Source organism: Eptatretus burgeri, chromosome 3, assembly GCF_056783735.1.
Source record: "Eptatretus burgeri isolate ZD-2024b chromosome 3, Ebu_testis_v1, whole genome shotgun sequence".
NCBI classification, from domain to species: domain Eukaryota; kingdom Metazoa; phylum Chordata; class Myxini; order Myxiniformes; family Myxinidae; genus Eptatretus; species Eptatretus burgeri.
This window is the reverse complement of record NC_140963.1, coordinates 94610760-94682848: the sequence shown is the minus strand read 5'-3', so window position 1 is coordinate 94682848 and position 72089 is coordinate 94610760. Positions and strand designations below refer to the sequence as shown.

The 72089-nt window shown below is 44.5% G+C and overlaps 2 protein-coding genes across 6 annotated transcripts in view; one reads left to right on the top strand and one right to left on the bottom strand.

Annotated features, from left to right (window-relative positions):
• SELENBP1 (selenium binding protein 1) overlaps positions 1-25584 on the bottom strand; it is a 155819-nt gene extending 130235 nt beyond the window's left edge. For 2 of the 5 annotated variants that reach the window (XM_085874607.1, XM_085874601.1), the window contains exon 1: positions 25434-25584. The gene's annotated coding sequence lies outside the window, so the exon portion shown is untranslated. The remainder of the gene's footprint in view (positions 1-25433) is intronic. The other 3 variants (XM_085874602.1, XM_085874605.1, XM_085874606.1) reach the window with 3 other exon arrangements.
• Positions 25585-34646: 9062 nt separating this feature from the next.
• PSMB4 (proteasome 20S subunit beta 4) lies at positions 34647-66247 on the top strand. Its single transcript, XM_085874600.1, has 8 exons — positions 34647-34823; positions 53923-54129; positions 57880-57963; positions 62960-63022; positions 63135-63216; positions 63542-63658; positions 63941-64029; positions 66151-66247. Exons 1-8 carry the CDS (start codon positions 34711-34713, stop codon positions 66158-66160), a joined length of 765 nt encoding a protein of 254 aa, XP_085730726.1. The 5' UTR covers positions 34647-34710; the 3' UTR covers positions 66161-66247.
• The last annotated feature ends 5842 nt before the right edge of the window (positions 66248-72089 follow it).

Sequence of the window (72089 nt, the reverse complement as noted above, 5' to 3'; positions counted from 1 at the left end):
TGAAAATTGGTTGTTTGCATCAATTAAAACACCTTTTGAAGATAATTAACGGCCTTATCAGGCGCATCCTCAGACACCTTGCTTGTCCTTGCCGGGGTCTTAATTCGCCATTTTATTCAGCCTGCTCAACAATGCCCCGAGTTGGAATCAGCTGCAATAGTTTATTAACGATAAAGCACTCAAAAATGTTTTTCTTCATTTTCCTCACTCATATCATAAGCCTCATCTACATACCTAAGAATCATTGTATGCACCGCTTTTGTAAGTGCTATAGTTTTCAAATTAGGAGCTCGGAGCGATTTCATGCATTGCATGATGCAATTTTACATGATCGACCCTCACGGACCAATTAAAGTATATAATCGAAATATAATTTTAGTTTAGAGGATCGGATCATGTGGACTAAATAACTCGAAATATGGAGTGAAATCTGAAAACGTGAAGAAATTGGCGGTTTCACTTTTTTGCGAGTATGTGCCATTACCAACCAGCTTGCTATCTCTTTCCAAACCAGCCAATTCCTAATCAACCATTTAATTGGCGTGCTTAAGCCACAAGCCAAGTGCCCTACACTACTACACCCTTCGTCTCCCAATCGGGATGTACAGTAGGCAGTTGCTACAAGCTAGCGGTACGTGGTACATATGGGTAGATTTGGATCTGTAAAGGGACATTCCGCGGGTGTGTGTGCATGCCTGCATACTTCATTACGGGCACCGTGGTGATAAAGTTTCATCCCATATCTTATGATGAGGATGTGTGGTGGGGGTTTTAACTTTTAACCTCAGTACGAGCGATCATGTTTTCCTTTGTCCTCGTAAATGTTTCTAAATCAATTGGTCATTTCATATGAATTGGGTATTCTTGGTAAAAGTTATATAGTATCTCTGAGGTTCAAAGCAAAATATATTTGACTAGTGAGGTACCCAAACATGCTATGTACGGGAGGGGCAGGACAGCCACTTGAAAGCCGGCTCTTGCAGGACTTGGGAAAAAAAAAAGTGAACAAATTCTGAATCTACGAATGTCATGGATGGAAGCCCTCACATGATTGCCTCATTCTGCTTTAAACCTCTATTTTCATTCCAAACAGCATGATGCAATCACAAATTAATACGTATACCATTAATTTAACAAAATACCGTATTGTTGCTGTTCTGTAAAACCGGCACTCCTCCAAGGCAATGGCACCCAACATGAAGTGATCCTAAGGCAGTTATCTCATTAGTATTTGTTTAGTTAGCAAATTCCATGTCTCGTGGGTACATGGGACAAGATGCGTCGCATAGAGCTTCGAGTTAGGTCTTCAACCCTATATTCTTTCATTTATTTTACTTCCCTTTATTTCATACCCAAACCCCGTCATGCAAGCATGCACGGCAGATCAGTGACGCTACCACGATCGTCGGGAAGATAAAGTGGACCACAGCTCATTGGCATACATGCACCATTTCCTGTTCAAACATCACACCATTAACCAACCGACGTCTCAACTCAGATCCTCACCATGCTGCTACAATGCTCACCATAATCACCACAAACACCTCTTAAAAATCCCCACACCAACCTATGCCCAACTTCATCACAAACGTCACAACCGCTACCAACCACCTCAACCTCATCACCACAATCACCTCAACCACTCAACGTTTCAATGCCTTTACCGCAAACACAGCACTTCCCTCATCTCACTATAAATGCCACAACTGCCACCAGCTCCCTGGACACTCAGCACAGTCTCTAAGGGAGCAGGAGGAATGAAAAACTTTGCAAGCGAGGGTGTTTCGGCGTGCAACTTGAAGGGCAAAGATGCGCTGGGGTTCATTCAAAGACGTGCGGGGAGCTCCGATTTTTCCCTCAATAACCTCGTTCAAAAAGATTCCAGCACATGTTCAGGGCCGGAGAGTGCTCACGAAAACCCTCGGCCAATGTTAACTGCGGAGCTCTGTCGCGTGGCCTGGCTGAGAAGCAAATGAAGCCATTTTCGGCTCTGGAGCCTGGCAAGGCGTGGCTACGGCGAGGGGTGACCGATGCACCAATAAGGATGCTTGGAAACACCTACAGGGTCGTTTGATACACCTTATACCCCTCCCTTGCTCAGGCTTTATAAAAAGAAACATATTGGGCTCAGTCACAGTCAGTCGTCCAGGGTCTCATCCTTCAGCTACCGAGCCGAGTCTCTCGTCGGGTCAAGGGAATCCAAGCGGAGAGGGTGGAGCAACAGAGCGAGGCTAGCGGAGCGGAGTGAGCTGTTGCCAGGATGAGCCAGGATTGGTATCATCACTCAGCTTCAGCTGCATTCTGCAGCCAATATTCTCCACAGTTAGACTACTCACACGTTCCCGTTAAGCTTTTCTCTTACGCAACTATTCTCTATCAGAAGCACAGATAACTAAAAGAGCATTACCGACTTGCACCTTTCACACCTTCCTCTTGCATCATGCTGCACCACATTTGCACCTCTCACTCACACACCGCAGATACCCTCCTCCCTCCCTCCCACCCCCCCCCCCGTTTTCTTCCCTCCACCCCCTTCCTAAATGATTGGGTTGAGTAGGTCCATCGACCATGCCAGGTACAACGAGGTCGCTACACCTCAACGGTCTCTCCTCTCTCTGGGCTAAATCTAATTTCCTCAGATGTGTGTGTGTGTGTGATGGCACCCATTTTGAGTAACATAAGTTAAGATAGTGGAAGTTTATCAGGGTAACTCTGCACTGCGTCTCCTTTTGCAAATAGATGCATTCATTTTGCTGCACCTATGAATTCCTTGTTTACCCCTGCTGTACATCTTTGCAAATAAACCCATAAATGAGCCACATAACTTTCCTCATCCTTGCTTGTAATAAATTGCTTGTTATAAATGTACCCTGCTTGTTTTTGTCTTTTCCTTCATTGGTCCAGTATGGTCCACACATGAGCTTCGCTGGGAAGTTACAATGCCTGAAGAAAGTCTACACCGGTACACCCCTTTCAAACTTTTCACCTTTCGCTGCCTTATTAGCCTGTAATTAAATCAGACTTTATTTACACATCGTAACCCATAACATCAAAGTGAAAAACAAATTCTACAAATTTCAGAAAATTAATTTAAAATACAAAACGAGAACATCTTGGTTGGACAAGTGCACACCCCCATTATAATCGCAATTGTAAATCAGCTCAAGTGTAACCAATCAAGTTCAAAATCACACACCAAGTTAATTGGCCTCCACCTGTGTAAAATTGCAGTGATTCTGATTATTTCAGAATAAAATCAGCTGTTCCTGGAGGTTTCCTCTGCTGGGTAGTGTATTTCACAGCAAAAACTCAACCATGATCATCAAGGAGCTTTCAAACGACCAACAGGATAAAGTTGTGGAAGGCACAGATCAGGGGATGGGCATAAAATATTTCAAAGGCCTTGAATATTCCTTGGAGCAAAGACAAGACAATCAGAAGTGGAAGCATATGGTACCATAAAGACCCTGCCTGGATGAGGCCATCCCACCAAACTGGATGACCAAGCAAGGAGGAGACTGATCAGAGGACACCAAGAGGCCAATGGCAAGTTTGAAAGAGCTACAGGGCTTATTTTATGGCAGACTGGTCACTGTATGCATGTGACAACAATATGTCAGGCACTCCACAAGTCTGGCCTGTATGGTGGGGTTGCAAGAAGGACACCATTACTCAATGGTGTGCAAAAAACCACTGGAGATGCTGAAGTCATGTGGCAAAAGGTTCTGTGGCCTGACATAACCAAGATGGAACTTTTTGGCCTAAATGCAAAACGTTACTGTTGTGTTAGGGCCAGGATACGACTACACAAGTCAGTGTAATCAAACTCACAGCTTTTAATCGTCAGTCTCACAAAATGGCGGGAGTGCCGTAAAGCAGGAGGGATACCATAAACCAGTGCAGTTGTCAAAGCAACAGTGCAAACAACCATTAGCTCACAGTGCTGATGTAACATGCCAGTTTGTGGACATAACACTTACCCCACCCCCCTTTGGAAGGTTCATGTGTGAAAAGAGGACACAGTCCCATAGGTAACCTGGACAAGCCCAGATCCGGACAGACCAAGGTTGAAGTCCATCCAGTGGAGGCTGTGGCCCAGGCAACTGGGCAGCAGGCATGTCTTGTGGTGCATCGGCTGGCAGGATGTCAGGCGCATCTTGCAGGGCCACGGGTACATCCATCAGTGCTGTGGACATAGTCAGGGGAGCAGGCATGTCCGCGCAAGAATTTGAGGGAGCCAGCACCTTCTGTCGTTGGCTAGCATGCCAACGGGAGCCATCAGTCAGCTGGAATGTAGCTGGCCCCAGCTGACGACTGATGGCTGACCTGAAGGGGTATGGACCAGAAGGAGCACAGTTTGTTAGCACGATGAGGGCGACGTTTTCTGACCCAATCTGAAACCTGGATAGTGGGTGTCTTAGCCCTGCGTGTCCCGGCAAAGCACCGCTTCATCTTGTGTTGGCGCTCCTTAACTGCAGCTTCAGTGTTGCCAGCGGGAGCTTGGACTGCTGAGGGCCAAAGCCTATCCAAGGGCAGCTGCAGCTCACGGCCGACCAACAATGATGCTGGTGAGACTCCAGTCGTGAAGTGTTGCGTCACTCTGTAGTGTAGCAGTGTCTGGAGTAAAGCCGTTTGAAAAGTGAAACCCTGGGCGAGGTGTGCTTGGATGCCGTTTTTCAGAGTTTGGTTGATGCCGTTTCAAACGCTCTACCCTCTGTTCAGAGATGCCGTTTCAAACGCTCTACCCCTCTGTTCAGAGATGCCGTTTCAAACGCTCTACCCCTCTGTTAGCCTGAGGATGGTAGAATGCTGTGCGGATGTGGCGAACCCCACGGCCCTCCAGCTACGAAGAAAATTCTGCGGAGGTGAATTGAAGCCCATTGTCAGTGGTGATGGCCTGAGGGAGCCCCCAGTTTGCAAAGAACATGTCCATGATGTCTACCATTGCTCTAGTGGTGACTGTCCCCATGGGGATTACCTCCGGCCATTTGGAGTGCAGGTCATAAACCACCACCGCAAAGCGCTGGTGGTGAGGAACACGATGGATATCGCCACAGATGTCTAATTGGAAATGATCCTATGGCCTGGTTGGAAAGACAAGCTGCTGCAGGGGAGGCAGGGCCGGAGGACCGGTTTTGCCACTAACCAAGCAGGCGGCACAATCCTTTACCATGGCTTTGATGTCCCAGTCGATTCCCGGCCATCACTTCAAGTCCCAGCACCTCTGTTTAAGCTTAATTATGCCGAAGTGACCTTCATGTGCCATCCCCAAAACATACGCACGGAAAGCACTTGGGACCACAGTGTAGAGCCTGCGGGCCACAGAGGTGTCACTCCAACAGGATAGGTCCTCTTTGACACAAGTGAACGGCATCAGCTCCTCAGGCACACGGGATGGCCATCCAGTCCTGATGTAGGTGCAGAGTCTTGAGAGGGTGGAGTCCTATTCAGAGGTCTGCTGGAGCTCCTGTTGGGACACTGCAGCTTGGAGAGGGGCATGAAGCAACTGAATGTCATGCTCCCTATGGTCAGAGCAGCTGGTAGAGGCCAGGGTTTTAACAGAGTGGGAGAGTCGGTCTGCCACCACATTTCCCCTACCAGGCGTAAACTGAAGATGAAAGTTGTTCTGATAGAGGCGTTCAGACCACCGATGCAGTCAGAGCGGTTTGTGGTCTGTGCCCGAGGTAGACCTCACAGTTGAGTGCTTGGTGGTCAGTCCGAAGGTTGAATGCACGGCCATACAAATACATATGACACCGCTCACATGCCCAGACGCAGGCCAATGCCTCACGTTCACCTACAGAATACCTCTGTTCTGTCGAGGTAAGGACCCGGGAAGCAAAGGTGATGGGCTTCTCCATGCCATCCTGCACCTGCGAAAGCACAGCTCCCACGGCAGTGGCCGACGCATCGCAGGGGGCAGGGTGTGGGAGGCCAGGTTGAAGTGAGCCAGGATGGGTGATGTGGAAAGCTGAGATTTCAAGAGGCGGATGGCCTCAGAACAGGATGATGTCCAAACCCAGGGCTCGGCATGAGCAGCTGGCAGAGCAGTGCTGTCATGGTGGAGTATCATGGCAGGAACTGCAGGTAATATGCCGTCGGGCCCAGGAAAAAATCAATGTGGGCTGCGAAGGTGGGCTCCGGAATGTGATGGATTGCCTCAATGTTGGATTGAAGCGAGGAGCTGCCCCGAGCTGACAGGCAAAATCCCACTAACTCAATATCGAGCAAAGAAAACACACTTTCACCATTCAAGGTGAGGTTGTATTTGGCGTGTGCTACAAACACCCTGTGCAGACACTCATCATGGACAGATCTGTCAGACCTGTGTACGATGACGTCATCTCAGAAAATGGGCACTCCTGAAATCCCTGCTAGGATGGAGGACATCACTTTCCAAAAGCAGCTCAGAGCCGAGCTGAGCCCAAAAGGCATCCTGGTGTTATGGAATACTCCAGCATGGGTGACAAACGCTGTGAGGTCCCTGCTGTTGGGGTGGAGGGGCACCTGGAGATAGCTCTGGTGAAGGTCCAGCTTAGAAAACACCGTGAAGCCATCAAACTGGGTAGTCAGTTCCTCAGACGTAGATAGTGTAAATTTGACTGGAATGACAGCCATGTTTACTGCACGAAGGTCCACACAGATATGCAGTCCTCCCGACTTTTTTCTGACAACCACCAGGTTTGAGATGCAAGGGGCCGCATTGACTCGTTCAATAATTTCAGCTTCCAACAGGAGTTCAAGTACAGCAGCCACCCCATCACGGAGAGTGAGCGAGATGCGTCGCAGTGGCTGGATGAACGGGGTCACCGTAGAGTCGAGGAAGGGCTGGTGGGTGATGGTGGTGAGGCAGCCCAGTCTGTTAAACAGTATGGGCTATTTCTGCTGCCAAGGGGAGGCAACCTGCAAAACTGCTGACCCACTGGCATCCATTAGGGAGAAACCTAGCCTTGTGAAGAAGTCGAGGCCCAGGAGATTAGCACCGTGACAGGTGATGTGGAATAAGAATGCAGTCAAGTGCTTGATGCCACAGCACACAGGTCGTTGGATGGTATCCATTATGTCTATTTTGGAACTGCCATACCCACAGAGAGTTGTGGAGGCATGCTATAGTGGTAGGTGGGTGAAAAGTCGTTTATAAGTGTCCAGTTTGAGTAAAGATACGGTAGCCCTGTGTCCAATAGCAGGGGCACACACACACACACACACACACACACACACACACACACACACACACACACACACACACACACACACACACACACACACACACACACATCACCCAGTTGAATGGCACATGTTTTGAAAGCCACCAGGATGGAGCACACATTGTGTATAATGGTGGGTGTTATTGGTGAAGGTTGAGGTCTTCGGGGTGCTGGCGTCATGGCAGGGGCAGAGCGACACACTTTGGCATCTTGATTTCATTTTCCACAGTTCCTGCATATCTGCCCACGTGCAGGGCAATGTGGTGCTCTCGTAGCATGCAAAGCGGAGCCACAATTCCCACAGCGCTCCCGGAGGTGCACGTGTCACTGCTGCATTTGTTGAACAGAATGGCCCGGGTCTGAGTCATCAGCCTGCTGCAGCGTCTGCGCTGCCTGCTGTGTGGCTGCAGAGGGCGTCTGCAACACAGCTAGTTGAGCTGCACAGTCGGCAGTGGACTCAACTTGAAATGCAATTTGCAGCTTCTGAAAGCAGTAAATCGTCTGGTTCTAATAAAAAAGTCTCTCGCACACTTTAACACTCGACGTTTTTTTTCGATGAGCAAGTCCCTGATCATCTCCTCTTGCAGGGCCCCAAATTTACAGGAAATAACTAATCCTCTCAAGTTTGCAATATACTGGTGTACGGACTCACCCGGCAGTTGTTGTTGATGCCTGAAAAGAAACGCTGGAGAAGAAAACTCCGTGGGGCTGAGAAATGTGTTTCCAGAAGGGTTACAACCATAGCAAATGTGTTTGCAGTGCCCAATGTCCCAAATATCCACTGGCCTTCTGCACCCAGGCAACGAAGCAGCAAAGCTTTTTTCCTTGCATCACTCGGGTCTTCCAAGCCAAGCACGATGGTATAAGTTTCAAAGGAGGGAATCCAGAGAGTTCATGACACTGGAGGCTCGCCTGGCAGAGCGAGGAATGGAGGAGGCAGTGGGAGAGAAATTCCAGCCATCTTCGTCGCCAATTGTTGTGACAGGACACGACTATGTAGGTCAGTGTAATCAAACACAAAGCATTTAAATGTCGGTCTCACAAAATGGTGGGAGCGCCATAAACCAGTACAGTTGTTGTAACGCAACAGTGTGAACAACCATTAGCTCAAAGCGCTGATTTTACATGCCAGTCTGCGGACATAACAGTTACATTTGGCGCAAACCCAACACTGCAAATCACCGAAAGAACACCATCCTTACTGTGAAGTATGGTGGTGGAAGAATCATGTTTAGGGGATGTTTCTCATTCGCAGGGACTGGGGCACTTGTCAGGATGGAAGAGAAAATGGATGGAGCAAAATACAAACAAATCTGAGAAGAAAACCTGCTGCCCTCTGCAAGAAAGCTGAAATTGTGACGGAAGTTCACCTTTCAGCATGACAATGACCTGAAGCACACAGCTAAAGCTACACTGGAGTGGCTAAGGAATAAAATGTGAAATGTCCTTGAGTGGCCCAGTCAGAGCCCCGACCAAAATCCAATCAAAAATCTGTGGCATGGCTTGAAGATTGCTGTCCATAAATGCTCATGACTGAGCTTGAACAGTTTTGTGCAGAAGAATGGGCAAATATTGCCCAATCAAAATGTGCAAAGTTGGTAGAGACCTATCCCAACGGACTCACAGCTGTAATTGCTGTCAAAGGTGCTTCCATGAAGTATCAACTCAGGGGGTGGACACTTATCCAACCAAGATATTCTAGTTTTGTATTTTCTCATTAATTTTCTGAAATTTGTGGAGTTTGTTTTTTCACTTGGAAGTTGTGGGTTAACAATGTGTCAATAATAGTATAAAATGTCTGATTTAATGCAATTTCATTCCAAGCTATAAAGCAATGAAAGGTGGAAATTTTAAAAGGGGGTGGAGACTTTCTATAGGCACTGTATATATGCAATATGTTTAAAATCCATAGCAATCTAAATATGTGTTCTGCTGTATGCTTACTCCCCATCCCACAGTACATATTACCACCCCCAAATCCCTTTCTTTTGTCAAATGTGCCAGGAGATGCACCTTGTTGTAGTCCCAATTTTCATGATTCATAACCATCCACAACACCTTACAACTCCTAAATGTTACAGTGCATCTGCCATTCCTTCACCCGATCTGTGAAAGTATCTCGAATTTCCTGAATCTAATCAACCCCACCAACCCCCTCTCTGCTATATCCTTTACCCCAAAGGTACATGCCATCTGCAAATTAGGAAAGCCTCCTGTAAATTTGGAAAGCCGACTGTTGTGTTTATCTCAACGCAGAGTTGTTTCAATGTAACAAACTTTATTGAAATCCCAATGTGACCGTTGTGTGCAGTATCCTTACCACCACGAGGGAGTGAAGCCCAGGCCAAGAGGTGGTCACCCCTCCCCAACACCCCCCGCCCCCCGCCCACCCCTTTTCAAGTAAAGATGTCACCACATACATTACATTTTACATCTACCATTAGTCACACTCTCCAAAACATTTACATAAGCCAATTATGGGGGAATTATCCAATCCATAATTAACCCATTGCTACTTATTTATAGCTTATTTTAGTATGACTTGTAATACCCACTCCCTCTGGGAGTGGTGCGATACAATGCACATGTGTACAGAGAGAACTGGCATCCTCCCTCACTTTGAACCAAGGTGAATCATAAAAAAGGACAACATTTGATCATGCTGAGATTTTCTTCGTATTTACTGTAACATGGTTGTGAATAAATTTTTCATAAGTCCTTCGATTGCCTGTAACAGTTTTATTTATTTATTTACTTATTTACAGGTACCTGTATTAAAAATAGCTATAGGGGTCCACAAACATCCTTGACCATGTTGTGGAACGTCGGCCGAGACCCTCATTTGTTACCACTGGGGCCAGGGTGGAGACTATATATTCATTTCGTTCTTGCCAAATGATATTATTATTATTAACATAATTAGGATTAATTAATATATGCTTTGTTAAAATGTAATTGGATTCGCTATATATGCTAGATATCCCTTATTGTCGGGTTTTCCGGGTGTGTGTGTGTGTGTGTGTGTGTGTGTGTGTGTGTGTGTGTGTGTGTGTGTGTGTGTGTGTGTGTGTGTGTGTGTGTGTGTGTGTGTGTGTGTGTGTGTGTGTGTCTGCAACGCGAGGCTCCACAGCACGAACCAGCGAACCGATTTCGATGAAACTTTGCCAACAGGTCTCATATGGTCTGGGAATGTGCGCGTTTGAATTTCGTTGCCAAGCAACCACCCGTTGCTGTGCAGCGGCCGAAAAACCGCGTACAGTATTTTCAATACTTGTGCTTCAGTTTTGAATGTTGAGAAACGAGACTTCGGAATGAAACACTTCGAGAAATTTAGAAAATTTTACTTGAGCCGATTTTTGATTGAGGTTTTATTTTTCAAATGGTAGTCCTTCAAAAATAGGGTGTCTATTTACCGTCATTTTTATGAGGAGTGCCAGTTGGCAAAATACGCAAGAGGAAAAATCTTGCCAGGCAGAGGGACAATTGTATGTGAACCAATACGTCTTGGCAATGAATCTTCGTTGGTGGATCGGTCAGAATGAAAAGCATCGTATCCAGCGCTTCGATCCCAGCAAATCCCTCGTCGCCTACCGGCTTGTCATTATTTTTGTGATTTGTTTTGTAAATACAATGCCACGCCACAGAAAGACTTATTAAGCTGTTCTGTACACCTGAACATGGCATGCATTTAAACAGGAATTTTTCTGGGTTCTTTGTAGTTAATTAGCATAATCAACTTTGGAGGTCATGACAATCATGTCATATCACACCACATCAGAACGCTCAAGTAGAACTTCACAAAAAACATGCCCCACACACACCTCATCCATTTAGAGTAGATTAGATACGGTATGCATGTACAAAATATAGCCTGGTGTTTGTGCAGTGGTTAGGGCAGCGGCTTGGGATCCAAAAGGTCCTGAGTTCAAGCCCCGTTGGGCCACTGAATTAATACACCAGGGGGTTGACTGGTGTATTAATAGGTGTACCATATCCCTGTGTCGTAAGAGGGGACCAGGGTTGCGTCAGGAAGGGCATCCGGCGAAAAACATGTGCCAAATCACTATGCAGATCATAGGGAGGATCCACTGTGGCGACCCCTAACGGGAGCAGCTGAAAGAAGAAGAAGAAGATGTATGTACAAAATATTATATATATATTTATATATATATATATATATATATATATATATATATACAAATATATATATATACAAATATATATATATATATATACATATATATACATATATACATACATACATACATACATATATATATATATATACACATATATACACACGCACATATATTCGTGCTCTTTTCATCGAGGGGGGAGGAGTAAAAGTATGTTTTATGTTTGTTTCTTCCAATTTTTTGAAATGAGTGGAAATGGGAAATAGGAAAGGATAAAATTGTAAAACTTCTTTGTATGACTTCTTTAACTTTATTGCAAACATAGAGTTCATACACGAGTCATAAATGTATTATATCATTACATTATCACAGTATTATACAAACAGTGGGTTATTCCACCTCTGTAACGGTGAGGTGAGACTCAGGCCAACAGTGAATAACTTAACCAGCATGTGGTCAATAAGAATCATGATTTCTAAGGCTCTGCACTGACTTCCTGAGCTGTTCTTGGAAACACATCACCCGATGACTTACAACGGTTTCAGAAGCACTATTGTCGAGAGTAAGACCCAACAACCAACGAATTATGGCATTGTTATAACAGACGGTGATTTTGCGCAATAATGACTGGCCAAACTTGCCCCACAAAGCTGAGCCGTACAAGTTACAAGTCAGATTTAAGCCGATAACACTTGATTCCTTCAGAACAAAGGAAAAACCCATGAAGGAGCATATTTGCTCGCACACAGAGAAAGCGATAGTGTCGCTTAATATCGGGGTCATCATGCATGTCGTTACTGATAATGTGACCAAGGTACATGTCAACATACTTCAATTTATCACCACACAGGTAAAAATCAGGTAACTGGTCAACCATAACTTGTCTAGACTGAAACACCATGCATAACTGCGCTCAGAGTGGTGAAGAAAGATCTGCGCCCTGTAATCGGCAAGTGTAAACAGTCTCACAGGGATAAGATTGAAGACCTACACGATGGTGATGGTCGTAACGCTCTGAGGGGGACTCAGAAATAATATGATGGGCATGAATGAGAAGAGAGATGAAGAATGGTCGATTGCCCATTCATGTTCCCAATTCCAAATTTGTGGATTAACTGAATGACTTTTTACAATATATTTGATGTTCCAGGGAACCAAGTAAAATGTGAAACTTTCTGTGCGGATCTGGATACTCAAGCGTGTCCCATGCCTGAATCCTGAATTCAGGTAATTCCTGAATCCGATGTCATGAAGTGGTTTCGGGGGTTGAGTAAAAGGATGGCTTGTGGTCCAGATGGCATTAAGCCTTGTATTTTGAAACAGTGCTGTTTAGAACTTAGTAAATTTTTTTACTCAATTGTTTTAGATACTTTTAATTACTCATACTGTTCCTATTTGTTGGAAAAGGTCCATCATTATTCCCATGCCAAAAAATGTTCAACCAAGGCAGCTCAATAATTATAGACCTGTTGCCTTACTTCCATCCAAAGTATATGTATGGAAAATTGATTGTTAAGTTCATAATAACAGACGGAGCTCCCAACTTGGATCCTTTACAATTTGAATACAAAGCAAGATACGGTGTCGAAGACGCCTGGCGAAATTTGCTTCATCTAATCACAAGTCACCTTGACAAAAATGGAACCTACGTTTGTGTAATATTTATTGGTTTTTTTTTTTGTCAGCCTGCAACACTGCATCCATTCACCCTTATGAAATTGTTGAGTGACTTGTGCCAAAATTCCCATATCATATTCTAGGTGGGACGTTTCTTACGAGACCATCCTCAGCAGGTGAAAGTGAATGGTAGTTTATAAAAGTTATCAATTTTGAACACTGGTGCTCTCCAAAGCTGTGTATCATCACCTATACATACTTCAATGGGATTGACGCATTCAATAAGTGGTGTGGGGACTTTTGTCTCACACTGAATGTGTGCAAACTGCAAAACTAAAGAGATGATTTTGGATTTTCGAAAAGGTCACAATCATGAACCAGTAACCATAAATGGTGAAAAGGTGGAAATTGTTAACAAATTCAAATACCTGCGTATTATTGTTGATAGCCAGCTAACTTTTGATGAAAATACCTATGCTGTGTACAAGAAATTGATGCAAAGATTGTATCTTCTCAGAAAGTTTAATTAATTTTGTGTTAGATCACGCATGATGTGGATGTTAATTACCAATTCCTTGCTGATCAGTGTTTTGTCATTTAATTTGGCTTTTTGGGATAGCTATCAAAGGACAGAGGAGCTCCTTGTAAGCCGACGGCCATCCACATCTGGTACGCGAATGTGTCTGCAGCAGTCCTCCTGCATTCGGGTTACCTTTTCCTCGGAGGTTGGTGGCAGGATTTCACTCCGGCCACCGTAAAACACTTCACGCCATAAAACACACTAAAAATGCAAAGAAAACTGAAAACCCACTCCATGGGATTACCTCCTGTGCAGCTGCCCATCACAGGGCAGCTCACCGGATGATGGGATTGGGGAAAAGCCTTCAGGACCCCCACTCTAATGATAGGAGGAAAAACACAGGGTAATTCCTTCCCGAGTTGGATTAAAGTAGTGTTGAGGTGGTGCTGAGGTGTCATCCACCAGACGGCGGTTGTCTCTGGTTAAACCAAGGCGGTCCCTTCGGGTGAGTGCCTGGAATGTCATATACCGAAGAGATGATGATCAACTGTCTCTGCTTTCATCTGAGCTCCAGTGCTTGATCAGTATTGCAGCACTCTCTGAGGTTCGGAAACAGGATCACGGCGAGTTACACCGACTACTGGTCTGGTCGATCTGATGGTTACCATGCCCAAATAGTTGTTGAAGCTTTATCAAATAAGCTAACTCTCATGATAATTGAGGTAACAATGGTCAATGAGCATGCTATGAGACTGAGGATTCATCACTCATTGGGTGTCATTTCCCTGGACTCTATCTGTGTTCCGATTGAGGCGAGTGATCTCACTGATTCTATGCCGCACTCGAGACCGTGGTTGATCATTACCCCAAACAAGATACTCTTCTAATTGTGGGTGATTTCAATGCATCAACTGAAACTGATAGGGAGAGCTAAACGACATGTGTTGGACCCCATACGCACATATTAAAACCACATGGGTCTGGAACTGTGAACCAGAATAGCACTAAGTTCCTTAGCTTTAGAAGAAGTCGTGGACTTAGGATGGCTGGTTCATGGTTTCAGCGCCCACAGGCTCATCGCTGGACTTGGTATCCCAAAGCTGGTGGTGTGGCAAAGGAAATTGACCATGTGCTCATCGATGGTCACTGGAGGATAATTCAGAACTGCAGGGTCGACTGGAGTGCCCAGTTCCTCAACAACAACCACAGGCTCATTGTAGCATCTCTGAAGTTGCAGCTTAAATCCAGGAGAATAGTACCATCCCAGCTTAAACTGAATATTCACAAGCTCAGGGATGAGTGAGAGCTGAGGAGTTTGCGAACAAGCTGAATGGGGACTTGGAGGGTCTCGGTGCTGTGGGGAATCCTAAGTAGTTGTGGAGTGCCTTCAAGAACACCATCCTTGATGTCGCCGGTGGATGTCTTGGAACTCACCGTAGGGCGAAGAAGAATTTTGTCTCTCAACGGACACTCGATACCACTGACCAGTCACAGGGCCAAGCGTAACGGCAGAGTTAAGCTGTTCAGGGAACTGAAGCAAAAAACTGTGCATGCACCAAGGGTGGACAGGGAGGCAGATGTGCAAGGAATCTGTGAAGGTGTGGAGCATCACCTGTGGATGAGTGATTCTTGGCCTGCTTCCAGAAGAATTTGTGCATTGCGTTCCTCCAAGCCCATCCCTCGGTGTGCTGCTGTTCGAGTTGAGGGTGGTGGACTCTTGATGGAGGAATCCGAAGTGAAGGCCGCCGGGCCAGTTACTTTGAGCGGTTGTACCAGGCTAACCCACTGGCTGTTGAGTTGGATGTCAGTGATATAAAAAAACCCAATGCTGAACCACCAATCAACTGTGAACCACCTTTATTTGTGAAAACACAGGCTGTGGTGAACCATTTGAAATAGTTAAAGCCCCATGCTGAACTTGTCAAGGCTGGTGTAAATGCTGTACTGGTGTTATTACATGCAGTTCTGCGCTCTGTTTTGAACACAGGCATCATCACAACTGACTGGAAAAGGGGCCTTGTCCCTCTCTGGAAAGGGGAGTGTGATCACCAGGACTGCAAAAAACGACCGAGGGGTGACTCAGTGCTGGCCAAGGTCTTTGCTTGGATAATTCATCATCGAGTTGGCCACAATCTGCTCGAGCACCTGCGCCTGGAGCAGTCAGGCTTTACACCAAATAAGTCAATGATTGACAACATCCTTGCTGTCTGGGTCCTCACCGAATGCAGACGAGAGTTTCCGCAGGGGCTGCTCGCTGCCGATGTTGATCTCCGCAAAGCATTCAATTCAGTGAATCAAGATACCCTCTGGAGGATTCTCGGTCTTCGCAGGGTGCCACCAAAGTTTGTAAATCTGATTTCTGAACTAAACTCTGATAAAGAGAGTGCTGTGAGGTGTGGTGGTTCCACCGCAGACTTATTTCCGGTTGTTACTGGAGTTTGTCAGCTGTATGTATTGGCCCTCACACTCAACACTTGCATGGACTGGATTTTGGGGAACATTTTGGAGAGATCCAGCTGTGGTGCATCGTTTGGGAATGTCATTATCTCTGACTTTTAACCTCTCTGCAGGTTTCTCTGATACTTCTCCAAGTCTTTGAGTTGAACGTCAAAGCGAGGGCTGATAACTCCACACTCGTTCAACATGCCCGTCAGATTGACCACAAGCTTGCCTACTCGATGGTCATCAACTATCTCAAAAGCTCTCCAGTTCACTGACAGAGAGACGGCGCGCAACTGACTTGCAGTTCTTGTGGAGGAAGGATCGCCGCCACCTTATTCACCCCTGTCCGGGGGGGGGGGGACGCCTCCACCCTCCCGCTTTCTCTCACTGGATCGTTTTGGCATGCAGAATTGCTCGTCGCCCTGTCATTGGCCAAAACGAGCGGCAAGTCCGTCGATTGGCCCGGGGGCGTGGTGACGTCACGCGGACCGCCTTTCTCACCGTCGCGGGGTCTGATTGGCTGAGCGGCGGCCACCTCACTCGTAGCACGCTGATTGGTCGAGGGCTACCGCGAGGCACCTCTTTGAACTCCGCCAACCATGGAGTCGGCCAGAGCGAAGTGAACGTGAGGGTGATGCTGGCGTTGTTGTCGTTGATGTTGGTGGTGTAAAAATAAAAGAAAACCCTGACTATCAAAATAACTTTGCAGCGCATGTACATTCAATTACCCATTAAACAAGGGGAAAGGGGAGCTATCTATCCACATTTACTTATCGAAGTAACTGAGCTATAGGACCTGTATGTTGAGTGCTCATGGCTTCCAGATTCATAACAATATTTCTGTCTTCTACCATCTCCTCTCTGGCCTTTCCCCCTGCTCTGAGATATGTCCCCCCCCCCATATTTCCGCAAGGAGAAACCCCCTTCTGGAGAAATTAGCAAAATTAAGAATCACTGCTCACGATCACCCTTTCATTCCTCTTTTTCCCCACCTTTGTAAGAAACTCTTGCACTCTCTTCAATCCCACTCTTCCTTCCAGGTCTTCAAAACAGCTGTTCACAATCTCTTATCTTCCACCATCCAAAACCATGATCTTTTCTACGCCTGATAATCCACCCCAAACCCACCTTCTTCAAATTCCTTGCTTTCCTCCCTGAAAATCCCTGTAGTGTCCATCTGGTTTACACTTTGTAACCCACCCCATCCCTCCCATAGATCTCATATCTCTGTTCCCCACTGTTTTTTCCTTCCCTCTCCTCTTGCCTCCTGCCCCGCTTATTGTACGTTCTACGTGTTAGCTCTCATTCGAGCCTCGACAGTCTTTCCAAAAAAAAAAGAAAAAAAAGTGGACACACCATGATCCAACACATTTTTGAGCAGCGAACAATGATTAACTCTGTCAAAATCCTTCTGGGCATCCAGAAAACAAACAAATACAGGACTTCCATGAGTAACATAATAACCAATCACATGCTTAAACACATGAAATACTAAATCAGTGGAACAACCTTTTCAAAAACCAAAATGATGATCGCATATCCATTCGGTCCGACCCAGTGACCGACAGTGACCGACCCAGGAATCCATTCGGTCCATCATGCCCACACATTTCAGCCAATATTGATGTGCACCTCATCCTCAAAACTTCAATGCTTCCCGGTACCGACTCACTTAATTAGGACCCAACATGCTTCACAGCATATAGGCCCACAACGAGATTCCTCCATCTTATTCGGTCTTGAGAAATCCTCTCTGCACACTTCAGGCAATTCCCCTTTCCAATCAAAGTTCATTTTCATCAATTCTTCTCCATGTATTTCTTGGTCCACTACCCAACCCACCCTCCCTTTTCCTTTTCCCCACGTGTCCAAAACGTGGTTTCTTTCGTAAAATGTCCCTCTTGCTTTCTCATTATATGTCCAACCCATCACAGTCTTCGTTCTTTAGCCTGTATCACAATATCTCTTTCCCCAGCCCTCCTCATTATTTCCTCATTTCCTATGAAATTTGGCCAGAGAATACTTAAAATCCTTCTCAAACATCTACGGTGGAAGGCAGTCAGTTTGCGTTCCAGTTCCTTGCTTATTTTCCACATTTCTGTGCCGTGTCCATAACAACACCGATTTAACATTGGAATTGAATAGTTTTATCTTGGTTTTTAAATTATAGTTGTCTGAAATTCCAAATCTTTCAAAAAGAGTTAAACATTGCCTGAACTTCTTCAGTTCCAGAGAATAGAGAGAATTGTTCTGGAGAATAGCCCAGCTTGGTCATGTCGAAACCTCTTATCCAAACCTTCTTTAATTCTTTTTGGATGCATCTGGTAAACGTTTTTTGAAACAATTGATACTCAATCTATACCTTTCCAATTGTTACATTCTCCTAAATATCATTTCTTCATAACTTCAACATAACTTGAAGAATTCAAACTAAACTAGAATGGCACTCAGTAGAGTGCAAACCTCTGCCCCATAATGCATCATCCACGAGAACATATCTGGCCCAAAACATTTTTGAGATATCCCGATATATATCGTTGTTGGGCTCGATCTCTCAACGGTGAAGAATCACTGAAGAATTTCTAGTAGCCGGATCCGGATCTTCACCAAAATCTAATCAGTTGTTCTTGTCACACACCCAACCTGTCCACAAAATTTCATCTGGATCCGTACACAACTTTTTCAGATATCCTGCACACAAACAAACAAACAGAGACAAACAAACAAACAAACAGAGACAAACAAACAAAGAATAAGACGACATCATGCAGAGCACGATACTTGCAAGATCCATTAAACAAATTTGACCTCAAATATCATTGGTGGTTGAATTAAATGACCAAATATGCACCTCCTCTTCAAATTTCAAGTGAATCAGATGAAAATTCAGGATTTTAGAAACACCACCTTAGTTGTAGACCTTGGGCCAATGTTGACATTTTGGTCCTTGTTGATCTCAAAAACGAATTGGCTTGTTAAATTCAGAGACCTGAAACATAAATCCTCTTCAAATTTCAAGCAATCGGATGAAAATTGAGAATTTTAAAAATACCACATAAGTTGTTGACCTTGGGCCTATGTTTACCTTTTGGTCTATGTTGACCTCAAAAATAATTGGCTGTTTGAATTCAGTGACCTGAAATATAAATCCTCTTTAAACTTCAAGTCAATCGGAGGAAAATTTTTATTTTTTGAAATTTTTTTTTGAAATTTTTTAAAATTGAAATTTAAAATCAACAATTGAAAATTTTTTAGAAATCTCCCCTCAGTTGATGACATTTGGCCTGTGTTGACCTTTTGACCTCAAAAACAATATGCTTCTTCCTCATGCCAAACTGGACGATGTGGTGAAGTTTCGTAAAGATTGGTTGAAATTGTGACCTGCAGGCGACAGACAGACAGACAGACAGACAGACAGACAGACAGACAGACAGACAGACAGACAGACAGAAAAACAAAATCGACTGACCAATATACTTGAAAAATCTTTGATTTTGCAAGTAACAAACAGATAGAAAGGGGTGAAAATATAACCCCCTTCACCTTTGGTGGCAGAAGTAATAAGACCCATCTTCCAATCTGATGGTGAAACCTCTTAACCCCAAATGTTTTTGAACAACTTCTCAAATGCTTCTGCCATCTGTTCACCAACATCTCAGATAGTCCCCAATCCAAAACCATGATATTTTCTACCCTCGTTACCCCACCCAACCCGAATCCCTCCTCCTTCCAAATTTCCATCCTGAGAGTTTCCTTCTGTGTCCATCTTGTCCACCCCATGCATCCTCTCCTGCCCACCATTCCTCCCTACACCCATTGTTTGTCCACCTCCCTCTGTCCTGGCCTTTAGCTCTGCTGTTGACTCCATCTCTCCATCTCTATCTCTATCTCTATCTCTCTCCTGTTTCTTTTGTCCTGATTTGTCCAGTGCACTAGTACTAACTAGTCTCTTCCACGCGGCTTGACTGTTGTATGTATGCAAAAATATTAATTTCCTCTGTTAGAGTCTTCAACATATTCACCAGTATTACATCGTTTCAACATTGTTGCGACTACTCATGCAGAATGTTTTAATGATAATGATGTCATCATAGGTCATGTGGTATAGTAGCCATATTGGAAAAACAGAAAAACTTTGGATCTCCATCTCTGAAACTGCACCAAAGAAAAAATTGAAACTTGGCACATGTGAAGTACTCCCCATGGGGCTGAAATATGTAACATCAGTCACATGTAACGTCAGTCACATTTTGTCGTGTCAGTCGCACAGTTAATTTACACCTTAAACACTAGATGGCAGTACAGACTAGTGCACATAAAGTTGAATTTTTGATGAACTGCCATCAACAGTGACAACTGTGTCTTTGTTCTGACAGACCGGCTTCCCAGTTCAAGAACCGCTATGTTGCTGTTGGAATGCATGATGGGAAGCAAGTGTGATTTTTTTTGTTGTTGATGTCATCGGTGGCTTCGTTATGACATCATAATTACAAATGTAGAACGCTACATCAGATCAGTATGAAAATTTTTGTGGGTCATCTAGGGATAAAATAGTGCACAAATCTTTTTTGATTACAACATCGGTCACTTCATTTGGCAGCCATATTGTTCAATGAAATAAATAAACAAATAAATAAATAAATAAAAATTTAAATAAAAAAAACTCAAAAATCTTCTCTGAAGTGGCTGAACAGATTGAGGTGAAACTTTACACATATGACCGCCTATCCATGAGGAAAAAAAGGTTCACACATGATGTCATAGGTCACATGGTTTGGCAGCCATATGGAATTACCCAACATATAAAAAATCTTCTCCAGAACAGCGAGACAGATTGAGGGAAAACTTCACAAAAATGTTCCCCAAGGCACTTGTGTACAAGGTTGTTCAGGATTCATTGACAAGTCACATGGTTTGGCAGCCATATTGAATTTTTAAGCAAAATATTAAATGTTTTCTCTGGAACTGCTTAATTAATTGATGTGAAACTTCACAATTGTGATCCAGTAGTGATGGCGAATACATGTGTTAAATTTCAACTAAATTCAATCGGATACATGGTCTGGCAGCCAGAATTATTTAATTTTTATGTGTTGTTTTTTTTTTTTGATGATGTATTATTTTAATAAGGCTCACTTGGATGTGCCTGGATGAGTTTGAGGGTAGAGGAGTAACAGCTGAAATGCGAATCCTATCCAGGTTCCTCCTGATGACTTGATCTTTTCTTTTTGCTTGTTTGAGTTCCTTCTGATGACTCCAATGCAGGACTGTACCTATTTGGTCTTCCATTTGATTTGAATTCAATTCTTTTTAATCCCATTCTAAAATCAACTGAATAGCAACAAAAAATATCAATGGGTCAGGGTCAGGTGTCCGATCAAAGTGGGGTTGCATCAAAGCGGGATGTCTTGGTACCCGGTCATCACTGCCAGCAGCTATAAAGTGACAGTTCTAATTATGTTTCTTATTAATTATGTAACATACCAGTACACAAACGCCACACAAAACTACACAAACACCACACAAAACAAATCCTGGTGAGGGTCTGCAATCTCTGTTTGCTCCTTTTCTTCGTCTCATTACAGCTCGTTTTATCTTCTCTTTTGTTAAATATACTTTGATTATAATTATCCATAGTACAAGCACGTTTTCATCCAGATCTGGAGTTATATGGCTCTTCTCTATTCAATATCACTTCAAAATGTTCTATCCATCTTGTCCAATTGTCCAATTGATCTTCTTTGGCCGATATAGAAAATATTTCCATATTTTCTCTTTACCAAAATTGTGACATTTTGAAACATTACTTTGGCAATCTGATACAAACATCTTCTCTAATTTTTTCGCACTGCCTCCTTTGCTGTTGTTTCCTTCTCATCCTTCCAAGTAATCTTTCTTACTTCCTAATCTTTATCTTTCTACTTTTCTTTTCTGACATTCTTTCTTGGCAATTGTCGTCATCTTTGGCTGAAATTATTTTCTTTTTGAGTTATTTTCTTTCCTTAATCACCTTGCATGACTTTTCTGTGATCCATTCTTCTTTTTCGTCTCCGCCCCACCAACAAGGTCAGAGACGGGGAATATTAAAGTGAGCTCTGTTCGACCGACCGACCGACCAATAATCCGTCCATGTACTTTTGTGGACACGATATTAAAAAAAAAAAAAACATTGAACATTTAGCTTTGATTGCAGATATTTATTCCTCATGACATGGTCTCAACCTGATTAGATCACAGGCGCAATCAGTTAAATCAAGTTGCCATGGCAACCATCTCAGTAACTTGACTTGTGTTGACGATACTTCAAAAACCATTCAAGATTTCGCTTTCATACGACACGGATAAATTCCTCATACCTCCAAAAAAGGTGAGAGACCGAGAGTATCAGCTACTCGTTCTTTTGTGAGTAACCCAAGATTTCTTTGCTTGCTTCCATAATCACATTTCTCAATCTTTCCCAATACTCTTCAATCTCCATCACTCCTTCTTCTTTGTCCATCAATATTTGATCTCTTCGAGATTTCACGATTATATTTTTCGACATTATCCTCCGACTCTTTACCTCCACCACCAAAGGTGGAGGAGCTGAAGTTTTCACCCCTCTCTCTGTTTGCAACTGTTCTTGTCTCCTTTAAAAGCTATATTTTTTACTTTAACAACTACTTATTGATGATCACTGCCTGAATCAGCTCCTCTCGTTGTTCTTACATTCATCAATGACCTTTTCCATTTCTTATTTACAGCCACATGGTCTGAGATTTTGCACTACTATGACATCCAAGTAAGCTTGTGAATTTGTGTTGGAAACAAGATATGCCAATCACAAAACCATTTTCACCACAGAAATCAGCAAATTTCTCTCCATTATCATTAATTTCACCAGCATCACAATTTTACGTCGCTCTTTCTCTTCCCATATTGTCACATCCAACTTTTGCATTCATATCTCACAATACCAACATATCGTGTGTGTTGACAGGATGGCCGAGAGGTACACACACTCGCCTCTCAGCTGTCTCGCCTGGGTTAGAATTCCAACTCGGCTATAAACTGTCAACCCAGTGTTTCACACGCATGGCGATTCACTAATGTGTCCTCAAATGGACGTTAAGCAAGCGTCCCAGCTACCGACATTAGTTGGTGGACGTTAAAGATCCCATGGAATCATTTGCGAAGAGTAGGCGAGCTATCGCTGACACCGTGAACAAATTCCAAATTTCTGCCGAACCAGCAAAGGGCACCATCATAAGCACAACCACACCCTCAACCAATGATGCTACCCATGCAGCCTTGTGCTGCAAACTAACGAACAACAACGTATCTTGTTTCTTTACTTTCCAAACTACTACCAACTGTTCAAAAATTGATCTTTCTCTGCCTCCTTAGCATCGTTCGTTACAGCATATTACACCGTCTTATACTCAGCTTGCAATGCGTTGAATCAAATCTAGCCCCAATCAGTCTTTCATTCCCAGGTGTCCATTCCATCAATGACTCTGCCACAAGCACATCGAACATCAGAGCAACACCTTTATTACGCTCTCCATCCAAAGTACCTGAATGTATAACTGTCTCTCCTGCTTGTAATCTTGGTTTCCATTCCCTCCACAGAGTGTAGAGTCTACACCATATCTCACTTTTAACCGAAAATGTTTCTAATGGAGTTTTTTTCATTTGCTTCTCCCTCACCGCACTCCTTACTGTTTGAAATATCGAACGCACATTCCATGTGGGTAATTCCACCGTAACTGACGTAACATTCAGACAGAACTTATTGGCAGTTCTCAAAAATATTTCATGAAGAACAAGGTTATCGTACCAAACGTATTAGTATATTTGTGCAGTGAACACAAAGGTGCCAGGAAATGGTAATTATATGAGATTAAGAATTTTTGCCCGAGTGCTACGGTATGATGAATCTTTGTAACGGACGTAACCGTCAAAATACCCGCTTTAGCATGATTATCGTTTTGCTCACAAATTTCTGTGAAGTGTTCTACGACAGAAGACTAAATCTGGTATCGCAGCTTGGTTTAGGTATGTCATTGTATTCCCAGTATTTATTTGAGGAATTCATGATACCATGTAAGCAGTACCATGGCAAATGTAATGTAACGGACGTAACAACTGAGTGTAACGGACGTAACGTCTCTGGACGTTTATTAATAAACGTCCGGAGATGCTACCACAATGTATGCAGACAATGCTTGATGAAGCTAATATTGCAAAAATTCAATTATCTCAATTCATGACCTGTCATGTGGTGTATAAGGTTTAATCAAAAATGTACTTTCAAAAAATAGCCACCAGGTAACTTTTCCCATGGAATTACCCATGTTCCAACTAAAATGACTCATTTGGTAATCGTTGGAGATGCACTTCCTTTCCCAGGCAGCATAATTATTGTTGTTCCCCTCGGACCCAGTGTGACCACTCTTTGGCTTTTTTCACAAGATCTTGGCGATTCGTTATTCACCTTGGCGTATCTAGGTTTTCTATTATCATCGCTTTTCTGAAACTTTGTGAATTCTTGGCTTTTTTCATTGGCTCACCTTGGCATTTACGAAAATGAGGAGTGGTGGTGGTGGTGGTCGTCGTCGTATGGCAGCTTAGCTGCCGTGGTAGCTATCATTCATTGAAGCGCAAGTGTGGCGCTGATGCAGTGCCCCTCTACCAGTACACACACTGGAACTGGTACTCATTTCGCCGACCTCAGAAGGATGACAGGCTCAGTCAACCCCCATGGTGTACTGTATAAATTCAGCAGCCGATGGGGTTTGAACTCAGGACCCTGGAGCATCCCAAGCCGCCACCCTAACCACTGAGCCAACACCAGGCTAGGAGTGGCCACACTGCTCGGACCACGTCTCCCGTCCAAGAGCCGGTCACCATTTCGCTTGAAGTTTCTTGTTGCGGTTTCTGTAGCTTGTGTGTATATTTTATGAGTCGGTCGCTGCATGGCCTACTCCTCAACCCACTACTAGAAGGACCGGGAACTGAATTTATTCGAGTTTGCCCTCTCCCCCTTGACCTGTCCGACTTTGGTGACCCAACCACTCTACCTTGTCAAATCGGCCGAATTCCCACCGGCAGAGCTCTCAGGATAATAGAAACACGAAGACGGACACCACCACCACCACCACCACCCACACGGGGTAGGGGTACATATCATCTTAACCGCAGTTTAAATCCCTTCTACCGTTTCAGCCGACACCCCTCTGCTCCACAGAGACCATTCCATACATTCATTCATTGCCATCAGAGTGAGACCCCCTGCCTTCACGTCGGCCCAACTGTCCTTTTCTGTGACACTCTCAAGCAATGGTCCCTGTTCGGCTGCTCCTCATGTCGCGACGTACATTAGACTGAGAAAACTTTTTCGCACTTATTCCCTCGATCGCCTTCATTATCTTAAACATCTCGAAATCCAATCCAATCAAGATCGCTTCCTTGCGACTGTATGAAAGTTTTTCCCCTTTCTTCCGCTCCGAACAGCTTAATCTCGCTTACCACGACATCAATGATGTTGTACTTCAGTGGTGGCGTCGGGGCGTGCGGGCGTGCGACACGTGCGTCACGTGCGTCACGTGCGACACGTGCGACACGTGCGTCGCGTGCGTCACGTGGCCCGGAAATGACTATCTTTCGTGATTTACAATCTTTCAAGACGAAGCACCCGAGGGTGTTGTCTCACTGCCGGAAAACCGTTAACAACTCGTGAGCAGTGATAAACACATCGCAAAAGGGATTGGTCCATCTCAAGGAAAGAAAGGACCATCATGTGATGAATCGATTAAAAACATGTTCTCCCCCCCCCCGATGTTCAACTTGACAGGACTATTACAAAACAAGGGGGTGAGGTTAGGTTAGTGGAGAAAGCAAGAGGAATAATAACTACCTCTAATGCATAAAAATGTAACAAAATTTTTCATTAAAGTCGTATAATTCCCCCATGTTAATACACATATCGATATTGTTGAATAAATCTACACGACAATTTAATGTAAAATCCTAAAACACCCCCTCGTTAGTGAATGGACTAACCCACACGCAACGAGTAACGTTGTGGTTTTTTTTCCTTTCAAATCAAAGCACCTGTCCCGACTCCTATTCCCAGCGGTGATAAAAAGCGGAAATAGCTCAACAATCGGGGGGAGAAGGCTTTAAACAACAACAAAAATCCCCCGAAATCAACTTTTTTTTTTCATCACACAAAACAAACCGTACCACCACAAAGGGTCCGAGACCGAGACCGAGACCGAGCACGTGTGCTGGGGTGTGTTCCATCAGTTTGTAGAGCGCTCGCCAAGCGGCTTAAGCACTCAAGCAAGCACTCTAACGAAACAAGGAAATCCAACACAGGTGGAGGCCGTTCAGTCCATCATGTGTGCGCGAACACCACACCAACAACCAATCTGCACAAGATCCAAAGAAGAAGATACAAAAAATGTTTTTAATGAATTAATTTATTAATATGGAATAGGCAAAGCCGAGAAGCGAACGTAGAATTCTTCTTACATTCGCTTCTGACTTTACATAAAACTTGTTCACAACTGTATACTTGCTAACGATACCGTGGAACATGGAAGCGCCGCACAGCTGATGATTTTGACGCAATTTCCAGTTACTTCGGCCTGGATTCGGGATCAGCGAACAAATAATGTAAATCACGATTTTTGTCAGGTCAGGTTCGATCTGTGACCTGCTACAGGTACCATGTAAACCTGCACTAACCTGTTCCATGGTCGGGTTGTCGGCGACTAAACCGTCCCCCACCAGGTTTTCTGGTGAGGGGGGTGTTTGGATATGGACACCCAGCAGGATTAAAAACAAAACCTGTCAAAGGGCGGAGGAGCTCCTTGTGAGCCAACGGCCATCCATATCTCGTGCCCAACTGTGTCTGCGGACGTCCTCCTGCAGTTGGGTCACTTCTTATTAGGAGGTTGGTGGCAGGATTTGCACTCCAGCCACCGTAAAACCCTTCATTCCGCAAAACGTAAAAACGCAAAAAAATCTGAAAACCCACTCCGTGGGAGTACCTCCTGTGCAGCTTCCTTTCGCAGGGCAGCTCACCGGATGATGGGATTGGGGCAAAGCCTTCGGGACCCCCAATCTTTGATAGGAGGGAAACTACGGGGTAACATCCCTGGGTCAGATTGCGGGAGAGTGTGTCGGAGTGGTGCTGAGGTGTCGTCCACCAGACGGCGGTCTCCTTGGGTTAACCTGAGGCGGTCCCTTCGGGTGGGTGCCTGGAATGTCCTATCCCTAAGAGAGGATGATCACCTGTCTCTGTTATCATCTGAGCTCAAGCGTTTGGACATCGGGATTGCAGCTCTCTCTGAGGTTCGGAGACCGGATTGCGGCGAGATAATGGTGGGAGGTTACACCTACTATTGGTCTGGTCGCTCTGATGGTTACCATACCCAAGGAGTTGCTGTAGCTGTGTCCAATAAGCTGACCCCAATGATAATTGAGGTAACTCAGGTCAACGAGCGTATTATGAGATTAAGGATTCGTCACTCCTTAGGTGTCATTTCCCTGGTCTCTGTTTATGCTCCGACTGAGGCGAGTGATCTCACCGTGAAGGATGCATTTTACGCCACACTCGAGTCTGTGGTTGATCAGTGCCCCAGACGAGATACACTTCTAGTCTTGGGCGATTTCAATGCATCGACTGGAACTGATAGGGACGGTTATGGGGTGTGTGTTGGTCCCCATGGGTCAGGAACTATGAACCAGAATAGCACTAAGTTCCTTGACTTTGCAAGAAGCCATGGACTTAGGGTGGCTGGTTCATGGTTTCAGCGCCCACAAGCTCATCGCTGGACTTGGTATTCCAACGCTGGCGGTGTGGCAAAGGAGATTGACCATGTCCTCATTGACGGTCGTTGGAGGATGATCCAGAACTGCAGGGTCTACCGGAGTGCTCAGTTCCTCAATACTGACCACAGGCTTGTTGTAGCAACTCTAAAGCTGCACCTTAAATCCTGGAGAATGGTACCATCCCAGCCGAGGCTGGATGTTGCCAAGCTCAGGGATGAGAGAGTAGCTTAGGAGTTTGCGAACAGGCTGAGTGGACACTTGGGGGGTCTGGGTGCTTTGGGGGGTCCTGAAGAGTTGTGGAGCGCCTTCAAGACCACCGTCCTTGATGTTGCCAGTGGATGCCTTGGAGCTCACCGCAGGACGAAGAACAATTTTGTCTCTCAAGAAACACTGGATACCTTTGACTGGAGTCACAGGGACAGGCCTAATGGCAAAGCTGAGCTGTTCAGGGAGTTGAGGCTTAAAACTGGACGTGCACTGAGGGTGGACAATGAGGCCTATGTGCGAGGAATCTGTGAGTGGGTAGAGCATAACCTTTGGTCAGGTGATTTTCTTCCTGCTTACAGGGGAATTCGCGCATTACGTTCATCCAAGCCCATCCCTCGGAGCACTACAGTTCGAGCAGAGAGTGGTAGGCTCTTGACAGAGGAGTCTGAAGTGAAGGCCCGCTGGGCCGGTTACTTTGAGCGGTTGTACCAGGCTGATCCCCCAACTGTCGAGTTGGACGTCAAGGGTGTTACAATCCCTGTTGCTGACCCTCGAATCAACTGTGGTCCACCTACGCTTGTGGAAACACGGGCTGCGGTGAACCAGTTGAAACGGGGCAAAGCTCCAGGGATCTGTGGCATCCATGCCGAACTTCTCAAGGCTGGTGGAAATGCTGCACTCATGTCGTTGCATGCAGTTTTGTGCTCTGCCTGGAACACAGGCATCATCCCAACTGACTGGAAGAGGGGCCTTGTTGTCCCTCTCTGGAAAGAGAAGGGTGATCGCCAAGACTGCAACAACTACTGAGGGGTGACGCTGCTCTCAGTGCCGGGCAAGGTCTTTGCTCGGATAATTCTCGATAGGGTTCGCCACCATCTGCTTGAGCACCAGCGTCCAGAGCAGTCAGGCTTTACACCAAAGAGGTCAACGATTGACCGTATCCTTGCACTTCGTGTCCTCACCGAACGCAGACGAGAGTTTCGGCAAGGGCTGCTTGCAGCCTATGTTGATCTCTGTAAAGCGTTGGATTCAGTGAATCGGGATGTCCTCTGGAGGATTCTTGGTCTTCGTGGGCTGCCACCAAAACTGATCGATCTGATGTCTGAACTCTACTCTGGTACTGAGAGTGCTGTGAAGTGTGGTGGTACCATCTCTGACTTATTTCCAGTTGTTACTGGAGTTCGTCAGGGATGTGTACTTGCCCCCACACTTTTCAGCACTTGTATGGACTGGATTCTAGGGAGGATGTCGGAGAGATCAAGTTGCGGTGCGTCATTTGGGAATGTCAAGATCTCGGACCTTGACTTTGCAGATGATGCAGTCATCTTTGCGGAGACTTTAGACATCCTCTTGGGGGCCCTCGAGGTGCTGAATGAGGAGTCGGAGCCGTTGGGATTACGGGTTTCTTGGGTCAAAACTAAGATCCAGGCTTTCGGTGACATCTTGGATGCTGCTGTCCTTTCTGTGTCTGTTTGTGGTGAGGATGTTGAGGTCGTGGAGAGATTCACTTACCTTGGCAGTGATATTCATGTCTCTGCTGGCTGCGAGTCAGAGGTCAATAGACGTCTGGGTCGGGCCTGGGGAGTCATGGATTCACTGGATCATGGGGTGTGGCTCTGCCGGTACCTGTGCGGGAGGACGAAAGTCCGAGTCTTCAGGTCCTTGGTACTTCCAGTCTTGCTCTATGGGTGCGCGACTTGGACTCTGACCAAGGATCTGAGACGGAGACTTAATTCCTTTGGTACCAGGTCTCTTCGGAGAATCCTTGGCTATCGCTGGTCGGATTTTGTGTCCAACGAGCGGTTGCTGAGAGAGACTCGGATGAGATTTGTTACCTGCATAGTCCGTGAGCATCAGTTGCGGCTGTATGGACATGTGGCTCGTTTTCCTGACTCTGATCCTGCTCACCAGATTCTCTCAGCGAGGGAGTCTCATGAGTGGAGGAGGCCAGTGGGTCGACCACGTGCCTCATGGTTGCAACAGGTTGACCATCATCTGAAGGAGATGGGGATGGGCCTGGCATCTGCCTGGGGGATGGCCAGACGGAGGCCCCTGGAGTACCGGCGGAAAGTGGACGCAGCGACGTGCTGTTCTGGCACATGCTCCCATACCTGACCTGACCTGACGATTAAAAAATATTTTTGATGATGCGGGAGATATCTTTATTAAAATTAACTTTGGAAAAAAATAATAGAATAAATAAATTAACGATCACTTCGAGTCAAGAATAAAGTAAATTAAAGGTTCCGGAAAGAGTTTCAAAATCACTCCCGGTGATTTATTTAAATACAAAATAAACACTTCCTGTCATGAAAAAAAAAATCACTTTCGGAAGTATAAAATTAACTTTGGGAAAAAATAATTGAATCAATAAATAAACACTTCCAGTCATGATCTCCCGGCATGCATCATTCCCCATGACAAAAACCGGAAACAAAAAAAATCCAGAAACAAAACAAAAACGGAAGCAAAATGGTCATAGGCAACGACACGGATTCACAATTGCCAGGGTATTGTGTTGTTTTTGTTGTTTCCTATTCTCTCATGTGCACGCATAAAGTAATATTCACAAGATAGAAATAAAACCCAATCGTGTTTATCCACCGCGCAGCGTTTAACAACAACCGGAAGCAAAAGCTCATATCCAATGACACGGATTCCAAATAGCCAGGGGTATTGTGTTGTTGTTGCTGTTGTTTCCTATTCTCTCACGTGCACGCGTTAAGTATGAAGCTCACTGCGTTCGCTATTATTATTATTATTAATTTTTATTAATATGTTTTAAGTTTTATTTTTATTTTTTCTTCCCCTCAGGGGAGGGACCTACTACCAGGTACATATCGAATTCTAATTTAAACTTATCTACTCTTTCTGCTGCCACTACCTTTCCAGGGAGGCCATTCCATGTATTATCTACTCTGAGTGAAAGACCCCTGTCTGACTACCATCTTAACTCTCCTCTTCTTTACTCTCAGGCTTTGGCCCCTGGTGCTATCACTATCTACTCTTCTGAATAATTTATCTTCACTTATTGTATCTCTACCTTTCATTATCTTAAACATCTCCATCATATCTCCTCATAACCGCCTCCTTTCTCGTGTATAAAGCCCTTCAGCCGCTCCTCTCACAGCTGAGTCAAGTTAGGCCCGGAATCAATCTAGTACGAGCCAAACCCGCGCTCCGCGTGGTTTCTAAAGTGAGAGTTCGTTAGGACGTCAATATATCCAGTGTTCACAATGTCATTTATCGAATTTCTTTCTACACAATATTTCTTGTTACATTTTTTGTGTCAAATGCACCTTCTGAGACTGAGGTCATTAGTCAGCATGACATTAGCGGTGACGGTCTGTCGGCAACAGACGTAATGACGTCAGCGAATGACCGATGATGTCATTGCGCCTCTCAGCGGTGACGTCACACGTCGCCATGCAAAGAATGTAAAAATTAGAAAATTGCCAAAAATTCCCAAACCCCTCCGTCTGGAGCGATCTCACATAGCCCATGCTGTTCATCAGACCACAGAGCAACCGCTTGCCGAAAGTGGCGACAATCCGTCCAGTTGATTCGGAGGAGATTCGTCCACAAAATATGGCTTAGCGTATTAATAAAATAATCCCTGCACTGAACCCTGTCCATGGCATCTATGTCCTTGCTGAATTGTGGTGACCAAAACTGCACACAATATTCCAGATTGTGATCTTGGTTTCTTGGTTGATAAGGAACGGCTGGCTCGGCAAGCTGATTGATCATGGAACACACACCAGGGATCAGTTTTTTGTGTGAGTTTGTGTTTATGGCTGGCGATGAGATTATAAGGAAACCGTTTTTCTAATCACATAAAATAATTTTAAGTTTATCCATGGGAACGGCCAGTGCAGATCACATTATTATTATGACTGACAATTATTGTCCGATTGTTATTGTTAATATTATTATTAATATACTAGTACGTGCCCGTACGTGCGTGCATGTTTATCTCTCCATAATTTATCGAGAAAGTACAGAAATCGAGAAACAAAGAATACAGTAAGTCGAGAAATCGAGAAAAAATCGAGAAAGAATACAGTAAGTCATCACTATCCGGAAGTCCAAACGTTGTAACCTCTCTTCCCCATCAGCCACACCTTCGCAGCAACGTGTCCTGTCATTGGTAACTAAATGGCGCCCTTTCCCCATCGGCCACGCCTATGCAGCAACGTGTCCTGTCATTGGTTTGGTAAATAAATGGCCATAACTTGGGAACCACTTGTCTGATTAATATCAAACCTTTGAAAATGCACATACTCAGGTCCCCAGCAATTTACCTGGCAAGTTTCAATTGCATCGGACCAGTGGTTGTCGAGAAACAGCGGTCATACACACACACACACACACACACACACACACACACACACACACACACACACACACACACACACACACACACACACACACACACACACACACACATATTGCTGGAATTATAGATAGACTAGTACGTGCCCGTTAAAAAAAATAAAAAAAATAAAAATATATTCAAATTGCGACCAAGAAACAACCACACAGGCCGTTCCATCGCTCTGGCGTGCCCGTACGTTCGTGGCCCGGAAGTTCGCATATCGCAGTCACGATTATTCGCAATTTAGTTTTAATGGCCAATTATTCAATGAGCGCCAACGTATTTTGTCTTTTCGCCTTGTCATCGCAAGGAAAAACACAAAGAGAAGAGAAGAGAAAAAAAATTACTTCCTGCTTCGGAGCATACCAGCTCACTGTGATGTTACCGAAATTTACGCACCGTCTAATATGATAACGATCATAACTTGGGGCATTGTGTTTATCTATAAATGCGCATAAGAAATCGAGAAATTATTAGAATACACGAAGTCATCACTCTCCGGAAGTCCGTACGTTGTAACCCGTAATGGGGAACACGGCTGAGGTTCCCTTCCCCCAAGGCCCACGCCCACGCAGCAACGTGTCTTGTCATTGGTTGGTAAATAAATGGCCATAACTTGGGAAGCTCTTGGCCGATTAATATCAAACCTTGAAAAGGCACATCCTCAGGCCCCCAGCAATATATCTGGCAAGTTTCAATTAGATCGGACCAGTGGTTGTCTAGAAACAGCGGTCACAGACACAGACAGACACAGACAGACACAGACAGACAGACAGACAGACAGACAGACAGACAGACAGACAGACAGACAGACAGACAGACACAAACACACAAACACACAAACACACAAACACACAAACACACACACACAAACACACAAACACACACACACAAACACACACACACACACACACACACACACACACACACACACACACACACACACACACACACACACACACACACACACACACACACACACACACACACACACACTGCTGGAATGTTAGATAGATTATATTTATTATTTTTCTTTTTCCGCTGGCAATTTTCGGGTTCTTTCGCTTTAAAAATCATTTTCTCAGGAACGGCAAGTCCGATCGAAACGAAATTTTCACCACGGGTATGTATCTTTTTTGATAGCAAACGTAATAGTTGTGACGTCATAGCACCGTGTCCTGTCATTGGTTTGGTAAATAAATGACCATAACTTGGGAACCACTTGTCCCATTAATATCAAACCTTGAAAAGGCACATACTCAGGTCCCCAGCAATATACCTGGCAAGTTTCAATTAGATCGGACCAGTGGTTGTCGAGAAACAGCGGTCACAGACAGACAGACACATTGAGATTGCTTGAATTATAGATAGATTATGATTATTATTTTGCAATACTGCAATGTTAATATTTAACATTAATATGCTAGTTAATATCATTAGTCTGAGATATCCTTGGGAAAAGGGTACACGATAAGGTGGAACGACGCTCTATCTGCTGCATATACACCTTTTCCACGAAGGTGGGGGAGGCAACAAAATGGGAAATCCTCTGGAATTCTTTTTGCAATCGAGGCGAAAGCAACATCGGATAAACAAGTGTGAAAATAACACGAACTCCTCGAACTCGTGATACAAATTGAGGGTTCGGCGTTATACACGGTCGACATTAAAGAAGTCGCGACAACCTTTGCTTTCTGGAATTATGATCTGTAGTCCTCTTGGCAAGTTAAATTGGTTGAGAGTGCACAATGAATGACCGAATACATCGACAGGCATAATTAATTATGGAAACTTTTGATGTTTTATTAACGTCACCTAGCTTTTTGGGGGAGTTCAGCTGTTTAACCGGTGTGTGACAAGGACACTTGTGATTCAAGCCTGGTGTTGGCATCATGGTTCGGGTGGCTGGCTTGGGATCTTTGGGTCCTCAATTCGAGTCTCGTTCACCACTGAATTAACACCGGCTGGGATTGACTCAGCCTGTCATCCTTCTGAGGTCGGCGAAATGAGTACCAGTGTACTGGTATTTTAATGGTTGTATCGGCGCTGTTCCATGCCTGCATATGCAGTGCGGTATTCATCCTGATGAAGCAGAACTCGTATGGAAGGAAGGAGAAAGAGAATAAAAAAAATATCGTTGCGAATTGCCAATTGTTGAGTTTTTTTTTATTGTACATTTGATGATGGCCACGGCGGTATAGTTCGCAGCAGTTCTTCCGGAAATTTATTTTTGGCTTCCATTTCTCGGCATTACCATTTGTGCCAAAGTTAACTGTTTTTGGTTGTTGTTAATTTTCCGTTTCGTATATCTTAACTGAAGCTCGTTTGCGGTGACTGATCGGAAGGATCACGGAAGCGTCCATTCGTTGCGGAGTTAAGATGGCGCTTTCATCTGACTTCCTTCCATGGCCTAAAGAACACGCGCCTGGCCAGTTTTACACTTTCCCTGTTGGTGGATCTGTTGCTGATTTCGGACCAATCACTCGCACGCAGTAAGTCTACCGTCGAGTCAAGACAGACTGTCTTTAATATTCACGGAACATCGGATCTTATGGACTTCTGGTCTCGGTGTGATTCAGCAATCGCTCGATTTTGTAATTACACAAAAAATAATAATTCTCTCGTTGAGAATTCTAACTGCACAATTTTGTGTGTACGTTATTTACCATGATTATTATTTTACCTCGTTCATTCCTAATGTAACTGCCTTCTCAACTTTGGTCAGCATTTCCTTCGTGTAAAAGGCCTCTCCATACGATTGTCCGTAGTCATAGTAACCACGTTTGTCAGGGTGGCCACGCCCCCTGTCGGTGCGCAAATGAAGAAACTGCTTTGAGTTCTTGTTAAACATTCTCCATCGTCATTAAAACGATATCGAAGAAAAATTAATCAGGACATTAGAGATGGTCATTCGATACCATGTAACAAGGAAATGATACTACTATCACTACCACTACCACTACTACTACAGCCGCTATTATCCCACACCTTGTGAGGTCGGCTGAGATTATTTGGAAAATATATATATATATATATATATATATATATATATATATATATATATATATATATATATATGGAATAGGCAAAGCCGAGAAGTGAACATAGAATTCTTCTTACATTCGCTTCTTAAATATATCAAATTAAACAGTCTTTTTGCTATGAAAAAATAAATATTACCTTAACATTACCTTCACAACAACAACTACACCGCCGAGAACAGGATTGCATCTGCAAAAATAAATATTACCTTCACAACAACAACTACACCGCCTCGAACAGGATCTCATCAAAAAAAAAATATATTAGAAGCGAACATAGTATTCTTCTTGCATTCACTTCTGACTTTACCTAAGACTTATTCACAACTGTATACGCAATTTCCGGTTACTTCGGCCTGGATTCGGGATCAGCGATCAAATAACGTAAATCACGATTAAAAAATATTTTTTGATGATGCGGGAGATCTTCTTCTTCCTTCGGCTGCTCCCGTTCGGGGTCGCCACAGCGGATCATCCGTATGATCCGCATAGTGATTTGGCACATGTTTTACGCCGGATGCCCTTCCTGACGCAACCGTGGTCGCCTCTTACAACACAGGGATATGGTACACCTATTTTAACCGGGGTATACACTGGCACTCATTTCGCCAACCTTGAAAGGATGACAGGCTGAGTCAACCCCCTGGTGTATTAATTCAGTGGCTCAACGGGGCTTGAACTCAGGACCTTTTGGATCCCAAGCCACTGCCCTAACCACTGTGCCAACACCAGGCTTGATGATGCGGGAGATATCTTTATTAAAATCAGTGGAGGAAATGTACACCATGTCTGATATTATTTAGGTCTTTCATGTCTCCGACGATGCCTTTATCTCCCGGCATGCATCATTCCCCATGACCAAAACCAGAAACAAAAAAAAAACCAGAAACAAAAAAAAATAAAAAAACCGGAACCAAAAGGGTCATAGCCAACGACATGGATTCCAAATTGCTAGGGTATTGTGTTGTTGTTGTTTCCCATTCTCTCATGTGCATGCGTTCAGTAATATTCACAAGATAGAAATAAAACCCAATCGTGTTTATACATCGCACAGCATTGAAAAAGCACCAAAACAAAAGGGTCATAGCCAACGACACGGATTCCAAATTGCCAGGGGTATTGTGTTGTTGTTGTTGTTGTTGTTTCCTATTCTCTCATGTGCACGCGTTAAGTATGAAGCTCACTGCGTTCGCTATAAAAAATATGTATATATATATATTTTGGGCCCAATTTTTTCACGAACCAGCTGACCATCTCTGCCATTCGATCAGACATGATTTGGGCAGGAATTTGTAATTTCTTGAGGGTGTTGGGAATAACGTCCTCGTCTTCGTGAAAGACGCAATGAGACTTTGACGTCCACCAACTAATGCTCGCTGAAAATGCAACCAACTTTATATTGTTACGAATTTGGAAGCCTTGTGCACACAGACAGACAGCCGTCCCCAGAGCTGAGTTATTTTGATAAGTATGTGTTTCTAGTTAGAATCCATCCCCTGTGTCTAATGGGAATTGAGTGTACGTGCGCTGCGCAGTTATCTGAAAGATAGGATTTTTACATCACCTTCACCGACAACAGCACCTTCGCTCCATCCTGAGGCCATAGCGCTCGCGATGAGCGGAGTTCAAAAGGGCCTGGCCTCTCTCTCGCCTAATCAGGGAGATGCGAGCGAATTCCCCAGCGGTAGGCTAATGACCACAGCCCACGCAGGACCATATTCCTCTCCCTGTTTGAGGGAGCTGACGCTCCATTGTGACGCTCCGACACCCCCCCCCCTGACCAATCACGGGGACAACCGCTTTCCCCTGGCGAATGAGGGGTGCGGTGACTTGAGACACGCCCCCCCCCGACCTCGGCGGTAGAAGAAATGGACAGACGGCATAGTCACCGAGTGAGTCTACGCTGGTTCTTCTGGTCTCGTCCTGCCGCTGAGTCTGCGCTGGTCTCATCTTGCCACTGGGTCTGATCTCATCTCATCTCATCTCATCTCGTCGCTGGTCTGCGTCTGACTGCCCTGGTCTGTCTTGTGGCGACCGGAGCTCCGGGAAGGGGTGGACGTCCAGCCACGCACTCGCGGCCAGGTAGCCAGCTGTCCTGACTCCCAGCCGAACTATCCTCCGCGGCTGGAGAGCCAAATAATCACCCTTTGGATCCGTTTATCTTGGTTGTGCATCTGTGTGTGGGCCCGTCTATAAGTTGGATTTGTTAAGTGCTTTTGCTGTACATGATTGCATTGCTTAGTCGGTTTAACTCTGCTCTTCCATGTGCCTCCCCCCCCCCCTCTATTGTAAAGAAATATCCATTTTTTGAATGTTTCAGCTCATTTCTGCCCTTTCCTTCATTGGCTTAGCACGGTGTGTGTTGGGAGAATTAAAAAGGCCGTTGCTGCAGTAGTTGTGCATTTGGACCGACGGGACCTCGGCACCCATCCGCTCAGGTTACGCACAGGTCGAGCACAGTTACGGCTCGTCCCGTTCGAGTTCCGTCGAGGGTGTGAATTCCTCGGTTGCTCGCCACGTGGGCCTCTCGGTATTTTGAAGTTTGGAAAATAACCCTGTGCCCATACGGTTGATTTATTGACGATTCACGGTCCTGTAAGAGACCCGTACCTTCGGAGTTGTCCGAGGGTAACTATCTGAATTCCAGGTGTTCGGTGGAGTTGACTCTGCTGCTCTAACTAGCGGTCGTGCTCGCAGCCGATACCCGGCCCACAACAATATGTCCATTCCACAGATTGAGACTTTGTCGAATGCAACGTTCTCAATTCGGCCTGTTAAGCACCACTCAGGTAATTGAACCCACACTCGATAGCTGAAAGGGATGTGCAGCATCCTGGCAGATTTTCAACCGCATCCTTGTCCCTTGGAATTTACACATCTCAAAAGGAAACGATCAATTATATGATTGATGTCAAAGAACTACAGGTAGATCTAACAATAACTACAGTATTTCGTTATACAGTACTTATTGTTGACATGCAGTAGTGGCCAAAAACATTGGCACCCTTGCACTTTTTTCAAATAATGCACCATTTCTTTCAGCAAATTGTTGAAATTTAAAAATATTTTGGTATCTACATATGTATTTCTTTGGTTTGCAGTGGACCAAAGCTGAAAAAAACGACAATCTTTACCTATTTCTCACAGGAATCCGAAAATGGCCCGGACAATATTATTGGCACCTTTTAGAAGTTGTTCGAAATAAAACAGCAGTTGGGAGAAGGCACCCTTCAAATCTAGGAGAACTGGAGCAGTTTGCACAAGAAGAGTGGGTCAAACTACCAGTCGAGAGGTGTAGGAAGCTCATTCATGGCTATAGGAAGTGCTTGACTGAAGTTATTTTGTCCAAAGGCTGCACGACCAAATATTTAGTCAATAATAGGGTGTGAATAATTTTGTCAATGCCATTTCTTTTTATTTTCTGATTTAAAAGGATATACAGTGCTCCCTCGCTATATCGCGGTTCACTTTTCGCGGCTTCACTACATCGCGGGTTTTCAAGTAGAAGTAGAAGAGTAGAAGTCGCCTCCAGCAGAAGAGATTTAATGCTCTTCTTGGCTGTGCAGTACTACATTCATCTCATCATCGTCATCTTCATCGTCATCTGTACTGCACAGCTATCATCATCATCATCATATCTTCAGAGGTCAGTACCCATAATACGTTTTTTTATATTTTATAGTACAATATAGTATTTTTAAAATTATTTTTGGTCTTAGGCTTTGCAGCCCCATGAAGTCGCATTTCCGATGAAATTTTTTTTTAAAAATAACTGATTAAATGTGTGGGGAAGGTTAATAAGAGTGTGTGGATGCTGTATAATGGTTTAAAATACGTTTAAAATGTGTTTCAATAATTAAATTACTATGTGGTTTCTACTTCGCGGATTTTCACCTATTGCGGGTGGGTCTGGAACGCATTAACTGCGATAGGTGAGGGAGCACTGTATTGAGTTCTGAATCAAAAACAAAGGTTCTGTTATATAACAGTGAAATAAAGAATTGTGGAGACAAAATACTTTTGTCAGTTTCAACTTATTTATAGAGATAATTGTGAGTGATTTGAAAAAAGTGCAAGGGTGACAATCACTCCTTCAATGATGTGATTTGACATTTGTTTTTGCTTTTGCAATTTTTTTTTTTTTTTTACAGCACTCGTCATTTGACCTTGAGCACCAGCATGTGACCGCAAATGAGCAGTCGTATCGAAATCGAAACCGGGCACATGCCGAGGCTCGGGGTCCGTTGTGCCTGATAAAGCCTTCGGGGAAACATTGTCTGAGGCTCGGTCTGCTCTCGCTTTTTTGCTCAAATTAGCAGTCTATCTCGTTTTTATCTTGCCAAAACGAAGTTTTTGCAAGATATGTTAGTCAGCTTGTATGTTTTTATTTATTTTTTATTTTTATTTTTTATTTTTATCTTGCCAAAACGAAGTTTTTGCAAGATATGTTAGTCAGCTTGTATGTTTTTTTTTCTTTTTCTTTTTTTTTGTCTGTAATCACATATAAAAAATTCTGCAGAGCACAGTGATCATTGGAAATTTTTGTATATCAGAGGCCTATAGAGGTCCCTTTCAGTACACAAAATTTTGAAGGTCAAGGTAAAAGGTCAAGCTCACTTTGTCGCAAATCAGGGGAGTCGACGAAACCCTTATTTTTTGAGTAATTTTGATCGGATAGTCTTCAAACTTCATGGGAATATAGTTCATGGTCTGTCGCTCAGCTGATTAATTTTTGGTGGCGATTGGCCTTGACCTTCATGGTTAGCGCCTGAGGTCAAACATATTTGACCCCACGGTCAAATTTTCAAGTTTTAGGAACCATATCGTGTAGTACCTCAAATTGAACACCTCGATGAGTGCTTTCTAGATATGTCAAGCTTGAGACATTATGACGTCATTTGGTGACGTTATGAGGCAAAAGCATATTTTTCATGGTTACTCTGTAGAACGATTCTCATCGGAATCTCTCGTAGGCAGATATTCCTCAAGGAGTCGCTCCTGGTGGATAGCAGCTCTGTTCACCTCAGTGTGACCTCAAAGAAGTCACACGTGGTCACCTTTTGGCAAGATATGGGTCACCCTGCGAGTGACATTGGTTTATTTTTTTGTTTGTTTGTTTGTTTGTCTGTAATCACGTATAAAAAATTCTGCAGAGCACAGTTATCATCGGAATTTTTTGTAACTTCGCATATCAGAGGCTTTTAGAGGTCCCTTTCAGTGCACAAAATTTTGAAGGTCAAAGGTCACGGTCACTTTGGCGCAAATCAGAGGAGTCGACGAAACCCTTATTTTTTGAGTAATTTTGATCGGATCGTCTTCAAACTTCATGGGAGTATAGTTCATGGTCTGGCGCTCAGCTGATTATTTTTTGGTGGCGATTGGCCTTGACCTTCATATGGTTTTTTTTGGGTTTTTTTTGGTCTGTAATCACGTATAAATCACTCTGCAGAGCACAGTTATCATTGGAAATTTTTGTAACTTCACATATCAGAGGCCTATAGAGGTCCTTTTCAGTGCACAAAATTTTGAAGGTCAAGGTCACTTTGTCGCAAATCAGGGGAGTCGAGGAAACCGTTATTTTTTTGAGTAATTTTGATCGAATCATCTTCAAACTTCATGGGAATATAGTTCATGGTCTGGCGCTCAGCTGATTAATTTTTGGTGGCGATTGGCCTTGACCTTCATGGTTAGCGCCGAAGGTCAAACATATTTGACCCCAAGGTCAAATTTTCAAGTTTTAGGAACCATATCGTGTTGTACCTCAAATTGAACACCTTGATGAGTGCTTTCTAGATATGTTAAGTTTGAGACATTATGACGTGATTTGGTGACGTTATGAGGCAAAAGCATATTTTTAATGGTTACTCTGTAGAACGATTCTCATCGGAATCTCTCGTAGGCAGATATTCCTCAAGGAGTCGTTCCTGGTGGATAGCAGCTCTGTTCACCTCAGTGTGACCTTTAAGAAGTCACACGTGGTCACCTTTTGGCAAGATACGGGTCACCCTGCAGGTGACATTGGTTTATTTTACTTTTGGTTGGAAGCGTCTTCATGTATGTATGTATGTATGTATATATGTATGTATATATATATACACATATATATATATATATATATATATATATATATATATATATATATATATATATATATATATATATATATACACATATATATATATATATATATATATATATATATATATATATATACACATATATATATATATATATACATACTGTTACGGATGTGGAAATTCGAAAACCACCATTCAGGTCCCGTAGGTAAGCTAACTCTAAGTACATGTGTAGTTAGCCCCAAACCCGTTGTTTAGAGGGAATTTATGTGATTCATTCGGGCTGCGACGCTTTGAGATAGCCGTTTTTCTGTTCTATCTTTATTTTGAACCAACCACGTCTCAACCGCCATAACCATCAAACCACCACCGATTAGACCCTCCACCACCCTCACCTCTCTCCTTCTACGGCCATTCCCGCACCACCTGTGAACACTGAGCGTCGGGCTGTCTTGGGCTCGTTGAAGCGATACGCACCGAGCCGCGAGTGCAAATAGTGGCCTTTCCGAGGAAGAATTCGGATCAAGAATGCTACACGCCCACTTCTGATCCGTCCAATCAGCAAGCGCGGAGCGGCTTGGCCCCGCCTCCAGGCGCATCCGTATGAAATCAAAATATGCAAATTCTAGGATCAGGGGAGGTTCACGCCCACTTTTCCTCCGTCCAATGGGCGAGCATGGCTCTGCCCCCAAGCTCATCCTGATCCGGAAATTTGCATATTGGTTCTCCTGCCGGCCTATAAAACACCGAGCGCGAGGCAGAGTTTGGGCAGAGTCAGTTTGGAAGAGCAGAGTGTGGCAGCAGCGGAGTCGGGAGGCGAAGGCATCGAGTTGGGTTCTGCAGTCGGCTGAGGAGAGTTGTGGCAAGAGGCCAAGGAGCTCGGGTCCGAGGCGAGAAGGACTGCAGTCGGCGACGACGTCGCGGCGGGAGATCGCTCGTCGCGGGACCCAAGCCAGCCAGCCATTCTCCCTCCCCCAGAGCATCAACAATTCCCCCTTTTGCCCCGCGCTGAGATAGTGCAACAAGGGGGCCCCGTTCCCACCCCACTCCAAACGTCGTGCCAATGAAACCTGCGAAGGAGCACGGAGTCGGAGCACAGCCACGCGGCCACGTCTGCGGCTCGTCCGCCAACGCGCCACGAGGACACGGGTAGGACCCACCCGGTCTCGCGGACCTGGCCGCTCCTTCAGCTCCCGCGCACATATTGGCCTACAGGTCCGTCTGCCCCCTTGTCTATGAGGGTGGCTTCTTTCCTTTGCTTTTGAGTAAATGTGTGTCGGCGCCGTGTCTTGTAAAGTAGAACTGTGTAAGTGTTGCCGTGTGTACGCGTATTCGGTTGTTACTCTGCAACCTTGTTTCTTTTGTTTTCCTGATATAGGTGCATTCTGACTGGCTGTATATGTGTGCTTTCCGTGTGTCGTGTAATAAATGTGCATTGTGTGAACTTTTTTCCCGTTTCGCTTCGTCTTTTCTTTATTGACTCTCCATCCTGCTTCACGTAAAGGGTTTGTAGTGGGCTTAATACGCCCAATAATTAATCGGAACCGCCGAGTTCGACGATAACACCGCTCAGTTATCCCGATAGCACGGAACGGACCGCTTAGGCGGTTCGTGTCCGGAGTCAGCCTGCAGCGAGGTACGATCGCCCGGTCGACCATCCATGCAGGTACTTAGGTGGATCGAATTTGGCGAGCAACCCTATCCTGCACGGGTGGGCAATTGGCACGGTCGTGGTGGGGTTAAACCCCCACCCGTGACTAGCTCCCGGCGTTGTTCCGAGAGGGTCACGACAGAATTGTCCGTTCCGGTGGGTGAGGCGGCCGCCATTCGAGTCGAGCGGCCGATCGCATGCCGGCGAGCGCGAATTCGCAACAATACAGTCATGCGCCACTTAACAACAGGGTTACGTTCTGAGAAACGCGTCGTTAAGCGACGTCGTCGTTGTGCGAACATCATTTTTTTTTTTCATTTTCGTTTTCGAACATCGTGCTGACACAAACAAAGACACCTAAGCTATATGGTGTAGCTTATTGCTCCTCGGATAAAAACCTGTACAGCATGTTACTGCACTGAATACTGTCGGCAATTGTAACACCAAGAGACAGAAGACACGTTAGATTTACCTTTGTGCAGTTCATGACAGCCATCAGTGTTGTTAGCAGCAGCTTACAACCTCCTCTCGCATCGATTTTCGAAAGGTGAATAAATAGCGTTTGGATTTTATAAATACGTAATCATTGCATCAATGTTATAATTTACAAATGAATAAACGAGCACCTGTCAATTGTGATATTTTCGGAACAGTGCGATTGTTTTAACAACATAAAAAGCTTCCCCAAAAAAAAATTTATTTTAATTGACGAACAACAACGATTTATTCGCGGAATTCTTAAATTCAAAGGTAATTTACTTGCTTGAAGGTAAACGTGGAAACATTTCTTCCGTTTGAAAGCCGATTTCCTTGAATCCCGATTTAGCACGATCCTGTTTTTTTTCGCGATGACATTTTATGGACCTCAACGATCGCATTATAACAGGGCCACACTGTCGTTGTTTATTATCATTTTGAGGTAATATGTTCTGTAGAGTGTACATAATTGTATGTGATATTTTTATACGAGGCTACATCACTCTGCGAGCGGAATTTTTCAGCGACATTTTTTTCTTTTTCAGAGCTGGCAGACCCGTCGTATATGCGATCCGTCGTTGCCCGGAACGTCGTTAAGCGGCGCATGACTGTGTGTGTGTGTGTGTGTGTGTGTGTGTGTGTGTGTGTGTGTGTGTGTGTGTGTGTGGGGGTGTGTGTGTGTGTGTGTGTGTGTGTGTGTGTGTGTGTGTGTGTGTATGTATGTATGTATGTATGTATGTATGTATGTATGTATGTATATATATGTATATATATATATATATATATTGTTACGAATTCGGAATTCGATCGCACAAAACATTCTGGTTCCGTTAGCTCAGATATGTCGATAAGTGCATGTTCTATAGATAGGTCACCTTCCATTGTTTAATGGGTAGAAATCGATTAAATGCGCTGTGATTTAATTTAATAGTTCGGGAGCGATCACAACACAGAGGAAGACGCCCCTCCCCCTCTTCTGCGAAGAGGAAGAAGAGCCCTCCCGTCCTGAATCACGGGACGTAAACAACTCCCTCCCACCCGTGATTGAGCGGGGGATGAAGCACGAGGGCATGAGTCACGCCGGGAGCGGGGGAGGGGCCGATAAGAATCAGGAAGAGATCCTCAGCTTTGTTCGTTTTTTAGTAGTAAGCTTCGGCTTCTGCTTGGCTCGGGTTAGGGTTGAAGGCTTTTTGCTTCGGCTTGGCTTTTAGCAGGCCTTCAGGTTCTGCTTGGCGACGGTTGAGACTTTTGGTTCAGTGAGCTTCTTGCTTCTGCTTGGCGAGGTGGAGGCTTTTTGGAGAGCTTTTTGCTTTGGCTTGGCTCTTCAGCAGGCCTTCGGGTTCTGCTTGGCTCGGTTCGCTTTTTGGGCTCTGGCTTGGTTCGTCGAAGAGAGTCGGCTGCTTTGTTCATCGGGAGAGAGTTGAGCTGGTTGCTCGGCTCGAGTTGCTGGTGGTTGCTTCTTGTTCTTGTTTCATGTTGAGAGGCTTTGTTCATCGGAAGAGAGTTTTGCTGGTTGCTCGGCTCGGAGCTCTTTGTTCTCATTTTGGCTCCCAGCTTGGTGCGACTCCTTGGCCTCATCTTGGAGGTGGTTCTTCGAGGAAGCGACGCATTGACGGGAAGGATCAGCGCCTCGTCTCACCAGCACGTGTTCAGAAGCGCGAGAGGATTTGCTGGAGCTCGGGAAGGATCGCGGCTCACGGCGATTGGATCCAGCTCGCTCTCGCTGGAGCCCGGGTCCGAACGGCTTGAAGACCACATGAGGTGGAGAGGTTCGAGATAGGTTCTGGGTTTCAGCTCATCTGTCCTCTGAGTTGAAGTCCTGATTAAAGGCATCAGCCACCATTTCTTGGGTGTGTGTTTGCGTACGAGTGTTTGTGGGCCCGTCTAATAAGTAGGAAACTGTTAAGTGCCTGTATTGTATTTGCATTACATTTCATAGTGGAACTCGGCTGTAGGTTTTTGCTCGTGTCTTTTTCCCCATCCCCCCCATTCATTGCATTGCCTGTGTTTAAATAAATGTTCCCCATTGTTAAATGTCACCTGCTCGTAGCGTCCCTTCCTCACATTGACTGCCATGGAGCGTTCGGAATGTTAGCTGGTTTTTAACACCGATAAGATAATCGTGTCCGACGGGGCTTGGCAATATACTGTATAACCGCTCGGCAATCGCAAACAGAAAGAGATGCTTAAGCGGCTCGTTTTCGTGCAGGCTCCGTTGAGGTGTAGATCCCTGCATTTCTGTCTTCGTGAATAATTAGGTACATCGATAATTCGGCGATTGACCCTGTAGCGCGTGGACAGAAGAGTTGGCTGATCTATGGTGTGGTTAACAACACCCGTAGCTGGGTTTCGGCGTTGATCCGGAAGCTACGACTGGATTGCTCGTTCGGTGGACGCGCGGCCTGGCTTGGGTTGATAAGGTCCTGCGCACGCCGAACGGGCGGAAATCCACAACACTGGTGTCAGGAAGTGGGATTCAGAATCATCCCCCTCCACACTAAATTAACGGGAATCGGACCAAGGGTGTGTAGAGCGACCCTCTGTTCCCATTAAATTATGAGCATACAAATTGTTATTTCCGATCTTCAAAATGGCAGCTCAAGGCGAGCGGGGGCAGGAGGGATTAGAAATAGATTTAGAATTAAAAGAATCTATGGCTCAGGACAAGATCACATGCAGGACTAGGTTATGCAGGTTGACTGAACCCCACAAATAAATGAAGAGTCCGAAATGGGTGCAGCGGCAGGGGCCACAGTGTATAACACCCCCACCCCCAACTCCTCTGTCAAATTCGCTCCCCGGTCCCTGGCGGATCCGCGCCCGATAATGGCGAATTGACTGCCACGGGGTTATTTGACGTGAGAGAGATGTTTGAGGCGTTGATGAAGGGAATAAATGCCAAGATGGAGGCAATGGAAAGTATAATAATTACAAATGCGCAAGAAATGAATGGCAACATGGATGCAATGAGGGGTGAGATGCAAACGCAGCGGGGTGAAATGCAAAGCTTGGGGCGAAGCCTCCAAGAAGGGCAGAAGGCAATAAGGACGGGCATCAGAGGAATCATGGCAACGCCACGTGACAGAGACTCCGAACCAACGAGGGGGATTGTGGATGGTGTCGGACCCGCGATGGAGACGGAGAAATTAAGGGAGGTTGAGGTGACTAGAGACGCCGTCACGTTGATAAGGGAGACGTGTTTGGCGAGACTCGTGACGGTGACAGAGAGGGAAAAATTAAATGGGGTGACTGAGACGTGTACGAGACTCGTCGGGACGAAGGAGATAATAAAGGAGAAAACGGAGGTAATGAATGAGGTGACGGAATTCACAGAGACACGAAGGGAGACGCAAGAATTAAAATAAATAATAGAGATAGAGGGTGAATTGGATGAAAGTAAAGACGAACACACACAGGTGGAGTTAGCGAGGGACAATGAGGGGAGCTCGGGGAATGTTTGGTGGCCCGGTGTAAGCAGCAGGATGACCTCCTTCAGGAACGAGGGGAGGGAATATGCCCCCTTGAAGCGGACCACGACGAGGTGAGTCCGGTCGTGCCGAACGAGGTAGAGCGGATGAGTGCTGTTAATGGGTACACGCGGAGCTTGGGGTATATGGAGGCCCTGGGACCCCTTATGGTAGCGCGAATCCCCAGTGTAATTGTTCTGGTCTGTGTGGTTACGAGTGTGGCGAAATGCGTGTTGAAACGCGCGCATAGCGTGAGTGAAATGGCGTGCGTGGAAATGGACAGACGGGTCCAGACAAGGGACAGGAACAGCGAGCCGAAAGGGCCGCTTGTAGCCGTTTCGAGAACCACGCCGGTTTCATGGGACGTCTTGTGCGGGGCCCTTTCGGCAGGTAGCGAACGGCCCTCGCGTGAGTGTTTTCACACAGGGAATCCGGCATTTTAATGTCCCGCGTATCGAAAAAGGCCATCACGAGGACTGTTAAGATGACGAGTGTTAGGTGGATTTGGAACACGCGGGTCCCCACGTGGACGCGTGTTCGGGACATTTCGTGCTGCTTATCGCGTGTTCTGTTTGCGGAGCATGCGGAACGGGTTTCCGAGACATTACGCGCGCGCCAGCTGCAGGCTCGGTGCGCATGTGACGTCATCGGCAGGAATCTCGCGGCACGAATGCCGGACAAACAGCGCACCTCCCGCGTTTGTAATTCCCCGCGAGCGAGCGCTATTCGGAATTGGCGGAGTGACGTCATTGCCGCACGGATTGGCCGTTGAAGAGGACGTCGGTAACGCCCGTAAGGACGAACGGGCGTACCATAAACCACCGGCATGGAGATGCAGAGAAGGAGGAAAAGCCTCGCTTCCAGTATACAGGAGCCCTGGGCAAGGGGCACAGGAAGACTACTAGTTAGAGTTAGTTAGACCGGCTTCATGGGGACATGGGTTGTTCCTCATGGAGCCCGTGGAATGGATTAGTTGGAGGGATTTCAGTTTAGATTTAGGAAATGGGAATTTTTGGAGACATGGACAGACTGGAAATGTGTAGTGGAGACGTAGCTTGGCTAAGTAGAGTAAATGGAACGTGCATGAGTTTTAAGGGATGACGAGGGAGCACGAGTTTGTCAGGGGATTTAATTAGGAAGGATGGCAGTATAGAGTGTTGGTGCGAGTTGTGAAATGGGAAGTGTGTGAGGAATGAGTGTGTGAGACAGCGGGCCCAAGTCTGTGAGTGGAGTGAATGTGGTATGCATGGTGCGCTGTTTGATTGGGGGGAGGAGTGATTACCACCCAAGGGACCCCGGGGTCAGAGTAATGTTAGTTCGTGGGTTATCCAAATTAACAAAATGGAGGCCGTTTTGTTGTTTGTGTCGAGCGAAGGCACGAAACCCGTTTGGAGGGGTGCAGGAGTTCATGGACCGGCTGGGAGCGTGGCTGTGGAAAGGTGAGTTTTGTTTAGTGGGCACCCCGTGCACCGGAAAAGTCGGCCAGAGTCGGCCAAAGGCCCAAGAGGGGCGGGATAGTGTAGTGGCCATGTGCAACTCGTCGGAAACGGGACCCGTAGCGCCAGAATGCCACGGGGGCAGCGTAGTGGGGCATGGGCGACCCTCGGAAAGGGACTCGGGGCACCAACACGCCACATGGGCATCGGAGGGGGGCAATGCCAGAGAGGGCAACCCCCCGCATTCATAGGGAGCAGCTGGGCTCGGAGGCAGCCTGCAGGCCTGGGGGTGCCATGGTTAGAGTTCGGCAGAGGGGGAGTTCCTGCCAGTTGAGCCATGCTGCCCAGCCAAGAAATTGTGCGAGGGCACGAATGAAAATTTAAGGGTAAGGCCCAAATTTATAATGGACACCAACACAGACGACGGGAATCATTGCTTTTAGAACTGATAGTTTTAAAGTGTGAGGCGTTTTTGGAAAGCCCCGGGGTAGTTTCAGGTGTAATAAATGTTAGGGTATTTCGGAGATGTACCCCTTCGCACCATCCATCCCTTTGCTCGTTGTAGGCCGCTGGACCCACCTTGGTAGATCGCTGAACTCTGAGTAGGCCATTCTGAGGCTTTGTTGGGCCTCGAGACAGGATACCAGTTCTTCCTATCCCCCTCTAAATAGGATTTTAGGGGTTGGGAGTCGGCTATGTTGCCGAGAAATGTTAGCCGGACAGAGACAATAAAGGGGGTTCGGGAGACAATTATAAATGGGAAATAAAAATAAAGAGGGGCTAAATTTTGTTGTGTTTTGTGGCAAATTAAGGGAGTGGGTATGGACAGAGATAGGTGAAGGCGACATAGAGAGGGGGTGGGGGGAGACAGTAGGCTTGGTCCGAGCCCGCCTTCAGAGCGGCCGGCACCACCGCACTCCCTCCAGACCTGATGGAACCACACCAGAGGCTGGCCAGCTTCACCTGCCGGCCTGTTGTGCTGCAGTCGCCTGTTCTGCATGGGCTTGCCTTGCCATGCCTCGTTTGCCTGCCTCTGCCATGAACCCCGTGCCTGCTGCCCTTGTTTGTTTTTGCCCCTGTGTCCATCCATCACCATGTGCGCCAGGATCATCCAGTTTTGAGGACTGTCCTACAGGCAGCCCCACCCGGGGACTGCATTGAGCAGCCTGTGCACCATGTTTTGCATCCATCCCGTCCATTCTGTGTTTTTGATACCATCTCCATCCATTCCCCTGCACCAATGACTTTGAAATGACTTTTACCTTTTCCCTTTCACAGATCACAGGTCCTGGGCCATGGTTCGTGTAATGTAATGGATAAGTTAAATAAAAATTGTTGATAAGTTGAAACCCACCTGCATGTTTGTTTTAGCGCTGGCAATTTTCATTAAGTTGTCCGAATGAGTCTGTGAGAGTTTGTTTAGTTAGTTACGCAGCGCATTAGGTTATTTATTTTTTGGGACACGTATAAAGAAATGTCGCACTCAGGGATCCGAAGGTAAAACGTACTAGGGGAAAACTTACACATGCTGATCACACGAAAATTTGACGACTCGGGACGAGTCTATAAATAGGGGAGGGGGTAGTGTTACGAATTTGGAATTCGATCACACACAACATTCAGGTTCCTTTAGCTCAGATGTCGATAAGTGCATGTTCTACAGATGGGTCACCTTCCATTGTTTAATGGGCAGAAATTGATTAAATGCGCTGTGATTTAATTTAATAGTTAGGGAGCGATCACAACAGAGAGGAACACGCCCCTCCCCCTCTTCTGCGAAGAGGAAGAAGAGCCCTCCCGTCCTGAATCACGGGACGGAAATAACTCCCTACCACCCGTGGTTGAGCAGGGGATGGAGCACGAGGGCATGAGTCACGCAGGGAGCGGGGGAGGGGGCCGATAAGAATAAGGAAGAGATCCTCGGCTTTGTTCGTTTTTCAGTAGTAAGCGGCGGCTTCTGCTTGGCTTGGGTTTGGGTTGAAGGCTTATTGAAGGTTTTTTGCTTCGGCTTGGCTTTTAGCAGGCCTTCGGGTTCTGCTTTGCGAGGGTTGAGACTTTTAGTTCAGTGAGCTTCTTGCTTCTGCTTGGCGAGGTGGAGGCTTTTTGGAGAGCTTTTTGCTTCGGATTGGCTTTTCAGCAGGCCTTCATGTTCTGCTTGGCTCGGTTTGCTTTTTTGGCTCTGGCTTGGTTCATCGAAGAGAGTCGGCTGCTTTGTTCATCAGGAGAGAGTTGAGCTGGTTGCTCGGCTCGAGTTGCTGGTGGTTGCTTCTTGATCCTGGTTCGTGTTTTGAGAGGCTTTGTTCATTGGAAGAGAGTTTATCTGGTTGCTCGGCTCGGAGCTCTTTGTTCTCCGCTTGGCTCCCGACTTGGTGCGACTCCTTGGCCTCATCTTGGAGGTGGTTATTCGAGGAAGTGACACATCAACTAGAAGGATCGGCGCCTCGTCTCACCAGCACGTGTTCAGAAGCACGAGAGGATTCGCTGGAGCTCGGGAAGGATCGCGGCTCACGGCGATTGGATCCAGCTCGCTCTCGCTGGAGCCTGGGTCCGAACAGCTTTGAAGACCACATGAGGTGGAGAGGTTCGAGATAGGTTCTGGGTTTCAGCTCATCTGTCCTCTGATTTGAAGTCCTGATTAAAGGCATCAGCCACCATTTCTTGGGTGTGTGTTTGCGTACGAGTGTTTGTGGGCCCGTCTAATAAGTAGGAAACTGTTAAGTGCCTGTATTGTATTTGCTTTACATTTCATAGTAGAACTCTGCTGTAGGTTTTTGCTCGTGTCTTTTTTCCCATCCCCCCCATTCATTGATTTGCCTGTGTTCAAATAAATGTCCCCATTGTTAAATGTCACCTGCTCGTAGCGTCCCTTCCTCACATTGACTGCCATGGAGCGTTCGGAATGTTAGCTGGTTTTTAACACCGATAAGATAATCGTGTCCGGGGCTTGGCGATATATAACTGCTCGGTAATAGCAAATGGAACGAGCTGCTTAAGCGGCTCGTTTTCATGCTGACTCCGTTGAGGTGTAGATCCCCGGCATTTCTGTCTGCGTGAATAATTAGGTACATCGATAATTCGGCGATTGACCCTGCAGTGCGTGGACAGAAGAGATGGCTGATCTATGGTGTGGTTAACACACCCGTAGCTGAGTTTCGGCATTGATTCAGAAGCTGCGACTGGATTGCTCATTCGGTGGACGCGTGGCCTGGATTGGGTTGAAAAGGTCGTGCGCACGCCGAACGCACGGAAATCCACAAGAATATATATATATATATATATATATATATATATATATATATATATATATATATATATACATATATTGTTATAGCTTCGCCGGGACGTCGGCTGCGACACGACCGCCAGACTGAGCCGCGAGTCGGCCCGGCTCAATCTCCCGGAATGTCAGATCGCCGGCCCGGAAAAATCCGGGTCAATTCCTTCCTTAAAACTTTGGAGGGGAATGAGGGATTCAAAAGTTTCCTGAAGGAATTTCCACAAACAGGACAAAGCTTGGATGCATGAGTTTAACCAAGTGAGGTTATAGGAATAATTGGTGTATTTTAGTGGAGCTTCACCCAAGTAGAGACCGTAAAAATAACGGGGCATCAAATCTGCAATGTTCGAGTAGTGGGCCTTGTGCTTCGGTTTTGTCTTGGGCGGTTTTGTTTTATATCGTGTCAAGGCTCCTGGAAGAGCGAGAACACATAATGGATCAGGGCGTAACTTAAGAAAGAGGATGGGGGGAATACACCAATAGCAGTGTTGAGAGACAAAATAGAGGGAAACGTGAAGAAGTAATGGACATGGGGAATAAATAGCGCAAAGAGAGGACACGAGGTGAACAAGATGGACACAGCCGCAAACTCTCAATCACAGAAGTACAAGGAAAAACTGGAAATTTGGAAAGGGGAGGGTTAATGAGGGTAAAAAAGATCAAGGTTTTGGATGTGGGATGATCTGAGATGGTGGTGACCAGCTAGCCATCTTGAATCCCTGGAAGGAAGAATGAGATTGAAGACTATGTGGAGGTCGTTTCCATGGGTGAGAGAAAAAATAAAGAGTAATGAATGAGTGGAGGTTGGCAGTGATCCTGGATTTTGAGTGTTTCATCAAAATAACTTGAATGAGTCATCCCCATTATTTTGATTGTTAGCTCTTCGATTGCTGCTATATATAATAAGACGAAATGGAAACGTCCTTCAAGTCTAGAAAAATACAAACTTTCACTTCTTCATGAAAACAAATTTATATCATTATTTTATTTTCTGCTCCCACCAGTTTTCACCATTAATGATTCTGATTTAAGCTCGTTTCATATGAAATACACTTTGATCATATGTGCCGGAGAGTGCGTCCTCATTCTCTGCTGTGTACCTTGCCTCAAAGCTTTGTGTCATCTGCATATTTGGAAAGCTGACTCTGAACCCCACAATCCATATTATAAATGCAGATTCTGAAAAATAATGGTCCCAATACTCATCCTTGAAGTACCCCCATTACTTGCATCCTCCCACCCAGACATCCTCCCACCCACAGCCACTCTTTGCTTCCTATCACCCAGCCAGTTTCCAAGACTATAAAAGTTTGGCAAGAGTAAAATGAAAACTATGAGTACTTGAATGAAACTTTTACTTTTGTAATACTTTTTCATAACTATAACTGAATTGAGGAGCATTGCTCCGTATTATGTCCTTCTGCAAAACCAAGCTTGCATTATATTCTTGATTGTCTTTATTTATTTGGTTATGATATTCTGGATTGTCTTCGTTTTTGACTGGGTTTTACTGAAGAATACACCTTTCATCATAGAATACACTTTTTTCCCCCCAGTAAAACCCCAATAATATCTTGAAAAAGCATGAAGAAAGAGAAAAGGGGGAGGTTTTAACCAGTCGTCACACTGCATGCACTTCCCTGTCATTATTCATTCGTTCCAACAGATGATGGAATGGCTCAGAAGTAGCACCACTTGCCTTTGAGCAGTCCAGTCTGGATTTCAATCACATATATATAAACTGTCAGACTGATTCTACACAAACAGATTGTTGCCTCAAAAAGTGTGCCGTCCATTGGATAGGATATTAAGCTGGAGAACCGTCTTCTAGCATTGATAAATTATTGACGGATTTTTTTAAATATCCCACGGTATTTTTCAATGAAGAGTGGACGAGTTATTGCTGGCACTTTGGCCAAATCCCTACTTCTTGACTTAACTCGCTCGACAGAGTCTATTCTGTGAGGTTAAGCTGTGCAACCATCATGATCCATGCATCATGAAACATGGATTGATGGTCCACCATGGAACCTAAAACAGAGTTTGGATAATGAACTAAAACAATAACTCCAAATGCCATACTTAAATGTTATTTGATTCTTCAGTTTCTTGTTCATGGTGTTACCTTTTCCGTTCAATACAACTCTGACTTGTTCTACTCACAGGAATCCCATGGTCGTTGGCACATCCGTTCTCGGAGTGAAATTTGCTGGTGGAGTTGCAGTGGCTGCTGACATGCTCGGTTCCTATGGATCGCTCGCACGTTTCAGAAACATCTCGCGTGTCATGCGGGTCAACGATTACACTGTCCTCGCATGTGCTGGAGATTACGCTGATTATCAGTACCTGCATGACATCATCGAACAAATGGTGTAAGTTGTTGGGAGGGCAAGGCCATAATCTTTTTACTACTTGAGCTTTTTTTCATCAAATTTTCAACATGCCTTTAATATGGAAATATGAAGAAGACCAATTAATAATTGGTTCAAAATGTGAAAGATCAAAGTCGCAACAAGAAAGATGCACGACACTTGCAAAATCCATAAAACAATTTTGACCTTAAAAATCATTGATGGTTGAATTCAATAACCGATTGTGCAAACCACGTTCAAATTTCAAGTCAATTGGATGAAAATTGAGGATTTTAGAAACTAGATAAAGTTGTTGACCTTTGACCTATGTTGGCCTTTTGATCTCAAAAGCAATAGGCTTCTTGCTTATGATGATCTCCACCAGGTGGTGAAGTTTTGTGAATATCGGTTTGAAATTGTTACCTGTATGCAGTTGACAGATACAAACGGAATTAACAAAGTTGACCGACCAATATACTTTAAAAACCTTTGATTTTGCAAGTAAGGCCTTAGTTATTTTATAACTTGGTTTACGGATCCGCCGATGGTATATTTGCCGAAATGAAATATAAATATAAAACACATTTTTAGCCTTTTATATTTATACATTTTCCGCCGAAGGTGCAAAAGTTTCACATTTCGAAATGTAAACGTCTGCATTTATTTTCAAAATATAATTTCTCGCGTGCGCGCCAAAATGCCGAGTCACCTTTAACCAAACTGCGCAGTGGAGCTGCGCAGTTGTCTTCGGTCATGGCGTCTGAGCAGTGGCCAGCGTGGTTCAGATTGACTGGTTTCTGGGGCGAAAGTGATTAAGAAGCATGTCAGCCGTATAAATCTTAGTGACTGTATTGGTGATTTGATCACACAACATCTTGACGACAAATATTCTGGCCAAACTATTGCATCAATTCAGAGCAGCAGCAGGGATGATTCGCAGGCTACTCTCGATCGTGCCGATTTTGTTTCAATCGAAAGTTGGTCACCGCTGTTCGTATTGAAAGATTTTGGTGCCAAGTACGTCAAAGTTTCCCTGTGAGATGCTGATATTCAGCCTTCAACGGACCAGAAATCATCCTTTGATGTGCTCATGGGGATGGGAGACGGTACGATCAGATGCCCGCTGAAAAGTAAGAGCTGGTTATGGCTTTGATTGACCGTTTTGAGCATGTTGACTCCTAGTAGACACTTTTTTTTTATCCCCCGCCGCGTGGCGGAAGGGGGATATTGTTATCACCCGGGTCGTCCTTCCGGCTGGCTGGCTGGCTGGGCGTCAACATTTGTAGCTGTGAGTGCGATAACTCATAAACTGTTTGCCATATCGATTTGAAATTTGGGTCACACATGCACCACCTGAAAAGGAAGAAGCCTATTGATTTTGGGCATGGCCGGCTCCAAGATGGCCGACTGGGGCGGCGTCAACATTTATAGCTATGAGTGCGATAACTCATAAACTGTTCGCCATATCGATTTGAAATTCGGGTCGCACATGTACCACCTGAAAAGGAAGAACCCCATTGATTTTGGGCGTGCCCGGCTCCAAGATGGCTGACTGGGGCGGCGTCAACATTTATAGCTGTGAGTGCGATAACTCATAAACTGTTCGCCATATCGATTTGAAATTCGGGTCGCACATGTACCACCTGAAAAAGAAGAACCCCATTGATTTTGGGCGTGCCCGGCTCCAAGATGGCCGACTGGGGTGGCGTCAACATTAATAGCTGTGAGTGCGATAACTCATAAACTGTTCGCCATATTGATTTGAAATTCGGGTCACACATATACCACCTGAAAAGGAAGAACCCTATTGATTTTGGGCGTGGCTGAATCCAAGATGGCCGACTGGGTGGCCATCTTGAAAAAAATGTTTTTTGTAATCAATGGAAAACCGCTTATTTGATTTAAATTATTTTTCAATGTCAGGGGATTCCCCATCTCTGATGGTATATTTAATCATATCCAGCACTATGCACTGGTGTGCATGCACACATCTACGACTTGGACAGTCATTTTCTCAGCATTGTTTCCATTTGTTTGATGACCCAACAGGTTTCTATAAGAAAAACATGCCAGACTATATTGTAAAAATATACCATCAGAGATGGGGAATCCCCCGCCATTGAAAAATAATTTAAATCAGATAAGCGTTTTTCCATTTATTACAAAAAAACTTTTTTTTCAAGATGGCCGCCCCAGTCTCCCATCTTGGATCCGCCCACGCCCAAAATCAATAGGGTTCTTCCTTTTCAGGTGGTACATGTGTGACTCAAATTTCAAATCGATATGGCGAAAAAACATTTTTTTCAAGATGGCCGATCCGGCCATTTTTTCAAGATCCGGCCACGCCCAAAATCAATATGGTTCTTCCTTTTCAGGTGGTACATGTGTGACCCAAATTTCAAATCGATATGGTGAACAGTTTGAGTTATTGCACTCACAGCTATAAATGTTGACGTCCAGCCAGCCAGGCGGATGGACGGACCGCCCCAGTCGGCCATATTGGATCCGGCCACGCCCAAAATCAATAGGGTTCTTCCTTTTCAGGTGGTACATGTGTTCCCCAAATTTCAAATCGATATGGCAAACAGTTTATGAGTTATCGCACTCACAGCTATAAATGTTGACGCCACCCCAGTCGGCCATCTTGTAGCCGGCCACGCTCAAAATTAATAGGCTTCTTCCTTTTCAGGTGGTACATGTGTGACCCAAATTTCAAATCGATATGGTGAACAGTTTGAGTTATCGCACTCGCAGCTATAAATGTTGACGCCCAGCCAGCCAGCCGGACGGACGACCCGGGTGAAAACAAGTTTTAATCCCTCTCTATTGTTTTTCACATCAGATGATACAGTGAATATGGGCATTCTGCAGTTGAATGGTCTTCCATCTTCAATGTTTTCTTAGATCCTCCTGGTCCGGGATTTATATTTATCCCCCCCACCCCCACCTCCCCTTGTCTTTTCCATGGAACATCGAAAAAAAAATCATAAAAATATATAATTTCTAAAAATTGAAATTATATTGATATTTCGACCGACCGACCCTACATTTTGCTGAAGAACTGCGTAAACTAAGTTATAAAATAACTAAGGCCTAATGAGTACAAATATCCCCTGATTAGTTGGTCCTCTGTGCGTCAGCACGAGATGGCCGGGTTTTGTAATTGCTTCCGTGTTTCTTTATTTTGTTCAATTGCATTTTGAGATGCTTTCGAGTTTACCATTTGAGCATTTCTCATCAAATTTTCAACAAACCTTTATAATGAGAATATGTAAAACTAATTAATAAATTGGGATTTTGTTCAGCTACTGTATTTTCTTCAAGTTTCGCAGACAGGCTTTGTATTTTGGGATGCTTTTTGGTTACCTCCACCACAGAAGGTGGATGATGTTATATTTTCACCTCTGTCTGTCTGTTTGTGAGCAGGGTATCTCAAAAAGTTGTGGATGAGTTGGTTAGGTGACGAGAACAAACTGATTAGATTTTGCTTCAGGTCCGGATCCAGATCCTGCCTATCGGTTTGATAGAAAATGTAAACTGTTCACTCTGGCGGAGGTATGCACTCTACCGAGTGCCCTTCTATTTTGTATTTTGTGATTCTGCTCCGATTTTTTTTTCCACTGTTCTAACTATACAATGGGCTGTGTGGTGCCCTATTCTATACATTCTAACTTCAGTCACTGACCATGAGCCTAAATTTGACTCCAGTGGAAAAAAACTACTCAAGTGATTGTGAATGACTATTTTCTGTTCTGTTTTGAATGACCACAGGATCGATGATGAAGTTGCTGGTGATGGACACCAGAGCAAACCAAAAGCTTTTCATTCCTGGCTCACGAGAGTCCTGTACAACCGGTACGATTACCTAATCTCATTGGAAGAAATATATATGTATATATATATATATATATATATATATATATATATATATATATATATATATATATATATATATATATATATATATATATATATATATATATTTCTGCTTGACTCGAGAAAATATTTTGTAAAGGTGTGTCATTTGAGTCTTGTGATCCTCGATAATGTTCTATAGCATTTAGTATGTTCACTGGGGAAGTGTTATTAAATGTCACACAACTCTTTCCTCCTTTCCTGTCTCACAAATAAAATATAAACAAGGTATTTTAAAAGCTTTCTGTATGGGTTATGATGACGATTGTCATATTGGAGTCTCTTCTCTTTGCACATGCTCTTATGTATGGCATGCTCAATTCCTCCCTGGCCCAATGAAAAATACAGCCGCGAGATGTGTTGGTGACATGAGATTAGTTGCAAACACCGAGTTGAGACATTCTGCCTTATCTTAAGACTTAAGCAGAGAGGCTGCAGTTATGCCACGTGAGGTGAAGGAGATGGAAGAGTGTACACGAGACACGCGTGCGAAGGTGCCACCCTAACTTTTAGGAAGGATGCTTGTTGGAGAGTTCAGCCTTGAGATTTGCAAGATGTTTTCCGGCTATTCTCTCAGTTGGGAGCACTTGCTGGAAGCTTTACCGAGTGATATAAAGTTATCTGCAGTCGGGTTAGTTTTCCATGTTGAGAAGGGAAGCTGCCTAACCACAGCCGACTCCCCATAGGATTCAGCATCCGAGGGCTGAGAGGATGGATAGGATAGTCACAGAGGGGATCAGATAAACCTGTGCATGAGAGAGATAGATAGAACGTGAGAGAGTAGGCTTTTGTAAACATATTCTCAGATAAAATCAATGTCAGATGCTGTGAAAATGGCAACCCAATCCTTCTGGAAGGGGGCAAATTTCTGCCGTTGCCACTTGGCCTGTGCGGATAGCCATGTTCCGTGTCAATGATGTTATTCTCTTGCAATAACTAGACAGATACAGGCTTTTACAGGAGGCCGTGAGGACAGAATGAACAGGAGAGGTTGGATGGAAGGTTGATCATTACCAGAGTGAAGAGGGAGGGTGACATATTTTAAGTTACAAACTCCAAACTCAGGGTCCAAATACAACTTTGCTTGGCGGGGGGGGGGGGGGTAACACAGGCTCTGTGGCCGTGGCCTCGCTCTCTGGTGTAGGAGGGGGGGTGGCGGGGGTGGGGGTGTCAATTCTTGATGTAAATGTATATTGTGTAGCACCACCCAGTGGTCATGGCAGAGGATATTTTCCTTTTTTTTACCTGGTTAAGGCTGAGGTTAAAGCACTCTTCACACAGGTAAATTTGTACTACTTTCCTTCTCCCCCCCTCCCCCACCCCACAAAAACTAGAGGGGCCTGTCAAAGCCTTTTATCGTGTGTGAGAGATTTCTAGTAGGAAGGGACATTTTTCCTTCCTCCTTCTCACCCAAAATGGAGGGACCTGTCATAGTCGGACAAGTAATAACCAGAGGGAGCCGGGGACATCGTGTCAGGGAAACATTTCCAGCAGCAAGAGATGTGCGGCCAGGGTGAGGGTGGTGGGAAAGGAGGTGAAAGCTACAAACTCCGAAATCAGGGTCTATATACAGTTTTGTGAGGGAAGTAACATGGGCTTTGTGAACGTGGCCTCAGAAGATTTTTTTTGAGTCTGTAAAGTGATGCCAAAGTGACCAATATAGCATTTTTTGGAAACTGGATGACTAATCAGTTCGTCAGTTAAGCGACGGGTCGGGTCTGCTCTGAAGCATATATAGAGAAAGAGGGTCGGAGGGAGAGAGACCCTCGTATTCTTTTTCTTCTTTTTCTTCTTGCTCACCTTTCCCTTGGATTTATTTGTGCTCTATTTACTTTTTTTATCAAGGTTTTGTTTCATGGCTCAAAGCCTGTTTTTGATTGGCTGCATTTGGCCAATGTTATTTTTGCTTGCTGTGCAATCATTTGTCCACCCAAAGGGAAATTAATATTCACGACAATCGATTCTGCCCAATTCCAAAACAAGATGAGGGCGAATGGACAATCAGTTTTCAGAAAAATTCCCACAATAAATGTCACACTTGATGTTGAAATTGAGATGCCTTTTTTATTTTTATTTTTTGCAATTTCCTTTGCTTGCCCAGGTGTGTGTGTGTGTGTGTGTGTGTGTGTGTGTGTGTGTGTGTGTGTGTGTGTGTGTGTGTGTGTGTGTGTGTGTGGTGTGTGTGTGTGTGTGTGTGTGTGTGTGTGTGTGTGTGTGTGTGTCTGTCTGTGACACTTTGACTCTCCATTGAGGTCTACAGTGCTGCTTTGTCTCCATGTTGGGTGCTGATCTCTCTGGCGTAGTTGTCATGTTGCCCACGATCCCAAATGGACATTCCCAAATTGGGGTGGGGTTGGCAGGCAGACAGAGTTGGCACTTTGAAACTTGAATAAAAATGTTCTTCACAGAACTCTGCATATTGCTGTTTGATCTTGCACGATGGGGTCACAAATATCTTCGCTCTTTGGACATCTGCGAAAATGGGGAGTTTGTTCGACTCTGTATGTGTAAGCAGGCTAGCCAGCTGCACCTTTTTACCTCTGCCACTGAAGGTGAAGGAAGTTATGTTTTCTCCCCTTTCTGTCTCTTTGTTACTTGCAAAATCGAAGATTTTTCAAGTATATTGGTTGGTCGATTTTGGTGGTCTGTCCGTCTGTCTGTCACCTCCAGGTGGCAATTATTTTAAACCAATTTTCACGAAACGTCACCACATGGTAGAGTTTGCCATAAGGAAGAAGCTTATTGTTTTTTGAGGTCAAAAGGTCAACAGAGGCAAAAGGTCAACAACTTCGGTGAGATTTCTAAAATCCTCAATTTTCATCCGATTGACTTGAAATTTGAAGAGGATTTATATTTCAGGTCACTGAATTGAACCAACCAATTATTTTTAAGATCAACATGGACCAAAAGGTCAATAACCAAGGTGGTGTTTCTAAAATCCTCAGTTTTCATCTGATTCACTTGAAATTAAAAGAGGATATATTCTTCAGGCCACTGAATTCAACCAATCAATTCTTTTGGAGGTCCACTTTGGTTAAAAGGTCAACATCGGCCGGATTTCTAAAATTGTCAATTTTCATCCGAGTCACTTGAATTTTGAAGAGGAGTTGCATGTTTGGTCATTCAATTCAACCACCAATTATTTTTGAGGTCAAATTTGTTTTATGGATTGTGCAAGTATCGTGTATCGTGCTCTGCACGACGTCGTTGTCTTGTTTATTTGTTTGTTTGTTTGTGTGTAGGATATCTCAAAAAGTTATGGACGGATCCGAATGAAATTTTGTGGACAGATTGGGTGTGTGACATGGACAAACTGATTATATTTTGGTGAAATTCTGGATCCTGATCCAACTATTGAATTTTTTAAGTGATTCTTCACCATTGAGAGGTAGGTGGTCGGGCCAAAATGATATTTCGCACGATATCTCAAAACGTTGTTGATGGATTCGGATGAAACTTGGTGGTCGTGTTGGGTGTGTGCCGAGGAAGAATTGTTTCAATTTTGGTGAAGATCTGAATCCGGATCCAGATCTGATAACTTTTTTTTAAGTGATTCTTCACCATTGAGAGATAGGGCTGAAGTAATATATAGCACGGTATCTCAAAAAGTTGCGGAAGGATTCGGACGAAACCTCGTGGACAGGTTGGGTGTGTGACAAGGACGAATTGATTCGATTTTGGTGTTGATCCGAATCTGGATACGAGAATTATTTCGTTTCTAAAGCGATTCTTCACTATTGAGAGATAGGGCCAAAAACGATATACGGTATAGCATGATATTTCAAAAATTTATTGGGCCCGATATGTTCTCGTGGATCAGGCATTGCGTAGTGGAGGTTATGCACTCTCGTTCTGTCTGCATTTCTGCCCCTCCATTCCAATCTCATGTCCATCCCACTTGGTGGAGCTGCTGCTGGTGTGGAGTTGTGACCATCAGCTGTACCTATCTCAGGCGAACCCTCTCATACCACACCTGGACTTGCAGTTAACTCCACGTGTCCAGAGCTGCAGTGCTTTATTTTACTTTATATTCCTCTTTTCTTCTCTCCTTTCCTCCTCCTACTTGTTTTCAACAGATTCTATATTTGGTTTTATTTCGTATCATTTTGATTTACCTCTTTATCTCAAAGCTGCAGTAGCTTACAAAACCTCATCGTTGTGGATTATGCTTACTGCTGTTGTATTACAAGTTGATCTTTTCCGAAACAAGTACCTTGAGCCATCCCTTTGTGAAAGGTGTATTATTATTATTACTAGAATCACCCGCTCTCTATGGGAGCGGCTCGGGGGGGATGGGGTGCAAGTAGGGTGGGGGGAGGGTGGGTACCATGTTATTATCTTTATGATTGGTAATACCATTGCAGAGTACCATCCCTACGAGTCGGCAATCTTTTTCTGATACATCCTTTTTTCGGGGCAATGTGTAGGCAACATACCGCTGCCTCAATCGCTTCCGAAGATAAAAAAAAATAACCCGAGTTGTATACATGAAGCAAAAATATGCCTCTTTCTTATGTGCATATATAATACATCGTGGCGATATCGCTCGGATAATTTCAATTGCACACCCTCCCTCCCTTCATCCCCCATGCCCCCCCCCCTCAAGGAAGATATTGCACAACTTCAGGGTGGCCTTATTAATCCCTGAAAGTTTGAGCTTCCTCAGTCAAATCCTCTTGTCGGACGACATGAAACGTACAACTTACTCTACCTTCCCTCCATTATATATAGATTATTATTATTGGTGGGTTCGTGGTTCTCGACGACTTTTGTCGGACCCTGTTTTATACTTGAGGCATATATACACTCTATGGAGACTGGCATGAAATTGCCTTGTCTTGCATTTGTTTTGAGACTAACCCTAAAATTGTACATGCATAGTGGGAGGTGTGGGGGAGATTGATTTATGAGCTGTTAACCTTTGACTGTTTTACAGGAGAAGCAAGCTAAACCCCCTCTGGAATACTATTTTGGTGGGAGGCTATCATGATGAAGAAAGGTACTTAAAAATATATTTATCATAAAGTGTCTCAACTTTTACTCGCAGAAAGCAAATTTATTGATGTTGTCAAGTGTTTGTCTTTCCTTTGTCTGGTTTTGTTTTTGGACAGTTTTCTCGGATACGTGGACAGAATTGGTCTGGCGTATGAGTCTCCAGTGGTGGCAACAGGTTTTGGTGCATTCATAGCATTGGTAAGGAGCACTCTCTTCCAATGACCATTTACATTGACTTTCAGCTGGAACAAAGCAACTGGGATGCAATGAAACATAGCGAATCCTTCTTAACCTCACATGTAAATTTCGATGTTTATTCTTTTATTTCTTTGTACTTCACAAGCTGTTTTACCTGGAGGTTTGAGAAATCCACTTTCAAGACTTGACTGAATATTTGTCATCGGTTTTAACATTGTTTTTTGTTGTTGTTTTTTTTTTATGATCTTTACGATCATCATAGGTTTTAACAACTGAAAGTTGTTTTTACTCTCTCGCCCCCTTTGCATGCTTGCGCCTTTCACAGCCGTTGATGCGGGATGCACATGAGAAGAATCCAAATATGAGCAAAGATGAGGCATTGACTCTGCTGGAGCGCTGCCTCAAAATCCTCTATTACCGTGACTCCAGAGCCTTCAACAGGGTAGGCTGCTGTTGTCACAGTGTGTGATCCGATTATGCGTTTTCATTTTCTTGGTGCACAAGCCATGACTCGCATGCAGCAGTTGAAATCAAGCCTTTCATTGCTGCTGTTTTTGCTTCCAGAATTTCCATGAAATTGTGGCTTTGTTGAATCATTCCAGTTGGAATGTTGTGTTCTCATCTGGGATTGAACCGAGTGTTTGGTTTTCAAGTTGCTGTGTGAGGTGCATCATTTGGAATTGCTTTTAAAAGTTGTTTTTCTCCCCTCCCATCCACCCTCCAGTATGAAATTGCCATTGTTACCAAAGACGGTGCAACAATTCTCCCTCCCGCTTCTTGCGTCACCAACTGGGAAATTGCTCATTTTGTGAGGTACTACAGTGGGATATAATTTGTGCATTATAATTTAGGGCCATTTTTGTGTTTTTTTTTTTGTTTTTTTTATAAAGGGGAAAAGGGTTTGCCATTTTAAGTCTTCTTTTTTTGTAGACAAAGTCTAGGCTTGTGGAGAGGAGCGCACTAAGGGTGGAGCCATGCAGTGACAACTAGACTCGATAAGGGGACGAGAGAGAACGGGGATAAAACATTACAACCTTGCAACTAGATGGTGCATCATGGGTCAGGATGACCTGAGATGGTGGTGTACTACCACCTTTTGTTATGATCTTGAACAAAGTGTAAAGCAATGCGTGACGTCGGCTTTGCCATTGGTTATGATCGTATGTTTCAGGATAAATTCCCACAAACTGTATTCTCACAAAGCACCTGTACAAATCTCTGGAAGATCCAAAACCCCGCATTCACCCCAGCTTGCTGTTTGCGTGCATTTCCCGATTTTGCCGCTAATCATGCCATCACCTATAATCCACAAATTTTGTAGACGGAAATGTCCTTAACAAGAGATGAAATAGATTTGATTGTAAAAGTTGTCATCACTCTCAGTTTTTAATGCACTTTACTTGCCTCGGGTTGGCAGCATGGCCTTGACTCTTGATGTACACACACTCACATCTATGTCTCACCTGAGTTTGAATCCCGACCCAGCTATAAACTGTCATCCAGGTGTTTCACATGCAGGGTGATTCATCAATGTGTGTGCCGTTCCTCAGATGGACATTAAATTGGGCATCCCATCTTCCGGTATTAGTTGGTAGATGTTATATATCCCCATGGTGTTCTTCGCAAAAAGTAGGCGAGCTATCACCAGCACCATGAACAAATTCCTGCTCTAAATACTGCTGGGAAGCCAATGGCAAACTGAGTGGAACCCTTGCCACAAAACTGCTTCGGCACACCGACGCTTTTTAACAGATCATGGTACATCGGAATCAGAAGAGCATATCTGCACTTGGTCTTTATCAGCTTGGCAGTCACATTTGGGTGAATGAGAAACGTGCATGTTTGAGCATATTTGGATGTGCTGGACTTCCGTCAATTAGTGGATTTCCATTTTTATTAATTGGAAATCGGTTGACGTCGTGTCCCTACCACCACCTCCCTAACCTCTTCCACACATGCTTTGCCAATATCAGCCAGAGCTCTTTGGAGGTAACTTCATTTTTTAAAAATTATTATTCATTCTAAGGCTCAATGAGAAGCTTGTACAACAATCACGTGCAGTACAGACATCCGTAAACATCGGTGTACTTTTACATTAATTACCAGGATATTTGTAGGCAATGGACAAACGCGTGGTATATGGTTTTTGAAACTGGGTTCTTCAGATTGTGAGCCAGGGGTTCAGGTACAAACACTCCAAGCTACTGCACGATCAATTGTATTAATATATATATATATATATATATATATATATATATATATATATATATATATATATTTGCAGGCACTTGAAGCTGACTGGCATGTCATAAAAATTACCATAACCCTGATTGGGGAGCCTTGACCACACCAATAATCGATTGGAAAAAGGAGTTCCTGTGTTAACAAATTTCTATATCTCTCCACGTGACGTGTACCTTGTGTGAATATTTTCTCTTTCATGTATATTTTAAACTAGCAGGGGTACCCGGCATTGCCCAGTGCTGTTCTATTCCTGTTGGCATTTTGAAGAAATCAATTGTTTTGGTGTGGCCGAAAACACTTCCCTACACCCACTAAGGAATGGGGTCGGAGATCATTCAATATCACCTTTCACAAAGCTACAAAGGCTTGGGCACGATGAAGTGATTGATATTTTAGAAATCCAACTTTTAATTTCAACTTTTTTATTTTGCCTAAAACACTCCATGGCACTCACTGATGTACCAGTGAAAGTTTGATGAATATCCGTTTGGCCATCTCTGAGAAAAATTGTGAGACACACACAGACACACACAGACACACACAGACACACACAGACACACACACACACACACACACACACACACACACACACACACACACACACACACACACACACACACACACATCTCTTATAGGAAAGGTTAGACAGACATTGCTTTATTAATTTTTTTGTTGTTTTTATTGTTGCAGGAATGAATAGAGCCTGATGTTTTGAAGGAACTGGTGTTCGCTGAACATGGTTTATTATTATTTTGTCCTTTTGTGAATAAAACAACATTCAACACCACCTGGCTGCTTTGTGTTTTTTGTTTTTAATCAGACTGAAAATTATCTTTGGTATCTCATATTACGTTGACTATGCAACTGTGCTCATGAGACTGCCATTTAGATAAGGGTAAACAAAAATGTGTAGAATGTTTCTACAATGTCTTTTCAGGTTAAAACCTCGAGATTTTTAATACAGTTTATGGTTGTGGAAGAGCAAACTGACAAAGGATGTAGAGATATCTGTAGATGGGAAGAAAGAGTGAAATAGGTAGATATTAAAAGGGCATCAGAGAGAGAAAAAAACCCACAAAAGATGAGGGTGATTCGATGCTTCCTTGGTTTTTTTTATTTTTTTATTTTTTGCAGGATTTAAGGCTCGTGGTGGAGCTGCCACACACATCACACACATGGACATACATACGAATACACGACGCATCACATGACTAGAAAAACACAACCGCTGAGCTTGGGGAAAGTGCCGTCACTTCCTGGGGTGCACTGGGTACCAGCAATGCCGCAACAATAGCGCCGCTTTGCTCACCGCACTCAGCAGGCATTTCCTAAGGAGGAGTTTCATCCTCATGGATGCCAACCTATGAGGATTGTCCGCTGGAGTGAAGATTGTAATTGTGTCAACAAAAGAAGTTGATGTACCATGGAGTGATGGGGTGGGAGGGTAAAATTTATTGAGAAAGAAAGAGGCATTGAGGATGATAGATAATGTAATGGAAGGGTAATGGGTTTGAGAGGAATATGACGAGATGGTTGGTTGGAGAATACTAGTTGGGAGGTGTTTTATTGTGTAAGGTCAATCTCCACTAGCATAGTGATACTGTGCATGGACCGTGCTACTCCATCCTCCTCTTCCTGTTGTGTGCCAGGAGAGGCCAAGGAGGGATTCATCCTCATGACTCCTGAAGCTTGCACCCTGATGACAAAATTACAAATGCTTATGCTGGAAATTCTTTCATATGTTCATTGCTTCATTATTTATTGGTGGTGTTAACCATGTGCCTCTTTATAGCTCGGCCTAATCCCAGCATGGGTAAATTGCTTGCTGCCATGTGGAGGTGAGGCCTTTTTTTTCACTGTTATATTCTGCTGCTTTTGTCATCCCCAGGTAATTCTGTGAAGCATCATACTGCTTTGAGTTTGTTCCACTTTCTTCTTCGTGTATCATGTAAATTGCGTGATTTACAATCAATCTCGCTCGCCAACACACTTTATTGGAGGAGAGCTGTGTCAAGATAATTATGTCAGTGTGAATCCCAGATAGTTATTGAAAAACGAGTGACATTTGCACCATATTCGCTCGTGATAGGATCATACACAGGCACAATTCCCAGGTGTTCTTTGGGTAAATTGAAAATGCATTGACATTTACATCATTTCAAAATGAATTTTTTTTCTTCCGAAATTAAAAATAGCATGTCCACTTATTTGATGGTTGAGAAACAGACACCTGTACTACACTCAAACACTAACCTAAAGATTAAACAAAACCCAAAAGGGTGTCAAATTTGTGAAAATAACTTTTGAATGTGACATCATTGACCACTAAATCAACTGTGGTACTTTTGGAGAACAACTAATTACATCACTTGGGGTGTGAGATAGGGCAAAAATATTAGTTGAATCCTGTGTGACGTGCACTTAATTTTAAAACAAACTCCCAGGAAACTTGAGCGGGAAAGCCCAGTGACTGAGCTGAATTTATTGGAATTTGTCCAAATAAGTGAATATGTATATGGCGGTCAATCCCCTTTATTTTAATCAAGCAAATACCACCCGTCGGTTAGCTGATGGGAATACTAAGATTTGGGGAGCGTGATGCCTCAGCATGTTGCCATACACCATGACAGGGTACAGGAGAGAGAGAGAGAGAGAGAGAGAGAGAGAGAGAGAGATAGAGATAGAGATAGAGATAGAGATAGAGATAGAGATAGAGATAGAGATAGAGAGAGAGAGAGAGAGAGAGAGAGAGAGAGAGAGAGAGAGAGAGAGAGAGAGAGAGAGAGAGAGAGAGAGAGAGAGAGAGAGAGAGAGAGAGAGAGAGACAGACACAGAGACACACAGAGACACACAGAGACACACAGAGACACACAGAGACACACAGAGACACACAGAGACACACAGAGACACACAGAGACACACAGAGACACACAGAGACGTGTGTGTGTGGGAGGAGAGTGCTCCACTTTATTAGGAGTTCGCAAAGAGAATGTTATGCTTCATGACAGCATTTTTTCCCTCACATATATTTATGATGTTCTATCCTGTTCATTTCTCATGATATTACTATGCCCCCTGTGGTTTTAATAGCTGACATGGATGTGCCCCCCCCCCACAGGGGGAAGACCCCCTCAAGAACAGGCCCTAGCTGCTCCTATGGTTCGCAGTGAGTGCCCTAGAAGCAGTAGGGGAAACAGAGTGGCACTTGTATATGTGGAAGAATTGTGTTGCTCAGCCCGTGGGTTGCCCAGATATCTCGCTCAAATGGCAGAGCACTGGCAATTATATATATATATATATATATATATATATATATATATATATATATATATATATATATATATATATATATATATATATATATATATACAACTGTCGCTCCGCTGATGGGTCAAAGTGGGGGAGAGAGAGGGGAGGCAGGTGTGGGGGGCAGGGGAGGAAGAGGGGGGAGGTGTAGAGAGCGACACCTCACCAAATGTTGCTATCCACTGTGGGAGGGAGGGGTGCGTGAGTAAGAGACACACACAGAACGAGAGAGCAACAGAGGTTTGGGAAGAGAGTGCTGCATTTTATGGGGAGGAGGGAACGAGGAGGGGACAGAGAAAATTGTGGGGGAGAGGAGGAAAAAAAATCAGACATGTGAGGGGTGAAGGTGGGGTTAGCAAAGAGAATATGTGACGCTTAATGACCGTACACCAAAAAAAAATACAAAGAACGTGTCAGAACAGCTGTACACACGACGACACAACAGAGTTTGTAAAGTAATCCACTGGCACATCTGCAAAAACTTTGATATTTCAGTTCCTGAAAAATTGTGGGAGAATGAAGCAAAAGCAATCACTGAAAACATTGAAGTACCGCTCACGTACGACCTTGTGATCCCATCCGGCGTGAACATCAAAAACAAAGCATTGCGACCAGATATCATACTTTGGTGCAAAAAAAAAAGAGAAGAAGGCGTTGCTAATTGAGGTGTTAAACCGGTGATTTTGGACTCACAATGCAGAAATCGAGAAAATTACCAAATACCAAGATCTCAAGCATGAAGTGAAAAGATCCTGGAAGCTGAAGAATGCCAAAGTTGTACCATCGATGATGAAGAAGAACCTCACAGATAATAAAAACCATCCCTGGGAATATTATGACAAACAAACTACAATTGGAAGCCATCCTGGGCTCAGTAACGATCCTGAAGAGAGCCCTCGGCACAAAACTTTGAGACAGCAAAATTCACAGGTTGGTCCATGAATCGTGACCCCTTACCAATATGAAGGTGGATACTTTGAGCCTACCCTGGGAGGACTCCATTCCACATTCTGAAACCCACATATGTTGACTATGCCTGGTGTTGGCTTAATGGTTAGGATAGTGGGCTTGGGATCTGAGGATCCTGAGTTCAAATCCCATATTGTTGTTGAATTAATACCAGGTTCTATCTGCCTGTCATCCTTGACTCTGCCTGTAATCCTTCCGAGGTCAGCAAAATGAGTGCCAGCTTGCTGGTATACTGTGTCGGAGTGGCGACCCGTCCAGGATTGTGCCCAATAGCCAAGGAGACTGCTTAGGCAGCACCAATGCTCTGCACAGAGTATGGTCCCGATGGATGGATGGATGGATGGATATGTCGACATGCACACACACCTGGGAGGGCTCCATTCCACTTTCTGCAACCCATATATGTAGATAACAACTATATATATATATATATATATATATATATATATATATATATATATATATATATATATATATATATATATATATATATATATATATATTGTTGTAGAATTCCCGCCCGTCGGCGTGCGAAATACCGCGTCTAACCAATCGCGGTCGCTTCTCCCACCGAATGGACAATCCAGTTGTGACTTTCTGGAACAACGCCAGAAACCAGTCACGGGTGGGTTTTTTAATCCCACCACAACCTTGTCCGCACTCTACCCGCGCTACAGGGTCCGATCACCAAATCTTTGATTTACCTAATTATTCGCGCGGGTACGTTACCGAGAGATTGTACCTCAACGGGACCACTTGGAAACGAGCCGCTTAAGCAGCTCACTTCCTTTTGGGATAACCGAGCGGGGTATTATCACGCAGTCCCGTTGGACCCGATCACTTTACCGGCTATTTAAAAACCAACTATATTCCGAGTGCAAGATGGGGCAGTTCAATGAGGGAATGGACACAACGAACAGGTTTACATTCACACAAGGACATTTATTATAATTAAACAGGGCAAAACACGTCTGCAATTATACAAGCAATAAAAGCACGACAAAAGAACTACAACCGTCTACTTATTGTGTACAGTCACTTGCACTTAACAGCAGTTCCGACTTATTAGACGGGCCCACGGACACACGTACGCACACACACACCCAAGAAATGGTGGCAGAGGCCTTTAATAACGAGCTCCAGCTCAGAGGACAGGTGAGCTGAAACCCAGAGCCTATCTCGAACTTCTCCACCTCGTGTGATCTTCAAGTTGTTCGGACCCAGGCTCCAGCGAGAGCGAGCTGGATCCAATCGCCGAGCCGCGATCCTTCCCGAGCTCCCACGAATCCTCCCGCGCTTCTCAACACGTGCTGGTGAGACGAGGCGCCGATCCTTCCCGTCGATGCGTCGCTTCCCCGAGGAACCACCTCCCGCGCTTCTCAACACGTGCTGGTGAGACGAGGCGCCGATCCTCCCCGTCGATGCGTCGCTTCCCCGAGGAACCACCTCCACGAAGAGGTCGATGAGTCGCACCAAGCCGGGAACCAAAATGGAGAACAAAGAGCTCCACGAACCAAGAAGAAGAAGCCACCACTCGCAGCTCGAGCCGAGCGACCGGCTTAACTTCCTTCAAAACAGGGCAGCTTGAAGCAAAAAGCTCTCCCGAGCCAAACAGAAGCCGAAGCTCACGGAACCATCAAAGCAAAAAGCCTCCCGAGCCAGGCCTCAGCTGAAGCTCACTGAGCCAGCTGAAGCAAAAAGCTTCCAAAGGGCTCAACCCAAATGCAAGCCAAGCAGGATCCGACAGCTGAACGACTACCCTCAACTCCCTTCTCCAACTCTGCCCTCTCCAACTCTGCCCCTGAACAAAAGAAAAAGATCTCCTCTTATCGTTCTCCGCCCCCCCTCCTCCACGCCCGGTGTGACTCATGCCCTCGTGATCCATCCCCCCACTCAACCACGGGTGGGAGGGAGTTGTTGACATCATGAGTCACGGGACGGCAATGTTCTTCCTCTTCGCAGAAGAGGGGGAGGGATGTCTCCATTGTTCGTTCCCTAACTATTAAATCGATCCGCAGTGCATCCAATCGATTTCTGAACATTTAAACAATGAAAGGTGAGCTATCTCGGGAACAAGCACTTATCGACATAGCTGACTAAAGGAACCTGTATGTTGTGTGCAATCGAATTCCCAAATTCGTTTAAAAAAAAATAATATATATATATATATATACATTGCACATACGCGGAAGCACACATACCCGTGCCAAATGCTGTTGTGGTCATACAGTTTATATATCTACACACACAAAGTACATAAAAATGACAAACAGAAAAATTTACCTTTAAACAGAGTTCTTTGAAAGAGGAATTCAATTGGGAAATTAGCAAAATTCAATTGAAAAATATATCAA

Coding starts and splice junctions, on each gene's coding strand:
- PSMB4 (XM_085874600.1), top strand. CDS start 34,711: ATGGCGCTTTCATCTGACTTCCTTCCATGGCCTAAAGAACACGCGCCT. Junction 57,964..62,959: donor ACGAGAGTCCTGTACAACCG/GTACGATTACCT, acceptor ACTGTTTTACAG/GAGAAGCAAGCTAAACCCCC. Junction 63,217..63,541: donor TTGGTGCATTCATAGCATTG/GTAAGGAGCACT, acceptor CGCCTTTCACAG/CCGTTGATGCGGGATGCACA.